The sequence below is a fragment of the Trichosurus vulpecula genome, chromosome 3 (assembly GCF_011100635.1).
Source record: "Trichosurus vulpecula isolate mTriVul1 chromosome 3, mTriVul1.pri, whole genome shotgun sequence".
NCBI classification, from domain to species: Eukaryota; Metazoa; Chordata; class Mammalia; order Diprotodontia; family Phalangeridae; genus Trichosurus; species Trichosurus vulpecula.
The window spans coordinates 295,855,302-295,925,501 of NC_050575.1; the positions used below are offsets into that span (position 1 = coordinate 295,855,302).

Consider the following 70,200-nt stretch of genomic DNA (forward strand, 5'->3'; position numbering starts at 1 on the left):
AGGGCTAATAAAGTTCTAAGCCCACCAAGAACTGAATTGAATAGGCTGATCAGGCCTCAGTATAATCAGGCAGCTCCTCAAGAGTTTGTAGATTGACTGCAGATCATGGAATACAACAGCAGACCCTGCCCCCAGATCTCAATCTGTCAATCAGGGTTCTGTTGAAACCCCTAGTAGGAAGAAACAGAATTTAAAAAAACAAACAAGCTTTCCTTGCTTTCCCACCCCCTCCCTTATGTCCCACAGGTGACATCGGAAAACTAAATACGGTTTACTAAACCAGAACAGAGTGTCTTCTTCGAAGGTGGACACCATGACCCTGGTAAGTTCAAAGCAGGCAAACATCTCTGGAGTTTCAGAGCTGATTGGGACCAACTCTAGACTCTCCAAAGTACTGGCAGAGTTCTGTGGAGGGTTAGCTCTGTCATACCCTAACAACTTGTCTCCTGTGCAGAGCCTGACAGAGAAGTGGAGGACAGGGTTGGCAGAGAGCCTCCAGGAACCTCCAACTCAAGGCTGGGTTTGGACACTCTTCAGAGCCTGAGAAATGGAAGGATGATCTGAGGAAGAAACCCAGTCTCATAAGAGCTGATGCATTCTCACTGCATGGATAGGATAAAGAGCATACCCAGGGAAAACATGCATAATCTAACTCAGTGGCTTCCGAACTTTTTGAGAGCTGTTAGTCAACAGTAACAGAGATGACTTACCAACTGTCTTGTACTTCCTCTCAGTTGTGGAACAGAACTAGCCTGGGAAAATCAGGATATGAATGGACCATCACTCTTTGAATCAGAAACAGAACATCATGTCATAAAATTTAAGAAGCCTCGGACTGTCTGCTGAGTAACCAGTGGTTTTCAGTGTGGGTACCTGCATAGAAGGTACCATCAGAACTCTCTGGCAGAGGAAGAAAAGGAAAAATGGCCTTCCATCCAGTGGGATTCTAGTAATCTGAGTGTGTGCCTCCAAGGGATTTCTGGAACTATGGCCACTTTTTGGTGATTCATGTAAAAAGTTGTCGGTGTCACAAATCATTGCTTGGAGGTGCTAATGTGCCCGGATAATCTCATCGATCATATTTGGAAAGATATTGGAAGAGCATAAGAAAAGACTGCTAAAGGTATTAGATGAAGCTGCTTGTCTAGATCTATCAATTAAAAAGTACAAGTTAAACAGTGTGTAGGTCCTATAGGAAGCACTGACCCTGAAAAGATAAAAATTCTTAACTGACTGCATCCAAAGACTTTCCTAGGATTTGATGGCTACTATTGGAAAAATGTGAAGAACTCTATATGCCATTATCTTGAAGCCTCTTAATGATCTCAGCCATGGGTTGAAGAGAAAGGCAAGACAGGGCAATCTTGCCCTAAGTCCTCTGGGACAGGTTAGAGATTGTTGGGATGAGAAATGTGAGCAGGCTTTTAAGGACTTGGTCATTTTGTATTAGCGCTGCCTTCTGGAGATCTAGGCAAGCCTTGTGGGGCTTGGAAACAGTTTTATACCAGGAAAGCTATGGCTAGCACCTATTACTTTGCCAGTAGAGGACTTGATGATGTTGAGATTTGTTATTCTACCCACAAATTGACATTCATGGCTCTGAAGTCACTGTCACTGATACGTTCCAAGAAGATGTGTCTCAATTCTTAGTATGGATGGTCAATGATCTGCTGGATAATATTTTGACAAGTGCTAAATTGGATGGCACCTGCCAGAGATAGGTACAGGCACTGGACAACTATGAGTTCAGTGTTCATTATCAGCCAGGGAATACTAATATGGATGCAGGTGTCTTATCCAGAAACCTTAGTGATCCCTTGGGAGGCAGCAGAAGTCATCTGTAACCTGAAGAAGGGAAAGCTGTTAAGAGAAGAAAATGCGATGGAGTCCGGGATAATCCCCAAAGAGTGTACCAGCAGAGAGGGTAAACATGGTAGCACTAAGCCAGTCTTCCCTGTGTCACGTATCTGTGGATGATTGGTAGTGAATGTAGATATGGAAGGAATGTCTATATAAAGTGATCCAGGGCAAGAAAAAGGAATATGACCCTTGGAGACTCAAGCTTAGATCCCCAGAAACCACGTGTCCAGTGTGGAAATGCCAAGATAAATCTGTGCAACGGAGTGCTGAACTGAAGAATGACCAATCCTGCATGAAGTACAAGAAGGCAACTGGTACCACCAAAGGTCTACCATCTAAGAAAGCATCCATGATGATGGCCTCTTGCACTCTCTTGTGCCCAGACAAAATTCTGCAGGCAGGCTTTTACTGGCCATGTTCCATCAACCCAGAGTGGCAGGGGATTTCCATAAGTGTGAACCCTGCATTGTGTGTGCCAAGAAAGGTGATAAACTGACTTAACTGCTTGCCAGAAGAGCATGTGCAAAAGCACCAAGCTTTTGAAGCTGGTGTTCATAAAGTTCTTGCCTCTAGAAGAGGACAGGAAGAACATAACCCACATCCTGCTGAAATTGGTGCTAGCCTTGGCATGCATCAAGAAGTCTAAAACTACATCTTCGAGGAGACCCACAGCCAGACTGTTTTAATTACACCATGATAAACAGGCTGGATTCGAAGGCCTAAGGGGTAAGTTCAATGGAGTCAATATATCCAGGGTGTGTGTGTATAATGCCATCAGGAACAATACCATAGGCTTCATTCTTCATCTCTTTATGTTGGAGTGATAGCCTTATAGGCCTATTTTTGATCTGTTGACAAGTCGGTCAATAAGCATTAATTAAAGACTTACTGTGTGCTAGACACTGAGCTAAGCATGAGAACATAATTAGAAGCAGAAAGATAGTCCCTGCCCTCAAGAATACATTCTAGTGGGAGAAGAAAACAGCAGAGAGCTGAAAGAGAGGGGGAGGGCGAGGTACCCAGGCTGAGAGCACAATGGGGAAGTGTGGAGAGTCTGGAGCAGAGATCTGTGTCTGGAAGCCCTAGACAGAAACATGAGCAATCTCCAACTAGTTCTTCACTCAGCTGAAAGATTATTTGAAGGAGGCCTCAGCTCAGAAAAGTTCAGAAAAGAAGAAAAAGCCCCAGTGCTTTTGTTTTCAGTCAGGTACTCCAGCCAGGAGCTGAGTTCTAATGAGAAGCCTTGTTCTCCAGGGAAAAGACATCATAATGTACCAAGTAATTAATACTAATAATAATTGCTCTATTGATATCTTTTATTATCTATTTATATATCATATCATAATAATGTATCTTATTTATTTATATAGCACTTTGAGGTTAACAAAAGCACTTAACCCTTTATCTCAGTTGATCAACATAACAACCCTGTGATTGGGTCCTGGTTACTATGCCCATTTTACAAATGAGGAAGCTGAGGCCAGAGAGGTTAGGTGGCCTGCCTAGGGTCACAAAGGTAGGAAGAGTCTGCTGCAAGAATTTGAACTTGAGTTTTCCTGATTCCAAGTCCATCGTTCTCTGCACTCTAACACCTAGCTGCCTCACTAAGTTAAAAAAGCAGGCAATTAGCCAGGCTATTAAATCATCCCGGAGAGTGATTGGGACCCTGCAAGGCCAATACCTGTTTCCCCTAGGGAATTTAGCAAGACTCCCTAGAACAGGGCTGTCCAACCTTAGGTTTTTATTGAAACAATAGACAACATATTTTGATTTGCCATTTTAGTGAGAGCTCTTCCATAGCTTGGCTTCATTTACTAAAGCATTCGTGTAAATTTCTATGCTTGTAGGCGGGCCGCATAAATCCACTGCGGGCCTCATGCGGCCCTTGGTCCACATTTTGGACAGCCCTGCCCTAGAATATGGAACCAAATGATGGCCTGTATGGGGAGGATATGGATCAGCATATGCATAAAAAAAACCAACTTTATATTGGTACCTTCTTGAAGGCTGAGGAGCCCTGTCAAAGTTGCACTGGCCAAAAGGGATAAGTGGGGATGGCTGAATCCAGAAATTGTCCCCTTCCTGGCTCACATACCAGTTGTAGGAGTTCCCTCCTCCACAGAGCCTGATTCATCAGGGCCTGGAAACAGTGGTTTTCAACTTAGACCATTTATTAGGCCCAGAATGGGGACTGCGGCCCAATAAGCCTGAGGACATTGACTCACCCACAGGGCCTCTAGAGACAAGGGGTGCATATGTGACGAGATGGCAGTGCAGAAGTACAAGGACTATCTGGCCAGGGACCAGGCTGGCATAAGATGTTCCTGGGGTCGTAGACGAAGATACAATACTCATTTTGTTAGAAGGTGCCCATTAACGTGCATTTTTAATGAAAACACAACATATGATGTAATGCCATGTGCTACGTCAAGGCAAGTCAACAAGTATTTATTAAATGTCTGCTATGTGCCAGGTACTGTGCCAAGTGACAGGGATATAAAGAAAGGCACAAATAGTCTCTGCTCCCGAGGAGCCCATAATCTAATGGGGGAGATACATATAAATAACTATGCACAAAGCTATATATGGGATAAATTGGAAAAAAATCTCAGAGGAAAGGCACTAACATGGAGGGTGACTGGGAAAGTTTTATTGCAGAAGGTGGTATTTCGACTGAGACTTGACGGATGCCAAAGAGGTCAGGAGTTGGAGACAAGAAAGGAGAGCATTCCAGGCCTGGGGGACAGCCAGTAAAAATGCTCTGAGTAGGGAGATGGAGCGTCTTGTGCAAGCAACAGCATGGGGGCCAATGTAACTGGATCAGAGTACATGGAGTACATGGAAAGAAGCAAGGTGTAAGAAGACTGGAAATGTAGGGCTACCAGGTCATGAAGGGCTTTAAAAGTCAAACAGGATTTTATTTTTGATCCCGAAGGTAACAGGGAGCCACTGAAGTTTATTGAATAGAGAGGGGTGACATGGTCGGATCTGGAATTTAGGGAGATCACTTTGATAGCTAAGTGCAAGATGCATCAGAATGGGGAAAACCTTGAGAAAGGAAAACCCAGCAGCAGGTGCAGCAGCCCAGATGGGGGGTGATAAGGACCTGTATCAGGTGGTGGCAGTGTCAGAGGAGAGAAGGGGCACGTATGAGAGATGCTATAAAGGTGGAAATGACAGCATTTGGCAACTGATTGGATATGGGGAGTGAGAGTGAGTTGAAGATGACATCTAGGTTGGAAGCTTGAGTTACTGGGAGATAATGGTACTCTTAACAGTAATGGGTAAGTTAGAAAGATGGTTAAGTTAGGAAGAAAGATAATGAATTCAATTTTGAATATGTTGAGTGTACAACAACCAGTTCACGAAATCAAATAAGTATTCACATGTGACATATATTCTGTCTGCTGTATGCAACTCTGCTATAAATAATTTCTCTATGCTTGGAACTTATGTGATTGGTCTACTATATGAGATATTAATTGAATATTATATGCTTTATACATTCCTATGATATATGTCCCATGGATAATAGTGATTTTTTTCCATGCAAATTAATGGATGTTTTATGAAGTCTAACAGTATATATTCACCGAATGTGATTTGTAGGGACTGAAATTATTTTTACCGTGGGTACAACTGGGGTGCATATGTCAAAGGGACTACATTTTTCATAAGACCCTCAATCTCAACGTCAAGCCTGATTGATATTCCTAGGACTTCATTTCCTAGGAAAAGCTATGCCTTTGCTGCAGAGGTGGAGAGGGAAGAAACCTACTTCAGGGGGGTGATAGAGACCTCTGAGCAGAAGGTAAAAGTGCAGCCACACGGGGAGATTGCAATAACACTATCCAGGAGCTCAGGAGTCCTGACATGTTTCTGAGACCCCACAAAGCAAGATGAGCAGACATCTGGGCTGTGAGAAGGTGCCGAGACTGCCTTGGGGCAAAAATTGAGCCATGGAAGTTGATGAGATCATTCAGGGAAATTTTGGAAAAAGACAGAGAGGCAGATACTGAGAGAGAGAAAGAGATAGAGAGGGAGAAAGGGAATGGAGGTTGGGGGGTGGGGAGAGAGAAAGAGAGATACAGAGAAAGAGATACAGAGAGAGAGAAAGAGAGAGAGAGAGAGAGAGAGAGAGAGAGAGAGCACTTTTCACTTTCCTATTTTGGGGCCATGTGTCTTGGAGAATCTGTTTTCCCAGGCTGTTCTGGTAGGAAGTGAGAAGTGGGAATGAATTTTTACTTATTTGAGAATGGGTGTTGAGATAGGTTTTCCTGTGGTCCTGACTAAATGTTCAACTTTTGAAAAGTATGTTCCTTGTCCAGTCTGCTGGTAAAGTATAAACTGAGTTTGGATGATTTTTAGAGATTCCCAGTTGAACTCTGATGGAGTCCCTAGCCCGTTAAGGTACACTTATTCCCAAAATTATCCCACATTGAACCTAGGAGTTTGTGTGAATCCATAAGTTGAGGGGAACACAGAGGAGGAAAAAAAGCCAAAGAAAAAAGAAGGAAAAAAGGACAGAAAAAGAGGAATAGAGGGGGGGGAAACAGGAGGAAGAAGAATGAAAAAAAGAAAGTGAAAGGGGGAAAGAGAAAGAGAAAGAAAAAAGAAGAGAGAAAAAGAAAGAAAAGAAAAAGAAAAGAGGGAAAGAAAGGGAGAAAAAGGAAGAGAAAGAAAGCAAGTTAGGAAGAAAGGAAAGAAGGAAGAAAAAAGGAAGGAGGAGAGAAAGGAAGGAAGGAAGGAAGCAAGCAAGCAAGCACTAAGGAAATGTCTTCGCTCTTGCATTCTGTTATTCCAAACTGGTGTTTATCTTAGGCTCTGTCTCAGAGGCACTCAATGCCCTGCCCAGACATGATCTCATTCATTTTCACCGCATCCCTGGGAGGCAGGGAGGAGATTGGGATCATCATCCCCACTTTACAGACAGGAATACCTGAGGCCCAAACACACACAAGGCAAGTTAGTGTGGAATAGGTTTGGAATTCAGGCGTCCTGACTCACTGCCCCAGGACTCCCTACTCTTGGCTAATGGGTCGACCGTGGGAGCCTTGGAAGAGTCTGAATGGGGAAGAACAGGTGGTGAGCTCTATGGTGGGCAATCCATTAATTAGTGAATCCATCACTGAATACCTACTATGTGCCCAGGCCTATGGATGTGACAAGAGAATAGAAGAGGGTCTCTGTTGTGAGGGTGCTCCAAAATGCAAGTGCAGACAGGGAGAGTCTGGGCAAAGGGCCAAGGGAAGAAAGGCAAGTGTGAACATGGGAATCCTTACAGGTAGAAGCAGCCTTTGGCAGTCACCAGACTGGGTAAGATGGATCAGATGCTTGAGGGTAAGGGGTGGGGAATACAGGGACAGGCATAGACTTTGCCCTGGGCACTGAAGAAACCCCCAAAAGAAATCCCCCCAAATGTGGATGCAGATGAAAAAGACTAGGAACTTCAAGTAGCAGCAGCTCTCAACATTTACCCTAGGGGGCTTCTCCTGGTACCCTCTCCTTCTTCTTCACTTAGCCATCATTCAATTAAACAAGGATTTATAACCTCTCTATCCTTCAAGTCCCAGCTCTGGAAAGCCAGACATTTATTTTATTTTTCGTAACAACAGATTAAATTTTTTTTCAGTCAATGAATGAATGAGTGAACAAATGGTGAGTGAATGGGTAAGTATGGCAAAGAATTGCTGAGTAATGAATGAATGAGTGATTAGAACAAGTAAATGAGGAAATGTACTAAGGAGTAAATAAATGAGTGAGAAAGAGCCATCCTCAATGGGTTTTTATCACCAGGCCCAGAAGAACTACTCCCAGAGTAAAATAACTTGTAATGTGAGTGCTAAGCTACGCTTGATCATGTTTGAGAAATTTTGGAGAATGGGAAAGGTGCCACAGAGAGACATATATAATAGAATTAAGTGGATACAAAGCTGGTTGAATGACTGTACTCCACTTGTACCAATGTCTGAAGTTTAATGGCCACGGACAGGGATGTCCACTTAGTAAGTGTTTAACAAACAGCTCTTTGGGGGCAAAAAAAAGCACCTTGGATACACTTTTGGTTTTAATCCAAATTATTAACATTTTCTCCATAACTTTCTTAAATCTGGACAATCTACGAAATGAGAAATCGAGTCCTGTTTTGTAGCATTTTCCTAGTCAGTGTGAGCTGGCTCCAGGACACCTCTGACTGCAGGAATTTGTCACAACCACAATTCAACTCAGCAAACATTTATTAAGCCCTTACTTTGTGTTAAGTACAAAGACAATAATGAAACAGACTTTGACCTTAAGGAGCTTATATTTTATTGTGGGTAAACTATATACATATATATACACACACAGAGATATACATGTATGTATATTGTGGAAAATATTATACTATTTTATATCATTTCTAATTTCAACCAGACCCAGAGCCTCCATTAATGAGTAACTGGATGAAGATCCAGGACCTGGGCTTCTTTGTTCTCTCTAAAAGTTTGCTCAGGCAATACCCTTACCTCTGTCAACAAGACATTCTTACCTGTTAGCCATTAAGGACATTACCCTAACCCCAAGAGAGATTACCTTGCTTAATATTCTACAGGTATATACTATGTTATGGAATGTAATGAGACACAGAGAAAATGCTGGGTTGTAGTTTCAACTGACTTTTGTCAACATCCTTTACAACTCTATTCCATTAAGGAAAATCCTCTTCTTGTATCATGGTTAAACATACATGGGGGTCATAAAAATGAGGTCATACAGGCTTGCTAGCTCTGCTAAAATAACGTATATAAGTTTTCTCATTGCTTTGTTCAGGCAGCCAGAGTTTATACTCTGACTCCTTGTACGTACAAGTAAGGTAGCTTCGCTAGCTTTAAGGGAAAATAATAAACAACAAGGATTTTTCTATCACCTAGCTCTGTTGTTTCCTTCAACCAAATTTTCAGGTTTAACAATATGTATGTATATATATGCAGATAAATAAATGTGAAAAATATACCATAAGCACAAAGTCAGTCAATAATTATTTAACAATAGTTAGCGTTTATACATAGCACGTTAGGGTTTACAAAGTGCTTTACAATTGTTATCTTACTTGATCCTCACAACAACCCTGGAAGGTAGGTGCTATTTTCATTTCTATTTTCAGATGAGGAAACTCAGGCAGACAGAGGTTAAGTGACTTGCCGGATCACACACCAGGATTTGAACTCAGGTCTTCCTGACTCCAGACCCAGTGCTCTATCTACTGTGCCACCTAGCTGGCCAGAAATGTGCCCAGCACTGTGATAAGTGCTGGAGATTAAAAAAAAAAAAAGAGGCAAGCCCTTCCCTCCAGGAGCATACATTCTAATGGGAGGGAGTAAATGTAAATGACTAGACACATGCCATAGAGAGAGAGGACATGAAGGTAATCTGACAGGAGGAGGGCAATCACAGCTGAGGGCCACGGAGAAGGTCTGGTGGAGAAGGTGGGACGTGAGCTGAAGAGCATTACAGGCATGGGGGCAGCCAGTGCCAAGACACAGAGATGAGAGCCTTGGAAGAGTCTGAATGAGGAAGAACAGGTAGTGAGCTCTATGGTGGGCAATCCATTAATTAATGAATCCATCACCGAACACCTACTATGTGCCCAGGCCTATGGATGTGACAAGAGAATAGAAGAGGGTCTCTGTTGAATAAGACACATGAGTGTCTTATTCAAGGAACTAACTACAGGAAGGCTGGTGTACCTTGATCATAGGGTGCATGACGGGGAGTAGGGTGTAAGTGGGGTGGAAAGGCAGCAAGAGGTCAAGTTGTAAGACGCTTTGACTACTAGAGGATTTTATTTTTGATCCTGGCTGCAGCTTTCTGAGCAAGGGGGATAATTTTGGCAGTGAGCGAAGGACAGATTGGAACTGGAGAGAGACCTGAGGCAGGGAAACCAGTACCAGGAGACAGGTGATGAGGGCTTGGATGGCCGGAGGAGTGGAGAGAAGGGAATGTATCGGACAGATACGGAGAAGTTAGAAATGACGAGATACGGCAACGGATTAGATATATGGGGTGAGTGAAAGTGAGGCAGTTTGAGAGCCTTGGTGACTGGGAGAATGGTGGTGTCTCTCCCGCACCCCCACCCCCATGAAGAAAGGAATGGTGCATTTATGAAGCCCTTACTATGTACCTTTAAAGCACTGTGCTAAGTGCTGGACGTAGAATAGTATTCACAGCAGTAGGGAAGTCTGGAAGAAGAGTTGGGGGAAAGAAAATGAATTCTGTTTTGGACAGGTTGAGTTTGAGATGCTCAGAGGATCACAACAACCCCGGGAGGCAGGTGCGCTTATGATTCCCATATTACAGATGACAGAGAAGGTGGGTATTTGGGGGGGGGGGTAGAGGTTTAGAGGGTGGAAAACAGCATGAAGTCGAACTTGCTTAACTACGGTGTGAACACTGGGAAAGAACGTAAATAAGACCACAGGACTGTAGGCCAAGGAAATGGGAAAGCTGGCAATGTAGACTAAGGTGAGAAAGAGCATGTTTAAGAGGGGCGAAGCTCGGGGACAGGTGGAAAGAGAGGTTTGGGTTAAAACAGGAGAATTTCAGGATTCTGGTATAACAAACATTCACAGATGACGATGGGATTGTTGCTATGCCCAGACTCTGGCCCCGTGCCCTTTTCGGGGTTTTTATCAATGACTTGGATGAAGGTATAACTGGTTTGCTTATCGGATTTGTAAATGACATAAAGATGGGAGGGAGAGCGGTTGGGTGACAAGAACCAGGAGCCTATTTAGGGCATTTGGACCAGAGCTATGATTTCATTGATATAGTAACCTTCATATGAGAAAACTCCCTATGTCAAAGAAAGTCAGCACTTTAGCTGCCAAGAGCACCCAGAGGTTAAATGACTTGTCCTGATTCCCCTAGCCAACATGTGTCAGAAGGCTAATAATAATAATAATTAGCATTTATATTGCAATTTAAGGTTTGCAAGGTACTTACAAATATTATCTCATCTGATCCTCACAATCCTGAGAGGCAAGCGCTACATTAGCTCTGTTTTACAGATGAGGAAACTGAGGAAGGCAGAAGTTAAGTGACTTGCCCAGGGTCACCCTCTGGATATCGGTAGGTCTTGAATAACAGCAAACAGTAATAATAACACTTTGAAGTTTGCAAAGTGCTTTACAAATATTATCTCAGTTGATCCTCACAACAACTCTGGGAGGTAGGTGCTCCTCTTATCCTCCTATTGCAGATGACAGAGAAGTTAGATGACTTGCCCAGGGTCACACAGCTAGTAACTGAGGCGGAACTTTAACTCTGGTCTTCTGACTCCAGGGCCAGTGTTTCAGCCACCACACCAGAGGTGGGCCCACAACACTAAGCATATTTGAACCAGATTAAAATGAAATTTGGAAATATTTAACAAAATAAAAATACAATAAGATGTAGATAATGTTACTATGTGGTTTTCTAAGTCAACACGCAGCTGGCAGGGTTCCTTATGTTTGATTAAGCGACCCCTGTTTTTATTTGAGTTTCACCCCACTGCCCTTCAGAGACACCTAGCTGACCCTGGCCCTACACTACCATTGGTATTCAGTGATAAATAATAAGGCTAGGTGTAAATCCGAACGTAGATTAAAAAAAGGCAGTGGGCTGGAGTGGTCACCAACAGCTCATGTGAAGAACTGATCTGAGGATTCCGGTGGGGTGGGCTGCCTCCGCAAGATCCAGGCGCTCGCGAGGTCCTTCGCGGACAAGCATCAGCACGCGAGCCTGGGGAGATGCTCGCCTGTCCTATACACGGCCCTCTCGGAGCACACTCGGGGCCCTGCGTTCAGGGATTTGGGGAAAGACAACCGCCAGGCTACGGCGGACAGCATCCAAGCTGGAGGCGGGGGAAGGAACCGGGGGTGCTCAGCCTGGATAAGGAATTGGAGGTGTGGGTTGCTTTTCATTTTTTTGCAAGTTGTCTCCAGCATCAGAAGCATCTGTGTGGAAGAGACTGACCCAGTTCTGATGGACGCGAGGCGCTGCGGAGGGACGGCTTTAGGGGTGCCCGAAGAGGCAATGCACGCGTGGCTGCGTGGGCTGGGGTGCAGGGCGGAAGGGCGAAGGAGAAAGCTGGGGTGCGGTGGGCAAAGGTCTGTGGGAGGGGTGTCTTGGTGTCTCTCCAGGACAGAGGCTGTCACCGCTTTTCTGTGACGTCACTCCAAAGCCGTCCTACGCCTCACCCACTCTCTTCTGTGGGTGGGTGACGTCACTGCTATCCCCAGCGGGCGGTAACGTCAGCGCGCCGCCTGCGGGAGAAGCGAAGGGGCCGCGCGAGCAGGGCGGAAGTCTGAGCGGGCACTCCACAGACTCGGCTCCTTTAAGACCAGTCTCCACCTCCGGAAGGCCAATGGCCAATGGCAGGGCCGGAACGGCGTAACGTCATAACAGAGGGGGTGGGGAGGGCGCGCCTGGGTCTCCCGAGAGAGGCGGGGCCAGAGGAGGGAACCGGACCAGGCCTTGATTTCCCCTCCCCCCCGCTAACTCCCCCCTTGTCCGGCCGGGCCTGGGCCTTCAGCATAGAGCTGACTCTGACCTTGACCCTGTCCTTGACCTTGGCCTCTCTGTGCCCTTAGCCCCCAGCTCCAGCCTGTCCCGTGTGTCCCCCGGGATCCGTTTCCTTTTAACCCAAATTTTCCATGTTTGTTCCTGGGGCTCCACCTGTCCCCCTAGTCCAGAGTCCCTGCTCCATCCCAACCACTCCCCCCACGTGATCCAGTCTGGTCCCCACCCTCTGGATCCCAGCCTCTTCCTCTTCTCTCCATCCCTGTATCCTTCTCACCCCCACCCTCCACCCCCAGCCCTTGCCAATGGCATCCTCAGGCCTGGCAAGGGACCTGAGGGCCGTGCTGGGGGGCCAGGGGCTGCCGGTGCTCGACTATGACTCTGTACCCCTAAAGGTCTCACCTGTGCCTGTGCAGCTCAGGAAGAATGTCTCCTATATCGTGCTGGCTGTCTTCTTCAACGACCAGGTGAGAGACAGCCAGGACCCTAACTCTGCCGTCCTTTGGGACCCCAGACACCCCAAGATAGGGGACCCTAGAGCCTGGACCCATTTAATCCATGACCTTGGGAAAGAGAGACGGAGAAAGGCCCCCCTTATTGGCAAGGTGGTGATTGGACAATCAGATGCCAGTTTCATTTCAACTCAAACCAGCATTTTATTAAGTGCCCAGTAGGAGTGACATCCAAAGAAATCTAATATTCACCCAAAACGTGTATTGAATATCTATGAGGTATAACGCACTGTGCGTGCTGCCACAGGGGATGCAAGCATGGAGAATTCCATTCACCATTTATTTATTTATTTATTAAACACTGTGGGCTAAGGAGACAGATGAGAAACAAGATACAAGCCCTACCCACAAGAAGCTCACAAGCCAGCACTTGCAAGTTAGAGTATGATTAACGTATAGGAAAGAGCCAGACAAAATGTTTAGAGAAAGCTTCATGACTGTGGCTCCTGACTGTGGCTCCTGAGCGGGGTCTTGAATAAAGGGGGGAACGTTAGCAACTGTCCAGCTGTTCAGTGAGGATGTATTAAGCACCTACTATGTGCCACCTGCTGGGTTACAGAGACAAAAAGATAAAACAGTCCCTGCCCTCAAGAGGGTTTATATTCTATCGGTGGGAAATAAATACTTATTGAATAAATATGGGGGGAGAAGAGCGAGAACAGGCATTTGTTAAACATCTACTATACTATGTACCATGCTGGGGTTATCCAAAGACAGAAAGACAAAACAGCCTCTGCCTTCAAGGGGCTTATGGTCTATTGGGGTAAATAAATGTTTATTGAACCGAGATGGGGGGAAGAGAACAGGTATTTCTTAAACCCCTACTATGTGTCAAGCACTTTACAAATATCATCTTGTGTGATCCCCACAACAACCCTGGGAGGTAAGTACCATCATTATCCTCATTTTACAGTTGAGGAAACTGAGGTAGATAGAGGTTAAGTGACCTGTCTAGTGTCACATATAGGTCTCACACTTATGTCAGAGGTTGGCTTTGAACTCAGATCTTCCTGACTCCAGACCTAGTGATCTATCACCACTTAGCTGCCTCAAGGAGAGGAGGAATAATTAAAGATTACTGAGGCTTACTACCATGTGTGGCTGGGAGGATGGTGGTATCATTAACAGAAATAGAGAAATCAAGAAGAAGGGCAGGTTTTGGAGGCGAGATGATGAGTTCAGTTTGGGACACACTAACTTTGAAGTCCTGACGGGACATCTTGATATGAGAGGTATCCAGCAGGCAGCTGGAAGCCCTGGGTTGGCATGCATGGGAGGAGTCAAATCTGGAGATAAAGATTTGGGAGTCATTTGCCTTGAGGTGAAAATGAAAGCCATGGAAGTTGATGAAACCATCAAGGGGAAGTTTGTGGAAAGAGAGGCAGATACTGAGAGAGACAGAGAAACAGAGTGGGGGAGGGGGGGAGAAACAGACAGACACAAAGACACAGAGAGGGAAAGAGAGAGGGGCAGATACTGAGAGAGATAGAAACGGGGGTGGGGGAGAGGGGGGGGGGAAGAGAAAGAGAGGCAGATACTGAGACAGAGGGACAGGGCTGGGGAGAGAAAAAGAGAGAGAAGAAAGAAGGAGAGAGAGAGGCAGATACTGAGACAGAGGCTGATACTGAGAAAGAGAGCCTGAGATAGAGAGAAGAGAGAATCAGTTACTGAGAGACGGACAGCTAGCTACTGAGAGAAAAGAGAGAAGTGAGGAGCTCCCTTTCCCCACCCACCCTGTTTTTAAGGAGCTGGAAAAGGAGCACAGAGAGAGATTAGAAAGTGAATGGTCAAAAGGCAAGTTCAGAAGCATGTAACTATTCTTTCTAAAGAGAAAAAAGAATAGTTTGAGGGCGTAGCAGAGTTAGGAGGGTGTTTGCTTGTTTGTTTTTAAGTTAGGGGAAACCTGAATGTTTTTGTAAGTAAAGAGGAAGAGACCAAAGATGGGAGAGTACACATTTGCTGCAGGTCCTGAATAAGGTGGGGGAGGCTACCTCTTCCTCAGAGACCAGAGGCAAAGAGATGGATGTGGGTATCACCACAGACTTTGAGGTGTGGAGGAGGGAAATTGAGGGAAGTTTCAGGCAGATGACTTCACCTCCTACTTGACTGAGAAGATTGAGGCCAGCTACTGACAGTGAGTGGGGTGGAGTGGAATCGGGGGTTTGAGGAGAAAGGAGGTTTGGAAGAGCTGGCGAGGGGAATGTGATTTGGAATCAACAGACATAAATAGAATAATTGCCATGCATCAAGGGAGGGCCCAGTGGAGGGTTATTAGCATACATTTCTAGGACCCCATCAGGGCATTTTCATCACTTTCTTCTACTTTGTTAAGGCAATATAAGAATAGGAGCAGAGAAAGGAGCTCATCCTCATCTAAGATTTTAAATTAGTAAGGCAAGAATGATAAACTCAAAGGACAAGCCATTCAAAAATAAAGGAGAGGGGAGCTTTGAAAGAGTTGACCATGTGGTTAAGACTGGGTAGAGAGACAAGTCAGAAGAGGATGTGGCTGAAAGAGGAAAGGATCAGGGGAGCAGAGGACATGAAGAGGAGACCTGGAGGAGTGGGAGTGATTTTTGTCAGAAACAGGAAATTCATAGTTTATGATCTCAAAGGTGAAATAGTTTTAAGTAATGGCAAGGCCTAAGATTTGACCACCCAAGTAAGAGGCTGTGGTAGAGAGGGGATAGAGGTCACCAGAGCTGAAGCAGGGGAGAATGTGTGAGGCCTGAGGTATTAAAATAATGAGGATGATGACAGCTGGCCATTTGAATAGCATTTTAAGGTTTGCCCTTTAAGGTTTAAAGTCAGTCAACAAGTACCTACGATATGTCAGGTACTGTGGTAAGCATTAGGGATACAAAGAGAGGCAAAAAATCAGTCCCTTGCTCCCAAGGAGCTCCCAGCCTAATGGGAGAGTCAACATACAAACAACTCTGTACAGAGAGGATATGCATAGACAGGATAAATTAGAGATCATCACCAGAGGGAAGGCAGAGTGGACTTGTACATACATATCTCATTTGGTCTTCACTGCTGTGAGGTAGGATCCTCAAAACAAGTCTGAGATGTTTCTTAATAGTTTGAAATCTAGCAGGGAGGGGAGAACAGACACACATTGGGAATGAGGCACAGGCCTGGTGTCTGGTGTACCCAAAGCCCTGGGATAAGGCTCTGATAAATCCTGGCACCTGTAGATCTGCTTTCCACAGGGAACTTGTTGAAATGAAGGGGAGTCAAAATGTTTCAGACACCATGGAAGAGCAGGGGTAACCCAGCAAATAGTGCTTTGGTGTTTCCCTGCTCACTACATTCATCCTAGCTCTAGTATTTGAGGCATCTGTTAAGTTCCTGGATAGGAGGAGGGAAGGTCTTCATGTCTGACAAACCCTCTGAGGTATTGGTAGGGACCTTTTTGATGCAAGATAAGGGTGTGTGCTATTTGTCCTGCCTGAAAATTGGTCCTGGGGGAATGGATGACAGTTGGGATGGGAGATCTTCTCTCTTTCCCTAGGGTGAAGTGTTAATGATCCAGGAAGCCAAAAGAGAGTGCCATGGGTCTTGGTATCTACCTGCTGGGAGAATGGAGCCTGGGGAAACCATTCTAGAGGCACTGAGACGGGAGGTGAAGGAGGAGGCAGGCCTGGAGTGTGAGCCATTGACGCTGCTGGCAGTGGAAGAGCGAGGTCCCCGCTGGATCCGCTTTGCTTTCCTTGCCCGCCCCACAGGTAATCCTCCACATGGTGGGCAGCAGATGGGGAACACCTCACTCCCTTCTTGTTTCCTCAGACCCTCCCCAGACTGACTGTCCTAAGATAATCGACTGGTATAAATCTTTCTGCCAAAAAAGGCATCTTTTTTCTTTTACCTCTGATACTACCTTCTCCCTTGCGCCTTCTTTCAGGTGGGATCCTCAAGACTTCTGAAGAGGCAGATAAGGAGTCCCTGCAAGCTGGCTGGTACCCTCACACCTCCTTGCCCACTCCACTTCGTTCCCATGACATCCTGCCCCTCATAAAACTGGGTTCCTACTATTACCAACAAGCTAGACACCCTCCTACTCTACCCCAAGAACTTCCCTGCAAGCTTATCTGCCAGCGGCTTATAGCTGCCTTTACCAGTGCCAACAATATATGGGTGTTGGCGGGTACAGAAAGCAGTCTCCATTTGCCCATCACAGCCTGTGGACTCACCTCATCAGAGCAGAATAGCAGCATTATGGTGTCTGTGTTTCGACTCCTACAACAGTGCTTGACACTGTCCCAGTTGACAGTGAAGACCCAGGGGGTACTGGGGCTGCAGCACTTGGGCAAGAACCAGGCTGATGGGATCTGCCTGAATGTGCTGGTAACGGTGGCCTATAGAAACCCAGGCGTCCTCAACAAGCCACCTGAGATTCAAGGAATGAACTTCTGCTGGTGGCAGGTGGAAGAGGAAGATGTGCAAAGCCACCTTCTAAAGAGACTTCAAGAATTGTCTGTTGTGCCAATCCATAGTTAACTGAGCTGCTGGGAGATGAGCACACATATGGGCACTGATGCCACACAGCCATGGTTTTGAATTTTCTAGGATGCCTGGGAATTGAGCCCACAGAGATCTTCATAGGGGCCTCTTGGTCCTCAAGTTACCATCCTTCTTCCACCCCTGTAGTCCTGCTTTTTGCTTGCCAAGAGGGACAGTGACTGAACTTGGGCAGAGAGTTCAGAGCCCAAAGACTGGTCACCTAAGGCAAACTGAAAGCCTACTCATCTTAGAGCCTGAGACTATTAGAATAGCTTGCCTGCAGATGAAATCATGCCTACTTATCTCTAGTGGCCACCTTGCCAAGGTAATATCTTTATCTTCTACAGTGCTGAAGTCTGTGTGTGCCAGTAGAAGGGTAAAATGGAGGCCCCTCCATTGCTGCAGTGTGCCCTATTCCTGAGCAGCCGGGTGTCTGACCATGTCCCCTGCTCAGAAATAGCTCTATAGAATATAAACTTCTATACCCGGCATCTAAGGCCTTCTACATTCTGATTTGTACCAGTACTTCTAGCCTTATTTCATACTTGTTCCCTTCATGAAGTCCACATCCCAGCCATACCAGACTACTAGCTGTTATGAACTCGTCTCCCCTCTTTGTGTATCTACATGAGTTTTCCTCTGTGCTTGGAATGCACTTCCTCATCTCCAGTTCTTGGGATCCTTGACTGCTTCATGGATAAGCTCAGGTGCCACCTTTCTCTGTGAAGCAGTCGCTGACTCTCCAGTTAATTCTTTGTCTCAGTTTACTTTGTGTTATGCTTCTATATCTATCCCCACAGTAGAATGTATGCTCCTTAAGGGCAGAGGCTCTTCTTTTCCCTTTATATCCCTAAACACTTAGTACATAAGTGCTTAATAAATGTTCAATCAAACTCCCCTTGACGTCTGCCTGGGTGACTGTGAAACAAAAGCAGGAGTGTTTCAGCTGCACTGTCCAAAGGGAGAAGTTGGTTCCTTCACTGAGCTTAGAAGTCTGGGTGAAAGCTGGCCTTCATAACCTGATCTGCTTGGGTGGTCTAGGGTTCTCAGATCACAGGAAGAGAAGACATGGGGCTATAACCTTGGTGGGGGCCTCCCTTTAGTCTCACCCACTTGAGGAGGAAATGTCTCAAAAGATGAAAGGGGCATATAAAGTGAACAGAAAGGCGAAGAGCCTGGTCTGGTCCAAGGTAAGCTACCCCCAGTGAGGGTGAGATGCCATCTACCCTTGTGGCCACACTCAATGCTATAGCAGGCAGGCAGTTTTCTCTGTGGTTTCTACTTGGAGGGCTGCAATGTATAGAAAAGGATGGAGCTTTGATGTTTGTACAACCACACCATTTTATTGCTGTGCTGCCTCATGGAGGGCACCATGCATAGGCCAAAGTGCATAGAAGTTGAGAGCTCAGTTCCCAGACCTCCCATTGGGTCCCTGAAGCTGGACTAAAGGTAGCCCGTGTTCTCTCCAACAGCTGAGATCGGCCACCATAGGCCCACCCTGAGAAGCAGTAGCCAGTCGATTGTCCTCCCAGCTTGCAGTGGGGAGTGGAGGGATTAGGGAGGTCATTGGGTTTCCTCCCCTTGCATGTTACCCCCTTGGCAACTTGAGTCTGATCTGCAGAGAAAGGCAGCCAGGAAAAGGGGCTTTGGGCTGCTGCTGCTCCCTGCCTGGGAGGGAAGCCTGTGAGGTAATGCCTAGCACCACCTACTACAGGTCGAAACAGATCCAGGGTGAGCGGGGTGGCAACCCCAGCAGCAGAGAACACACGAGGAGCGGGACACAGGCTTTGGCTGCTTTTCCTCCAGCCCCTTCCCGGCCGGGTCTGCAGGTGGGCCGATGAACACTAGCCTTGTTCATTCAGAACTCTGCCGAGGCCTGATGTTCCTGAGATGAGTGCACTTTCAGAGCCAGGGAGTTGGGCGGGCTGCTAAGGGCACGGCCCTTCCTGGATCCTAGTGCCTCAACCCAGGTGTCAGGGACCTGCCGAGACGGGTTCAGAGGGCGCCAGAGAAACCAGCCACAGGCTGGCTCTTTGCTCTTCTCCCCAGGCCCTTTCCCACCCTGGCTGCACTCACATCAAGGTTCTCATTAGCAGCTGCCCCCGCCTGGGTGCGGAACATACCTTGGGTGCTTGCCATGCTGCAGTTGGGAATTTTGCAACCGTCTGAAGGAGGGGCAGAGGAGGAAGAGGGGGCCTCCCCGAGCTCTCCCTTCACTGCTCACATCCCCTTGGGTCAAGCTTGGGTGGGCGGATGGGGTCTAAGTCTCAGCAGCTCTTTGATGCTTAGTGTGAAAATAGGTCCCGCCTCCTAAGACTGAAGAGCCTTAGAGCCAATTGCTCTCTTCTGCCTGTCCCTTAACAGGGATGACCAGAATGGGAGAGGGGAGGTAGTGGGTACAAAAAAATCAAAAGTTTGGTAAGTACTGGGCATGTGCTCTGCTTCTCTGTCTCTTTGAACAACGTTTGTCCAGGGAAGAGCTGTAGCCTCCTCTCCTGCTTCCTTGGCACCCTTCGAGAGCCCCACCTTGGAAGATATGGTCTACAAGCCAGGAGTTGAGTGCTAATGGCCTTGGAAAAGCAGACACCATTGCTGAGGTCTGAGGAGGCAGTCAGGCCTCCCCCCACTCCAGGGAGAACAGTGCTAGGCATGCCAGGGGAAGAGGCTGCCTTGAGGCAAAGGTGTAGACATGGAGTTCCCCCCCCCCATGGTTCTGGCTCAGACATGTCCTTGTGGGGGTGAAGGCAGGTTCAGGTGAGGACTGTTTGGGGGGAATTTAACAAAGGCAATAGCGGCCAGCTCTTTGCAGAACTCTTCGAGCACTACCACCCCCTGCAGGAGGGTTTGATGGTCCATTCTACAGAAAACAAAAAACAAAGGGCCACGGCTGCTCAGCTGCCCAGGGGCTGGTGTTCCCCTAGTGTACCTTCCCTGATACCTACAGAACACAGCAGAGAAACCTGCCAGAGGCAAACAGCAGGGCCCTTTGCCAGGAGTGCCACCCCTCCCCCCCACCTCCTCTCTTCCAGGACATTTCCCAAAGCCTCAGCATCACTTGAACAGGTACTTACTGCTCTCCCAGGACCTGCCCAGTCAACTGCTTCCGAACCAGGAGTAGCTTGCTTGAGAACTGGGGCACCCGCTGGATTCTCTGCATCAAGTCTCCAATTACCTAGAGAAAGGAGAAGAGATGACCAGGAGGTTGGGATGGTGGGGGAGAGGGGGTACAGCAGTGGGATCTAGAACTCCTCTTGTGGCCTTTCCTTAGGAGGTGCCAGTCATGGACCACTGTGGGGGTGGGGAAGGAAAAGGAAGGAGCCCATCCCTCGTTCACCCCACTGTGGCCAGTGCCTCACTACCTCTGATAGCATATTATGGCCAGTGAGCCAGCCTCTGGATCCCCTTTACTTCCCTTTCCATCTCAGCTTGCCTCTTGGTTCTTTGGTATCCTTACCCTCACAAGCACAGAGAAGAGACTCCTGCAGCCAGGCGCCAGGCTAATGTAGGGGTCCAAGAGGTATTCGTGGATATGGGGGTGAGGGAATAGGGCAAGGCGGGACAGTACAGAAGTCACTTGCAGATTCAGACTGTATGGCTGTGGAGAACATGATGGGTAATGTTAATGAGGGGGTCCCTCTGAGCATTCTCTATCTTCCCCCCAAGCAGGGCTCCTGGCCAGTGTGAACGTGTGTGGGAGAGGCAGAGTGCACATGATATGTGTGACATGGATCCCCTGGGGCTGAAGGCCAAGCATGTTGGGGCATGAAGAGCAACGGCATGATGGGGCTTCCCAGCTGGGGAAGGTTAGGGTAGTATGTAGGTTTGGAAAGGGGGAAAGGCAGAAAGAAGGGAGGCAGTATTAGAACCCAAGACCCTGATAAGAAACCTGTTCTCTACAATCAGTCATCCTGCTGGGGCACCACTGTGGCTGGAACAAGCCTGGCTTTATCCTGGGTGCCTTGCCCGTGCTGTTTCCTCAATACCTTACCCAGGCCAAGCTGTGGGCTTGCCTAATTATACTTATCCTGCTACCTGATCCAAGATCCGTGCCATCCGATTGAAGAGCACTTGGAGGAAGCGACCCTCAAAAAATGGAGTCTCGGGCTCATGGGGATCCAGCGGGGTAGGAGCCAAAGGCCAGCCCCAGGAGGCAACCCGGGAACAGCATTCCTGGAACTGAGACAAGACAGGAATCCTGGGTTTGGGCAGGTTCTGAGATATTGGGCCTGATGGAAATCAGGGACAGTTTTCTTACACCCATATACTTTAGATAGGAGGTCAGACTCTTAGTTCTTCTTTAGAAATGAAAGTACGCTGAAAGTATGGGAACTTATGTTGAGAGGGTGAGTGATGACACAGGAAGAAAATGATCCCCACATTAGGAAGGATGAAGATGGCAGACAAAGGAGCCAGCAAAGAAAACTCACCAACCCATAAGCATCATGGACATAGGTGTCATAACCAGTCTCTTCCAGAAAGGCTGCAGTCTTGGCTTCTTCTGGGACCAGGCAGAGGAAACTGAGAGATACAGAAAGGAGGCACCCAGGTGTTAAGGAGTTCAAGCAGGGGCGTTACACCTGAGTCTGTGTCCTAGACCTCTGGGATCTTTTCCCTCCCTACTTGATAGCCAATGGTCCAGAGGCAGATGATGAGGCCCCAAGTGATTCCTGGCTCCCAGCCTGCTCACTTAATTGCCAGTTGAGAGACCAGAGGCTAGGTTTCCTATGTCATGGAACATCAGTTCTCTATGCTCTCCCCTTCTAGAAGCACCCCCTGCCCAGAATGAGGACAACCAAGCTCTAGCCTCAGACTCCTCACCTGTTGACAATCTCTGTCACTGCTGTCTTGCCATCCAGATGAGGAGTGGGAGCTGGAAGTCTGGAGGCAGGCTGAAAGCCAGAGTTTGGGAACCCATCTGTGAAGTAAGGGTCTTCTTCCAGGTCTCTGCAGGGCCAAGGGTGACAAGAGAGGGTATGTTGCAGAGTCTCCTCCCTTCCCTTCTCATTCCCTTTTCTCCCTCCCTCCTTCTTTTCCCTTTTTCCTTTCCTCCCATGGCCGGCCTGCCCCTTAGTCCCATGTCCTCACTCACAGACTGTCCTCATAGCTCTCTGGCTCAGGCAAGCCCCGGGCCATGTACGTGCGGCCCTCCAGGTTCCGAAGGAGCAGCATGTGGAGGATCTGCTCATTTGGTTTCTGCAGCAGCTCCTCAAAGAGCCGCAGGGTGGCTATGCTGATCTGGGAAGTACAGGAGACACAGGAGAGGGGAGGAAGGAGGAGTCAACCAGGTCTACAGGTGTGGAGACTGTTTAGCTACAGTGCTCACAAACATGAGGCTTCTGTGCTTGAATTCTGAGTGAGGGGAGATGGTTACAGGGAGAGTACGGGAGACAAAAATGGACCAGGAGTCAGAATATCTGACAGTCACTTGCTGTGTGATCATAGGCGAGCCGACTGACTGTGTTTTAGTTTCCTCTTGGTAAAATGGTGTCACAATACCTGCCATGCTTACTTCACAGATGTAAAAATGCTTTTCAAATTATAAAGTCCTATACAGACTTAAGTTAGATGCAAAAAATATTTGCATGCTAAGTTGCTAATTGCTTATTAAATTTTGGAGGTCCTGGGACTGAAAAGAGCCAAGGAAAGATAAACATCTTAGGGAGGTTCCTGGTTCTAGAAAGCTTCTAGCTACAGAGAGGGATCAGGACCTGGGAGAGAAGAGGGAACTACCAGAAATGGAGGTCCTCTCCCATCCTCACCTCATCAGAGAGGTGGTCACAGTGTCCAATAAGGTGAGAGCACAGAGAATGGGGGCTGTCCTCAGGAGCTTCAGGCTGCTGGTCTGTGCCCACGAAAAAACCCACAGCTTCCTGCAGCAGGGCTGGGGAGCAAAGCTGGTGCAGCAAGGCTGTCAGTAGGGCTGTGGAGGTCAGGATTCTCTGCTCTGCTCTGTGAAGGGAGATGACCTTAGGAGGGGGAGAGGCATGCAAGAGCAGCAGCTTCCCTGTTGTCTGTCTCCTTCCCCATCCCTAATGAGGTGTGGACAGTCAAAATGAAGGGAAAACCCCGACTCAGGAGGTCCAGGCCAGCACAGTGCATCTGGTGGGTAAATGTCAGTAGCTTTCATTGAAGATGACTGTGGCCTGAGATGCCCATGATCCTGGGAGATGGAAAGCGGAGAGGTGGGGCACTGAGTTTGAGCCTACCCTTTGTGTGTGCCTGGAGGACTATGACTCCAACTTACACATGCAAGAGCTGGGGCAGCAGGGTTGCAACAAATAGCTTCTCAGTCACAGCCTTTGCCAGGGCACTTGCAACAACCTAGGGGCAAAAGACCACATCTTCTACTTCATCTGAATTAAGGAGCAAGTGTTCAGTAACAGGTATTCAGGCATCCAGGAGATAATCAATAAATATGAATTTAATTGAATGAGAAAGAGTGGGGAAGGTGGGACTCAACCTACATGTTGGTTTCTTCAAAGCACTGAAGCAGACAATGAGGGATACCCTGCTGTATGACGGGGGAGACAGGGACATGGGCATCTGCCAACCAGAGAGCTGAGGGCTGTGCTCCCCCATCCTGGGAACCCAGACAAGCTCTTCCATACCTCATGCGCTTCCCTGATGAGATGGTCACAGTAATCAAACCAGCCCAAGAATGCAGCTAAAGCTTCTCTGCCTGGGAAGGAGGCCTCATCTGAGGGGGCACTGGGCAACCTGCAGTGAAAGAAAGGAGGGTCTGGGCAGGGAGGGAAGGTCTCCTGGGTTTCTCCCATCACATGTTGTAAGAGCTCTGTCTCCCAGGGTCTCCTAGCCCATCTAGGTGTTTTCCCTTAGGATGGTTCTACAGAAGCCTTCTGAACCAGGGCAAAAGAACAGAGTTGTTACCTTCCCTGAGGGAGAGATTGCTCTTTATGACATTTTATGAACTTTGGTTGAAGGCAGCAAGAAGAGGTACACAGAAAGAAGATGTCCCATATTTGATGCCTACCTACCCTGCCAGTGGTAGGATGCTTCTAGCCAAAGGCCTACCTCCAGCTGATGCCCTCTAGGGTGGCGATGTCAGCAGGGTCAAGGAAGCTGGGCATGGCCCGATACAGCTGGCAAAGGTGTTCTGCCATTGCAGAGCACAGAGGGCTCCTTTGTACCAAGTAGGTGGCTGCTGCCTGGGGGGCAACACCTACTAGGAGCAGCAGGTTCTCCTGGGCCTTCAGGGCCACTCGACTCTTCTAGGGGATGGGGACAAAGAATATCAGGGAGAGGAGCACTTGCAGAAACCAACAGGTCCTCCTCTTCCATCTGTCCCATCCATTCCCTCCCCAGAATCTCCTCCCCACATTCCCTGGCTCCTGCCGCCCACCCACCACCCAGCCTCCTTTCACCATCTCCTTAGCCAGCACCTTGCTTTTGCACAACCCAATCAAAGAGGTGAGTAGATTGTTCTCCCCAAGCCCATTGTTAGGTTCTTCAGTTCCTCCTGGCAAATGGGTACCAGTGGCCTGGGCCCCCCAGGATTCCCCATCAACTTTGGGGACCCTGCTGGAAGGCTCTTCAAGGGGAGAGCTCTTGTCCTGGTGGCTAGATGTCTCCTTCTTCCCCACAACTTTTTTGCCCTGCAAAGAAGTCTGGATGAGTCTCGGTCATGGTATTCCTGCAGGCTCTCCTTGGAAAGGCAGGATGTGCTGACACTACCTATGTGACTTGGACTTGTCACATAGAGGTTCCTCTACACTTCAGTTTGCTCATTTGTAAAATGGGGGTGGGAGAGAGGTGTTGGACCTGATAGCCTCCAACCTCCCTTTTAGCTTTAATCTATGCCAGGACTCAATTTAGCCCCGGACAGACTAGAAAGTGGCCAGCAGGACCTTCTAGTATCTCATCTCTGGGTACCTTGTCTGTCCCTCTCCGCTCCCAGAAGGAGATGGAACCACTTGTCTAGAACTCGGAAAGCTGACATTCCCTAATGGGATTTAGAACTCTGAGGCTTTGGTCCCAAGCTGGGCCTGCCTTTTGTGGTCTGGAGGCGTAATCCCAGATGGGGCCCTGGTCTTTCCCTCCTTTTCTTAGAGCCAATACCTACCTCTAGAATGTAGGTGAGCAGGGCTGGATCCTGCTGGATCTTGGTGCAAAGAACGGTGGTAAAGTGTACCTCCTCCTTTTCTGTGGGAGATCCAGTAGCAGTCCCACCAAGCTGAAGGAGTTTCTGGGAATAGAGGAGAGCATGGGAAAGAGAGTAGCTATAAGGCAGGGTGTCCTGGTGGGGAGGAAAAGGGGAGGGGGCAGTATACCACATTCCCTTATCCAGCTATATCTTCCACCCCCTTCCCCACCCCAGTCATTGGTCCCATACCTGCACGGGCCGGTGGACATTGAGGTAATGTAGAAGAGGGTGTTGTACTTGGGCTAGAATTCTGCTGAAGAACAGGAACACCTGCTGGCGCATACCTGGGGGATACTGAGAAGCCAGGGAATAGAGAAACTGATCAGCATACTGCCATCCTATCAATGGGGACAATCCCCTTATTGCCTGGCAGGGGGTGGCTGGCTGGGTGTAGGGATTCCAGATCCCCTAGAGAGAAAATGTCAGTGTAAGCTTTGGTCAAGAAATAGGTAAAACCCCATCTCTGAAATGTACTCTTAGGGGGGATATGGGAGAGTCCTTATTGCCACAGTCATAATCCCTGGTCCCAGATCACACCCCTCCCCCTCCCCATCATGTCTGTGCAACTGGCCATCCCAGTTAGGCCTCTTCAGAGGGCTGTGATTTAGGAATTACAGGACAGGAGAGGAGAAGAGAATCTAGGAACTCTAATTCCCAGATCCCTGTCATGCTTTCATGTCCTCCCCCAAGAGCACCTCTTGAGGTGGTCCTTGGAGGCTCTCGCTGGCTGTATGGGCCAGGAGCTCCTTTAGGGGTCTGGGGTATATTATGCCCTACCTCAGCCTTCCCCAGGGTGCACAGGGTTTCCAGGATCTTGTGTTGTAGCAGATATTCAAGGCAGGGCCCTGCCTCTCCAGCTGCTGCCTGTTGCTTTTCTTCATAGACCAGGATATCAAGCATCTGTTTCAGCCTCCAGGGAATGTCTGTTTTCTTGGCTGGAGTGTTCTCATCTAAAGCATGTACAGGAGGAGCTCTTACTTAGAACCCTCTTCCCCAAATGGAGGAAACAAGTGTACTCTGGAACGTAGAGGAAAGTTACAGGGGGACAGGGGATAGCCCATGGAAGACAATGTGGAGTCAGATCCGGAAGCCAAATCTAATGCCAAGAACAAGAGAAAAGAAATGAGGCTTCCCAGATGAGACTCCCTTTCAGTAAGACAGAAACTGGGTTCCTTGGGGCTTGGGATGCCAAGCGCTCTTTAGACAATCGTCCATCAAAATGATGGCAACACCACTATCCTCCTGCCTTCAAGAGGCGGAGTGGCCAGTGCTTCTTTAGGAAGGAGATGTCCAGGGCCAGCATTTAGACAGCAGATAACTTGGGGCACCTTTTAGCTTAGGGTCTGACTCAGAAGTCCTGGACTCTGGGGTATTTATCATGCAGCTCAGAAGACATCTAAGAGGCCTACTGGATGACCATTCCCTGAGTTCTGTTAGTTATTTTCTCAATAATGAGAAGATCATAACTACGTGTTGGCACTGGAGGCAAAAAACCAAACCAACTATCTCCACAGGCTCTGACTCTCCCCTTCTCTATCACTCTGGCCACCTCTGGGGAACAAGAGCTAGTGGGGCTGGGAGGTGGGGACGAGGAATGGAGTTCTCAGCTAGTTAGACTAAGAATCTAACAGTAAATGCACTTTAAGAAAATAAGAAAAGATTTGGTGCTTTGGAGTTGACCTTCATTCAAGGTCAATGAGCTGGCCTCCTGCTGTGTGCTAGCGCTCTCCCTTTTAAGGTTACCTTCCACTTCCTCTTTCTGTATCTTGTATGTACCTATATATCGACATGTTGTCTTCCTCATTAGAATTGAAGATTCTCGAGGGCAGGGATTATTTTTGCCTTTCTTTGTATTCCCAGCACTTAGCATGGTGCCTGACACATAGTTTAATAAATTCTTGATGATCTAAGAGTGCCTGTCACTTTTTCTCCAGGACATGGGATCCAGAGTGCTGGCAGCCCACACCAGGGTGGCCATTTTAGCTTAATATGAAGACTCATGACATGAAGAACCCTGTGTTTATGATCCAAGTGAGCCAGAGCAACAGAGGTTAGAGCACCTAACCTGGAGTCAGGAAGACCTGAGTTCAAATCCTACTTTAGATGCAGGATTCCCAGTGGGTCCAGGGAGATCCCCCAGTAGATCACAGTATCATAGGTTTAGAGCTAGAATGAGTCCAATTGCCTTGTTTTTCAGACAATGCACAGAGAGGTTAGGTCACACAGCTGAGGTGGAATTTGAACCTAGGTCTTCTTGATTCCAAGGCCAATGTCCTCTTCCCTATACCATGCTACCTCTGGAGAGGCAGGGAAGTCTGCTCTGGATATTCCAGAATTCTGCCAATCAAAGGAATTCTCTGGGTGATTCTAGGATCAACACAAGCCACTTAAATCTCTAGGGCAGGCTAGGACTAGTCAATGTTGGACAGGAATTCAGAACCCATACCTAAACAGGAATCCATGCTACAACCAGCCTGACAAGAGATCATTTCACCTTCAGATGAAGACCTCCCCCTGTGTGGAGAGAGACACTTCCACCCCCACCTCCAGGCAGGCTCCTGCACTTCTGGCTATCTCTAATTGTTCTTCTCCCCTTCCTTCCAGCCTAGGGTCTGCCTCACTGCATTCTTCAGTCCTACTTCTGCCGTCTGGAGTCAAGCAGAACAAGTCTAATCCTTCTTTCGCCTGCCAGTTCTTCAAATATGCGAAGGCTGATCATGGTCCCAAGTCTTCCATTCTCAAGCCTCTCCTGAAACAGACTCCTTTGTGAACATGGGCTAGAATGTGGAGACGGGATAGAGCAGATGATAGGATCCAAAATATTAGGTGCCAGTAGTGCCAAAGGGCATCCTGATTTCTGCCTTTCTGTCTCTTCTCCAAAAGAACAGTCCCTAACTTTGCATTTCTTCTGGCTTTATGTCTGGATAAGCTATCTGTACTCTCAGCTTACTCCCACTTTGTTGGTCAGTCATGTCTGATTCTCTGTGACCCCGTTTGGGGTTTTCTTGGCAAAGATACTGGAGTGGTTTGTGATTTCCTTCTCCAGCTTATTTTACAGATGAGGAAACTGAGGTAAACAGGGTGAAGTGACTTGCCCAGGGTCACAAAGCTAGTAAGTGGCTGAAGCCAGACTTTCAGATTCTTCCTGACTTCAGACCTGGCACTCTATTCACTGCGCCCCCTAGCTGCCCCAAGAAATAGTAACAACTAGCAATTTTATATAGCACTTTATGATTTGCAAAGTGCTTTACAAATATTAATTATCTCATTTGATCCTCAATACAACCTGGGGTGTAGGTGCTATGGAAACTAAGACCAAGAGAAGGTGAAGTGACTTACCCAGGCCCCCACAGCTAGTCTAGTAAGCATTTGAGATTGGACTTGAATTCAGGTCTTCCTGACTCCAGCTCTAGTGTTTGCTGCCCAGTAAAAGACTAATGTAACTCTCCCCTTCCCTAATCCAGACTTAATGTAAACTCTGGGAGGTGAGCACACAGGACACAGTCTCAGATTACTTAGTGACCAGCCCATGTCTGACAGTGCAGGTGTTGGACTCTTGACCCTTTGGGGACCAAGGTTTGACCTACTGTCATAAGCTCTCTAAACAAATAAGGAATGAGGAGATGTTTTCCCTCAGAGTCCTCAGCTGGGAAATGTCCCCTCAGGGGGATCTGGGATATTTTTTAGACCTTCATCTCCAGGAGAGACAGAGGCCTGCAGGGGCTAGAAGAAGGTAAAACACCTATCTTCTTGGCCCATTGAAGAGTGAGGACCATGCCCAATGCTATTCCCAGACAGACTGATCTACTCAAAAGAACAAAGTAGAGAAACACTGGGAGCCAAAAGGATGGCACTTTCATCCCAAGTGCCACTCCAATTTCTGACTTCTCCTCTCACTTTGCATTCTGGCAGGGTGGGCTATTTGTTTATGCTCTCCTCAGACCCCCCATCTCTGATCCAGGTAGTGATGTGACCTTCTCCCCTGTGATATCTGAGAGGAAGCCAGGACAATTAGGTCTCACCTGTGGTTTCAATGTAGTAGTGAGTGATCCCTTTCCAGTGCTCCACAAAGGCTTCTAGCAAGTCAATGCTGGGCTCCCGCTGGAAAGACAGAAAGAAAGTGAATGTGAGAGGGACAGCTTAAAGTGGATGCCCCAGCTCTTCAGCAATGCACATATTTTCACCAGCCAGCACTGACGGTGCACACAAGGAGCTCCGTACCGGGCCTTTTGGGATCTATAAGGTCAGAATCAGAACATTCTGCTCCATGACCCCATGGCTGGTGCTGACCACCTCCCTGCATGTCCTTTCTGAAACTTTTGCCTGGCACCATTTCTAGGACACAATGTGATAGTGGAATGGGTACTAGAGATTGAGCTGGAAGGCCCAAATTTTAATCCCACTTCTGCTATTCTGTGTGACCTTAAGCAAGTAACTTCCCCTCTCTGAGGTTCACTTTCCCCGTCTGAAAATACTGTGTGTGTGTGTGTGTGTGTGTGTGTGTGTGTGTGTGTGTGTGTGTTTGTGTGTGCACGCAAGCATGCCCGCCCAGGGAGGGGGGATTAGATCTTTAACATCTGCTATCATCTACCTTCACGAACCTCTCTCCCTTAACTACTATGACTATATACTGTCCTGATTTTCCTTCTACCTGACCAGTTCCTCTGCTGGTTCTTCCTCTTCCCACCCCCCCAACCTTGGGTATCCCTCAGGGCTCTGTCCTCAGCTAAGGTGCCCAGGGATTTTAGGGTGCTATCAAGCCCATTAAGCCCATTACTGAAACTGCTGACATACATGAACCGATGTAAAGTGAAGTAAGCAGAGCCAGGAAAACAATATCCAGAATGACTATAGCTAAATGGAAAGAACACCACAAAACAATCAACAATGAATGTTGCGAAATGACAAAGAACAAGCCTGGCCCCATAGAAGAGCCATGAGAAAGCACCTCTCCCCTTCTGCAGAAGTAGGAGGGGGAGGAGGTCACAGGCACAGAAGATTGCACCTTGGGGCTTCTAAATTCCCAAGTTTTGTGGTAGGATGGACAGAACTCCAGGCTGGGCCTGGAGTCAGGAAGATCTGAATTTAAATTTGACTTCACTTAGCAAGCTATACTTAGTCACTCAGTGATGCTGGACAAGTCACTTTAACCTCTGCCTGCCTCAGTTTTCTCATCCGCAAAATGGGGATGATAGCACCTTATGCCCCCCCTGCCCCAGGTTGTTGTGAGGATCAGATAATATTTGTAAAGCACTTACTTAGCCCAGTGAGAGGCACTAGATAAATACTTATTCCTTTCCCCTTAGTCGATTGTTTCCGACTCTTCGGAATGTTCCTTATCTGTTTCCTGGATGTAGTCTATTTCTTGGTGGGCTTCCTGACAACCTTAGGTCTTCTGTGACCAAGTCCCTACCAACCCAACATTGAACTTCAAGTTCCCACAAGTCTCTTGCTGGTCTTCAGCAAAATGGAACAATTCTGATAACTGGTCAGTTACCCAATAGCCCTTAAAGAACTTAAGAGGGTTTATTATTACTAGGATGATTTTCCTAGTATACTTCCCAATGAAGTTTCCCCAAATTTGCTTTTTAAAAAGATAGCCCTAGGATCATGGAATCTCTAACTAGATAGGATCTTAGAGAGCAAGGCCAATTCTCTCAGTTTATAGGGGATACCTGCTTTACAAAGTAGCAATTAACCCATATTCTGTTTTACAGAAGTTAACTAGTGTAAGAAAGGGAAGCAATGGCCTGAGGTTACAAACCAAGTTAAGAAGTGATAGTAACCTAGGGAAAGAAAAGAAAAGGTACAGGGATCCTGCTACCTTGGGTTGGGGGAGGGGAAGTAGGAAGGCCAGGCCTAAAGGATCACAGATTTAGAGTTGGACAGGAAATGAGGGGCAGGGGGGAGATATTTCCAGCACTCCATATCATTATCCAGGGCCAGCATTCTTGTAGGCAGTTGACACCAAGGTGTGATTTTTGAAGGGGCACACTACCTAAAAATGCCTTTCCTCTCAATCCATGCCTGTAATTCTAACATTAGAAATTTCTGTGGTCAAAGGCAGAGATCTTTCTAAAATATACATACCACTGGGAGGCTAAATCACCATCAGTCACTATCCCTTAATATAAGTTGATTAGGTTAGATTTGAGCTTGTGATTGAATTAAAGTCATATTGACATGGAATACATCGTCATTAAATGAAAATTTGCATCCTTCTCTGCACTTCTTCCATGTAGGACATATAGACCAATGTAATTGGATTTTGGTGACAGGAATATGTTAAGGTTGATCAAATTCAGGAAAACATTGAGCCATCTAATTAAGGCAGACTCAGACAATGTATTTACACTAAGGTCTATTAAAGTTATAGGCCAGAGTTTGAGTTATTCTTAGGGTACCTAGAAGTTAAACTCATAAATGCGAGAGGTAGTGTAGAATGATGAATAAAAAGCTCGTGTGGGAGCCAAGGAGACTTGGATTAAGTCTTGCCTCTAATACATTCTGGCTGTGTGAGCCTGGGAAAGTTCATTTAGCTTCTTAGTGCTCTCAGCCAGAGGCATCAACAAGCAGGTGGGCTGCCCACCCTCCTGAGTGCTGCCAAACCAGATTAAGATGTAATTGAGAACGATTTAACAAAATAAATAAAAATACAACAATAATTATTATAGCTAACATTTATACGGTACCTACTATGTGCCAGGCACTGTGCTAAGCACTTCACAATTATCATCTCATCTGATCCTCACAACAACCCTGGGAGGTGAGTACTATTACTATCCCTATCTTATGGAAGAGGAAACTGAGACAAAGGTTCAGTGACTTGCCCAGGGTCACAGAGCTAGCATCTGAAACCAGATTTGAACTTGGTTCTTCCACAATCCAGACCTACAGGGATCCTTAGGTTCATTTAGTGGTTCTGTTTCTGAGTTCGACACCACTGCTCTCGTCAACTCTCTGATGGTAACTTGCAGAGAAGGTGCTGGCTGATCTTGCCTTCTTGGTAAAGGGAAGGTCTTCATCACTTCCCTACACCAGTGAAATTCCTGGTCTAGTTCCTATCCCTAAGATTTCTAAGGCTGGCTGTGGTAAGTTAAGAATGGAAGTTTTAAGGTAGGGTCAGGATAATTTGGGGGGGATTATCTGAGTGGGATTGTTTCGTGGGTAATAATCAATTAAATTCCCATTTATGAAGTGCCTACTATAAGGGAGGCTTTGTGCTGGATGTGGGAAGGTGGAAAAGTTGGGAGTTTTCAGATGGCTTCATAGTTTGCTGATTTTTTTTAGGAGGGGTACAAGCTGATTGTGTGAAGTTAGGAAATGAGACCTAGAGGAGACAGAGCAACTGTCTGAATAACTGAAGGGCTGCCATATGGAAGATGTTAAGACTTGGCCCAAGGGTGGAGAACTAGGAGCAGCCATAAAAGTGGCAAAGAGGCAAGTTTAGATAATATAAGGTAAAAAAAAAAATCCTAATAATCCAAGCCCCGCAAGGCCTTCCAGGAGGTATTAGTTTCCCTCACTAGAACTTGTCCCCGTAGAGGGGATTCTGGATCAGTTATGAACTGGACTAAATGGCTTCTGAAGCTCCTTCTGACTTTGAGATTCTGTCATCTCCTGTGTTCCCCTAGGAGAAAAATTTTAAAAAATATTCAATTTGAAGAAAGATCTTTTTTTCATTGTTATAAAAGAATTATCACCTGGGGGAAAAATTCTTGACCAGGGAGGAGATAAATTGGGGTGGGGTGGGAAGGTAAGGGGAGAGACTTAAAGAGGAACAAGGGGAGGGGAAAAAGATGGTAAGGGAGGTAGATGAAAAGGGAAGGGCTTATATGTAGGAGCAGAGGAAGGATATGGGGAGAGAAATCTGGCAGAGGAGTTTAGGAGGAGAGAGGCTTAAGTAGGGGACAGATGGGGAAGAAGAGAAAACTGAAGGAGACAGATGGGGAAGAGAGACAAGTGGGAAGAGATGGGGGAGGATCTGGGAATGGGATAGATGGCAGGAGAGGATATATGGAGGGAAAAGGCTAGAGAAGGAGAAATGGAGACTTGGGGAGGTAAAGAGAGGGGGAGGAAAGAAACATGGAGAGGATGATAGATGGAGGGAAGAGGGACCGGGGGAGGGGGAAATTGGGGAAAAGAGACTTGGGGAAAGGGTAGTCAGGGAGGAGTGAGAATTGGGGAAGGGGAGAAGAGAGACTTGGTGAGTTGATGGGGGAGGGAGAGACTGGGAAAGGAGGGAATTGAGAGGAGACACTTAGGGAGTAGATGAAGGGAGAAAGCATGGGGAAGGAGAGAGCTGGGGAGAAGAGAAACTTGGGGGAGAAGTGGGAGAGGAGACTGAGGAAGGGATGGATGGGAGAAGAGAGCCTGGGGAGGGGGAGACCTGGGAGGGGAAGGAGAGGTGGGAAAAAAGATTTGAGAGGAGGGAAAGAAATAAGTTGAAGAGTACCGGGGGCAGGGAGCTGGGGACAGAAGAGAGGGGGGAGGGGTCGAGGCGGAAGTGAGGGGGAGGGGACAGCCCAGCAGGATCGGTGAGCCCCCGAGGGCGGGGCAGCCCCTTCCTCCCCCCTCACCCCCAACGTGAGCGGGGGGCGGGCGCCCCGAGGCCCCCCTAGCCCGGAGGCTCCTCCCCGCCCCGCCCCCGCCTCCTCGGGCCTAGGTCCCTGTCAGGCCTGCCCCGTGGCTCGGCCTCCCCGGCCTCCCCGGCCCGGCTCACCGCGCCCACGGCCTCCTGCAGCAGCGCCCCTAGCCGGCTCAGCATGGCGGCGGCAGCGGCGGCGGCCCCGGCCCCGGGCCGGGGAGGGGGCCTGGCGGGGCGGCGGGATCCCTGTGCGGGTGGCGGAGGCAGCGGCGGCACAGGCCGAGGCCGAGGCCGAGAAAGAAGAGGAGGCCCAGGGGCTATGGGGCGAGCCCCGCCCCCGGGCCAGGCCCCGCCCCGGAGTGACGTGACCCGCCCTGCCCTGACAGGCCCCGCCCCCAGCCGGAGGCTCCTCCTGACCAACCCCTCCCCCATATACAGGCTAAGAGACTGAGGCCCGGACCCTTCCACAACCCTCTTGTGAGGGGGCAAACCCACATCATGTGGATACAGCACACCAAGTGCCTTATTTACTTCACGTGTTTTGGGGGCTCGGAAAATAGAAATATTAATAATAACCACAATAACAATTATAATGATAATATAGGAACATGTGTCTCACTGGGTTGTTTTGTGAGCATCAAATCAGTCAATTAAGAAGGAGTTATCAAGTGCCTACTATGTGCCAGGCACTGTGCTAAGCCCAGGGATACCAAAAGCAGAAGAAGCAGAAGTCAGGCCCTGCCCTCAAGGAGCTTGCAATCTAATGGAGGAGACCACATGCAAGCAAATATGTACAAAATGAGTCATATACGGGGTTCATAAGGGATAATTAGCAGAGGGACCACACTGGAATCAAGAGGGGCTGTGGGGAAGGCTTCCTGTAGAAGGTGGAAGGTCGGGACTTAAAGGAGTCAGGGGGATTAGCAGTTGGTTTGGAGGAGGGAGAGCATTCCAGGCATAGGGGACAGCCGGAGAAAATGAACAGAGAGATGAGATTACATACAGAGTGCTCTGCCAACCTTAAAGCGCATAAATGCTATCTATTCTTTTACAGATGAAGGAAGGAGACTTTAGAATCAGTCAGTCAATGAACATTCACTGTGGACCTACTGTGTGCTGAGTACTGTGCTAAGCCCAGGGAAACAGAGGTAAGTGCTGTTATTCCTATTTTACATATAAGGAAACTGAGGCAAAGTGGGGTCACACAGCTAGTCAGTGTTTGAGATCATATTTGAACTGGGGTCCTCCTGACTCCCGCCCCACTGTCTATTCACTGCGCCATTTTGCTTCATGTTTTGCATTGCGCAGCAGCTATGAGGAGAGGTGGAAAAGGGAGTCAGAGAGAGGTAGATTTTTAATAAGGCAGAGCTTTCTAACATCAGTTCAAAAGTAAAAGGCATTAACTCTTAGAGCTCAGAGGCTTTTCTACTATTTCAACAACAAACATTTATTACTGAACAGGCATTTATTAAGCCCGCACTGTGTGCCTGACACTGTACTAGGCCTAGATTATAAAAAGACAAAAAGGAAACAATCCTGGTTCTCAAGGAGCTTAGATTCAATTGGGGAAAATAACATGGATACATACAATATATTTTTATTAATTCCATTAAATATTTCCCTATTACATTTAAAAATTTTTTAACATTCACTTTAAAAAATCTTGAGTTCCAAATTCTCTCCTTCCCCCCTACCCTTCCCCCACCCCTTGAGAAGGCAAACAATATATTGATTAACATGGATATATATAACTAGGTACAAACTATATATGAGATAAACACAAGGGGAGGAGGTGCTAGCAGTCAGGGCAGAATCAGGAAAAGCCTGATATAGGGGGTAGCATTTGAGTTGTACTCCAAAGGATGGTAGAGATCCTAAGAAACAGAGGTGGGGAAGGGAGTACATTCCAGGCCTGAGGAATAGATAGCCTGTGCAAAATCTTAGAAGTAGGAGATATAAGGCTGTATGTGAGGAACAGCAAATAGGCAGGTCAATTTGACTGGACCGTAGCATTGTGCCTGAAGAGGAATATATAAGGAGTATAAGGAGTCTGGAATAAAAGGCTGAAGCCACGTTGTGAAAATCTTTAATACCTCTTTTGGCATTTTGTTGTTCAGTCGTGTCTGACTCTTCATGACCTCATTTGGGGTCTTCTTGGCAAAGATATTGGGGTGGTTTGCCGTTTCCTTCTCCAGCTCATTTTACAGAAGAGGAAACGGAGGCAAACATTAAGTGACTTGCCCAGGGTCACACAGCTAGTATGTGCCTGAAGCTGGATTTGAATTCAGGTCTTTTTGATTTGAAGCCCTGGCACTCTATACGTTAGGCTACCTAGCTGTTCTGCCTCTTTGGCATACAGTCACTAAAATGAAGGTCTGACCGTGTCCAAATAAATAATAATAAACTCAATAATAAGCTCAAAAGACTCCAATAGCTCCCTGTTATCTCTAAGATTCAATATAAAATCCTCTTTGGGGGACCGAAAGCTCTTCAGAATCCAGCCACATCTTACCTTTCTAGTCATATTAGTTCACTCTGTAAACTGTACAGTTCAGCCACGCTAGCTTTCTTGCCATGTCTCAGAAGTACCACATCACCCACTTTATGCTGGTTGTCCCCATTTGTGCCTGTGTTGGCAATCAAAATGGGCTCTTAGCACTCAGTTCAACCGAGTGCCCTTGAAGAGTTTGGCCTTTGTTTCCTTGATTAGATTGGGAGTCCTTGGTGACCTCCTTGCCTCAGGGGAGGGCCTAGTTTACATGGGTTTGAGTGACATGTTTGGGACATCAGAGACTTTTAGACCACATGGGTTTAAGTTGCATCTTTGTGATGATTTTAGGTCACGTGGGTGAGTCGCATGTGTGACTCACCCTTGACCCTGAAAAAGATATAAAACCAGAGGTTGGCTTTCTCTTTTTCGGAGCTCTGACCCACAGCCATGGTGGCGCTCGTGACTCTGGGCCAGCCCTTGTTATGAGCTCCCGGGCTGAACTTAGATGTTGGTAACAATGAATTGTATTTGGCCTGTCTGTCGATGTTTGCAGTTTGTATTTTGCTCTGAAGTTCAGGGTGCTGGCTTTTTCTCCTGAACTAAGTGAATAGTATTTGTATGCTGAATTAAAGTAAACTTGTTAACCCCTTAACATTGCTTTCCTTAGTAAAGCAGATGAAAAGAACCTGGGCTTTTGCAGCATTCTGTGAGCTGGCTGTTGTTGGTTTTACACCCCCCACAGCAGCTGCTAGCCGGATTGTTGAAACAGTGGAATGCTCTCTCCTCACCTCTGCCTTTTGGAATCCCAGGTTTCTTCAAGGCTCAGCTCAAGTGCCACCTTCTCCATGAGCCCTTTCCTGGTTCCCTCCAGCTGCTCAAACCTTCCCAAGATTACCTTGTATCTGCTGTGTATGTGTTTTATCTAATATACATGTACCTATATCCAAGCGTATGGTCTTCTTTGTTAAAATGGGAACTCCCTGAGGGCAGGGAATGTTTTATTTTTTTAAATTTCCACAGTATCTGAGACATAGTGGGTACTTACTTTATTAAATGTGCGTGATTGTTGATCGATTTGATTGGCCACTATGGGAAGTATGGATTGGATAAGGGAGAGATTTGAGACAGGGAAACTAATTGGGAGGCTATTACAATAGCACAGGTGAAGGAAGATGGCCTGAATTGGGGTAGTGGCCATGTGAGTAGAGAGGTGACATATGCAAGGAATGGAGAGGTTGAATCAACAAAATTTAGCAACTGATTGGCTATGTCTAGTGAGGGAGAGTAAGAAGTCAAGAATAACTCTAAGGTTGCAATCTAGGTGACCAGAAGAATGGTGGTGCTCTCAACCAGAACAAAGAAGTTAGGAAAAGTGGTGGGTTCTGCTTTGGACGTGTTGAGTTTGAGTTGTCTTTGGGACATCCAGTTGGAAAGGTTAGGGCTGGGTATATAGATGTGGAAGTAATGTATATAGCAATGAAAACTGATCCTTGAACCTATGGGAATGGATGAGGCCGCCCAGAAAGGGAATAGAGACAGAAAAGAGAGCTGAAGACAGAGTCTTGGGGTGTACTCACAGTTAGGGGATGGGACATAGATGATGACAGAGCAAGAGTAGTCAGATAGTTACGGGGAGAGAGAGCAGCATCAGGAAAACCCAGAGAGAAGAGAGTAACAGTGGGGAGGGGTTGCTTGGTTATTGTCCTTTATTCTTGACATCACTCTGTAAGAATCAAGTTACAGTACATTTGACTGTGACTGATCAAACCAATATGAGCTTGGACTGCTCTACCATAGGTCAGGCACAAATAGTCAATGTGAACATTGGGGGTGGATTCTCTAAATTTGCACATCTCACATTTCTTTGAACTATTTCAATTCTGCTTTGCTCATAGAGCACAGCACCTTCTCTGATGTGGGCACGCCATGCTGAGTGGTTCTGTGCCAGTGTCCCCTATGTCGTGCAAGCAGTTCCATAGTTCTTTAGAGAGACCTTGAGAGTGTCCTTGTGTCTGTTCTTCTGACCACCATGTGAATGCTTGCCCCGTGTGACTTCTCCATAAAAGTCTTCTAGACAAGCATACATTTGACATTTGAACAGCATGGCCAGCCCATGGGAGTTGCACTCTGCAATTGAGTTTGAATGTTTGTCAATTTAGTTTGAGAAAGGATCTCAGTGTCTTGTACCTTATCCTGCCAGGTGATCTTCAGAATCTTCCTAAGACAATTCAAATGGGAGCAAGATCAGTTTCCTGACATGGTGCTGATATACTGTCCAGGTTTCACAGTCATACAACAGTGAGGTCAGCACAACAGCTCTGTAGACCTCAGATTGGTAGTCAGTCTAATACCTCTTTTCTCCCACACTTTCCTTTAGAGCCTCCCAAAGCCTGAGCTGGTTTTGACAGTGTGTGAGTCAACTTCATTATCAATGTGTACATCCCTGGAAAGTATACTACCAAGGTAAGTGAACTTATCCACAGTATTCAAAACTTCTCCATTTGCTGTAACTGATGGTTCCACGTACGGATGGTGTGATGCTGGCTGGTGGAGCACCTGTATTTTCTTGGTGTTAATTGTCAGGCCAAAATTAACAGAAGCAGCAGAGAATAGATCCATACTTTGTTGCATCTCAGCTTCAGAGGCTGCATCAGGTGCACAATCATCTGCAAACAAAAAGTCATGCACCAATACTCCCTCCACTTTAGTCTTGGCTTATAGCCTTTTCAAGTTAAATAATTTACCATCAGTGTGGTAGCTGACCTTGGTGCTGTGTTCATCTCCCTCCTAGGGTTGTGAGGATCAAACGAGGTAACATTTGTAAAGCACTCAGCACAGTGCTTGGCACATGGTAAGAGCTATATAAGTGTTAACTACTAGTATTACTTCAGCAGTATGAGATGGGGGTGGGGCGGGGAACCCTAGAGAATGGGGAAGAGAATCCTGTTTGTCTGGAAGATGAAACAGGTAAGGAGGAGTAATGAGATAAGGTGGGGGTGGGGCTCGAGAACCAGGATCATGAATTTATGCTTCATTCTGTACACAGTGAGGAGCTGGGAAGGTCTTTGGAGCAGGGGAGCGATGCGATCAGAAAAGCAAATTAGGAAGGCTTCTCAGGCAGCTATGTGAAAGATTAATTGGAAAGGAGACAGGTAAAAGACAGGGAGACCTATGAAGACATTATTACAGTGGTCTAAGTGTTACCTTCTAGATCGTCTGTTTCCAGCTCTTTCTGTCTCCTTCTCCACTTGCCTTTTTCTCCTGATTCTTCTGTCTTCTGACTTCATCTGCCCTACCCCCCACCCCGCCCCCCACAGCTTCCAAGCCTCCAAACAGGGCATCTTAGTGTTTTGTGGCTTGTCTCTATGATAAGAAATATTAAAAATCCATCTTTCGGGTATGACTCTAATAGTACCTAAATAGTTATTTGATTTATACTTTCTCCATTGTATCCTTCAAAACCCTGAGCCCAGTCATAGGTAAATGAACTGATGGTCGGTAATGCCTTGCAACCATCCTCACCTTCGGTCAGGTATTTTGCCTCTGAGAAAGCAATATCCTCTCTGCCATTCTCTCAGAACAGTCTGTGTCTCTCAAGACCTTTGATCTGATGAGCTGTATGTATTTCTTCTCAAGATGGTTTTATTAGTGTTCTACACACAAATGTTTTTCTGCTCCTGTCAGCAACCAAAATTTCCGCATAACTGAGGTTTCTATCTTAATATGTAAGGATCTGAAAGAGTGGCGTTGGTGTCGTTGGAGAGGAAGGAATGGAGTCAAGGAATAATTTGGATAATTGGATAATGTCTTGTCTTGGAATCGACAGGACCCAGCGGCTGTGTGGATGTGGGGGTGGAGGAAGAGGGAAGCAGCATGAGACCTGCGTGGGAAACCTTGGTTCATATCCCACCTCAGATACTCGCTACCTGTGTGACCGTGCAAATCACTCAAGCTCCTGGGCCGGTTTCCTTATCTGTAAAATGAGGGGATTGGACTACATGATCTTCCAGCTCTGGATCTATGAGTTTATGACAGGTTTCAAGCCTGGGCAACTGGCAGAAATTCAGGGGAGGCAAATTCAGTTTTAGAGATACTGCCTTTGCCATGCTAGAGGGGCATCCAAGTAGAGATACCCCGCAGGCTGTTGGGAATATGAGTCTGAAACTCAAAGAAGAGCTCAGAGTTTGAGACTGCAGACTTGGGAGTCATCTGCATAGAGGTTATCATTGAGATGCTGATCAGAAATGCAAATGATTTCTATGACGAAGGAAAGGGAGAATGGTCTAAAAAAGACCAATGTGGATGCATACATTTCTCATCAACTAAATGCTGGGGACAAGGAGAGCCAAGAAAGGAAATGTGCTTCTTGATAAGACAATGACAGAGAGAATTTCAGGCACAATGTGAGTCAACGGTACGATGGGGCAGCCAAAAACACGGGTGTGGTGCTTCGTGAAGAGAACCATGTGTCCAGAATAAGGGCCTGTCTCCTGAGATCACAGTTGAAGTATTGTGTTCCCTTCTGGGGGTCCCGTTTTAGGGAGGGCACTGATGAAGCTGGAGCTTGGCCAGAGGATGGTGAAGAAGCTGGGAGTATTTAGTCTGGAGAAGAGAAGACTGTAGAGCTGGATAGCCCCTTGTTAGGGATGTCGTGAGCCAGATTCCTACTCACTTATGGGTTGAACTAAGTGACTTCTGAAGTCCTTTCTAATTCTGAAATTCTGTGACGCTGAATATTGTTCAGTCATTTCAGTCTTATCTGACTCTCTGTGACCCCATTTGAGGGTTTCCTTAGCAAAAATACTGGAGTGGTTTACCATTTCCTTCTCCAGCTCATTTTACAGATGAGGAAACTGAGGCAACCAGGGTTAAGTGACGTGCCCAGGATCACGCAGCTAGTAAGTGTCTAAAGCCAGATTTGAACTCATGAAGATGAATCTTCCTGACCCCAGGCCCAGTGCTCTATCTACTTTTGCCACCTAGCTGCCCTGACTCCATGAAGAGAATAGAATAGTAAGGGTGAATTTGGAACTAGGAGAATCTGATGGAGAAGAAAGGTCTGTTAGAATGACTGACTTGAATGGAAGTAGGGAGCAGGGGATCCAGGGGCATGGGTGGAAGTTCATAGGATGAATGGTGATTCTGAGGGAGCGAGCGGTCAAGAGGAGCAGGAGGTGGGAGTAGGGGAGGAAAAGGTGACTGAGGAGAGAAATAGTTGCAGAAACTGATTGCCATAGGAGGTAGGTCCCTCTGAGAGGCCTCCTGGTGGGGGTGGGATAAGGGAACGAGCATTTACATATCACCTATGTGCCCAGCCCTGTGCTAAGCTCATTTTACAAATATTACCTCATTTGATCCTCATAATAACCCTTCGAGGTAGGTGTCATTATGATTGTCCCTATTTTACAGTTGAGGAAGGTGAAGCAAATAGAAGTTAAGTGACTTGCCCAGGGTCACCCAGCTAGTGAGTGTCTTGAGGCTGGCTTTGAACTTAGGTCTCATGACGAAATCTATTCAGTTTCCTCTCAAAGTGAAGAGGATTGGGGGTTATTTTTGTATGGCAAAGAAATGACAGTCCCTCTCCTTTAAGAAGTTAGATGTACTTACGTGGGAGAATTGGTAAGGGGAATGCAAGGGATTTTCCTGAAAAAGAACCCCTGAGAATAAAGAATGCTCCCCACCTCCTGACAGAAGGGTGATAGACTAGGAATACAGAATGAGACATATTTTGGACACGGCCAATGTGGGATGTTGTTTTGCTGGAATATGCATATATATTATGAGGGAGGTTTTTTTAGGGGGGGAAGATGGAAAGAAAAATGTTTGATAATTGGAAAAATTTAATTAAAATTAAATTAACTAAAAGAAAGAGCTATTTTTTTTTCAGCATACCACTTTATGCTGTGTTGCCTAGATACATACAGATTGTGAGGGAAAACTGAGAAAATGTATAAGAAGAGCTTTGCAGACCTTAATGTGGTATGTAAATGTTGGTTATAGTTACTATTTATCATTCTGGCAGTTTTAAAAGTAAAATATTCATGCTTTTATAAATTTCAATTAGACTATCTTGATGTACATTCCTAATTTTTTAGGAAAAAAAACCCTTATGAATTAAGCTGGCAGAAAAGGCCTGAAGACTTGAACCTTTTAGTAGTTACTGCCCTCCCTTTCTTCCTCATACCCCAGCATCCTAGGAGCAGGAGAACTTTGCAGATTGAGGGCTGGAACTATGATATGCATATTTTAAAAATACTCTTTTGCAACTCACTGATAGGAAAGAGAGGGAGGGAGATCCAGAACATTAGAGGAACAAGAGGAGGTCCCTGTTGGAAAATACCTCCTCTGCCTTTCTCAAATATGTCCCTTTCTCTCTACTCACATGGCTGATACTCTAGATTAAGCCATCGTCAACTCTTACTTGGACTACTTTACTAGTGACACAGTGAATAAAACACTGGATTTGGAGTTAGGAAGACCTGAATTCAAATCCTGCCTCAGAGACTTAACTAGCTGTGTGGCCCAGGTCAAATCACTTAACCGCTGTCTGCCTCAGTTTCTTGATATAATAATAAGAGCTAATATCTATATAGCACTACTATGTGCCAAGCACTGTGCTAAGTCCTTTACAATTATTATCTCCATTTGATAATTTCATCCGTAAAATGGAGATATTAATAATAAGGCCTACTCCCAGGATTGTGAAGATCAAATGAGATTATATTTATAAAATTCTTTGTAAACCTTAAAGCACTGTTTAAATGATAGCTGTTATTATCATTACTTCTAAAACATTCCCCTCTCCTTTCCATCCTTCATCAAAATAATTTTCTGAAAGAATAAATCTGGAGAGGCAGAGCCAAGATGGCAGAGAAAAAACAGGAACTTGCCTGAGCTCTCCCCAATTCACCTCCAAACAACTTTGAATAACACCTCAAACACCTTAAATAACACTTCAAAACAAATTTAAGAGCAGTAGAACCCACAAAAGGATGGGATGAAACAATTTTACAGCCCAAGACAACTTAGAAGGACTGCAGGAAAAGTCTGCCTCACTTGGGTTAAAAGAGAGTGTGACCTAGGACAGGCAGTGTCCAGGCAAGCCAGCAGGCAGTCCCTATCCCAGTACAGGTCAGGAACTGAGGTCCTGAGGCCCCAACAAAGCAGGCCAGCTGTTAGGTTTCCAACCCCAGGTGCAGCAGGCAAGCTGCCAGGCCCAGAGAACCCCAGAGTAGAAGTGTGGTCAGTGCCCCTAGCCCCCAGTGCAAGAAGCTTGGGATAGTATCCTGTATCCTAGGAGCAGAGCTCAACTTTAAGTCATGAAATAGGCTGGAAAATAAGCAAAAAACAAAAACAAAACCAACAACCAAAAACCTGATCATAGAAAGCTACTGAGCAATAGGGAAGATCAGAACACAAACTCAGAAGAAGACAACAGTGTCAAAATACCTACATGCAAAGCCTGAAAGAGAAATATGAATTGGTCTTAGACCTTAAAAAAACTCCTGGAAGATCTCAAAAAATTATTTTCAAAATCAAGTAAGAGAGGTAGAAGAAAAATTGGGAAAAGAAATGAGAGTTATGCAAAAGAACCATGAAAAAAGAGTCAACAGCTTGGTAAAGGAAGCACAAAAATGGAAAAAGATGTACAAAAATTCACTGAAGAAAACAATGCCTTAAAAATAGAATTGGCCAAATGGAAAAGGAGGTACAAAAGCTAACTGAAGGAAATAATTCCTTAAAAATTGGAGTTTGACTCCATGAAACATCAAGAATCAGTCAACAGTTGACCTGGAAAATAGATCCAAGAGAGACAATTTAAGAATTATCGGACTACCTGAAAGCCATGGTCAAAAAAAAAAAAAAAAAGAAAGAAAAAGAAAAAAGAGCCTGGACAGCATTTTTCAAGAAATTGTCAAGGAAAACTGTCCTGATACCCTAGAAGCAGAGGGTGAAATAGTAATTGAAAGAATCCACCATTCACCTCCTGAAAGAAATCCCAAAATGAAAACTCCCAGGAACATTCTAGCCAAATTCCAGAACTCTCAGGTAAGGGAGAATATACTGCAAACAGTCAGAAAGAAACAATTCAAATATCAAGGAGCCACAGTCAGGATTACACAGGATTTAGCAAGTTTTACATTAAAGGATTAGAGGCCTTGGAATATGGTATTCTGGAAGGCAAAGGAGCTTGGATTACAATCAAGAATCACCTATGTAGCAAAACTGAGCATAATCCTTCAAATGAAAAATGAATATTCAATTAAATAGAGGACTTTCAAACATTCCTGATAAAAAAGACCAAAGCTAAACAGAAAATTAGATTTTCAAATACAAGACTTAAGAGAAGCATAAAAAGGTAAACAGGAAAGAAAAAATATGAGTTATTCAATAAGGTTAACCTCTTTGCAGACCCACATGGAAAGATGATACTTGAAACTCTTAAGAACTGTATCACTATTAGGGCAGTTAGAAGGAGTATACATAGAAAGAGGGTGAGGGTATAAGTGGACTTTGATGAGATGATATAAAAAAATTAAGGAGTATGAAAGTGAATTGCACTGGGAGAAGAGGGGAGAGATAGAATTGGGTAAATTATCTCACATAAAGAGGGACAAAAGGCCTACTACCATAAAGGGAAAGAAGGGAGTGCGGTGAGCATTGCTTGAACTTTACTGTCATTGGATTTGGCTCAAAGAGGGAATAACACACACTCACTTGGGTATCGAAATCTGTCTTACCATATAGGGAAGTAGGAGGAACAGAGAACAAAGAAAGGTAGGAGACTAATAGAAGGGAGGGCAGATTGAGGGAGACAGTGGTCAGAAACAAAACACTGGTGAGGAGAGGCAGGGTGAAAGGAGAGAGAGAAGTATAAATGGCGGAAATAGGATGAAGGGAAATACACAGTAATCATAACTGTGAATATGAGTGGGATGAACTTTCCCATAAAACAGAAGCAGATAGGAGAGTGGATTAAAAACCAGAATCCTATAATATGTTGTTTACAAGAAACACATTTGAAGGAGAGAGACACACACAGAGTAAAGGTAAAAGGGTGGAGCAGAATATATTACGCTTCAGCTGAAGTAAGAAAAGCAGGGGTAGCAATCCTGATCTCAGACAAAGCAAAAGAAAAAAAATAGATCTCATTAAAAGAGATAAAGAAGGAAACTACATCTTGCTAAAAGGTACCATAGACAATGAAGTAATATCAATACTAAACAAATATGCGCCATATGGTATAGCATACAAATTTTTAAAGAAGTAGTTAAATGAGTTATAGGAGGAAATAGATAGTAAAACTATACTAATGGGAGACTTCAACTTTACCCCCCTCAGAATGAGATAAATCTAACTACAAAATAAACAAGAAAGAAGTTAAGGAAGTGAATAGAATTTTAGAAAAGTTAGATATGATAGGCCTCTGGAGAAAATTGAATGGATATAGAAAGGAATATACCTTTTTCTCAGTGGTATATGGCATCTACACAAAAACTGACCATGTGTTAGGGCATAAAAGCCTCACAATCAAATTCAGAAAGGTAGAAATATTAAATGCATCTTTTTCAGGTTATGATGCAATAAAATTACATTTAATAAAGAGCCACGGAAAGATAGATTAAAATTAATTGGATGCTAAATAATCTAATCCTAAAGAATAAATGGGTAATTATTGAAACAATCATTTAATTAAAGAGAGTGACAAAAATGAGACAACATACCAAAACTTATGGGATGCAGCCAAAACAATCCTTTGGGGAAAACTTATGTCTCTAAATGCTTACATCAGTAAAATAGAGAAAGAGCAGATTAATAAATTGGGCATGTAACTTTAAAAAATATAGGAAAAGAACAAATTTATATTCCCCAATTAAATATCAAATTGGAAATCCCAAAAATGAAAGGAGCAATTAGTAAAATTGAAAGTAAGAAAACCATTAAACTAATAAGTAAAACAAGGAGCTGGTTTTATGGGGAAAAAAATCCACCAATAAAATAGATAAAGCATTGATTAATTTGAATTTTTTTTTTGGAGGGAGAGAGGCAAGGCAATTGGGGTTAAGTGATTTGCCCAAGGTCACACAGCTAGTAAGTGTCAAATGTCTGAGGCCAGATTTGAACTCAGGTCCTCCTGACTCCAGGGCTGGTGCTCTATTCACTGTGCCACCTATCTGCCTCTAACTTGATTTAAAAAAAGAAATAAGAAAACCAAATTACCAGTATCAAAAATGAAAGGAGTGAATTCACTACAGATGAAGAGGAAATTAAAGCAATAAGTAGGGGCTATTTTGCCCAATTGCACGCCAATAAATCTGACAATCTAAGTGAAATGGATGACTATTTACAAAAATATAAATTGCCCAGATTAACGGAAGAGGAAATTGAATATTTAAATAACTCCATTTTAGAAAAAGAAATTGAACAAGCCATCAAAAATGAACTCCTTGAGAAAAAATCCCTAGGGCCAGATGGATTCACAAGTGAATTCTACCAAATATTTAAAGAACAATTAATTCCAATACTATATAGACTATTTGGGAAAATAGGCAAGGAAGGAGTCCTACCAAATTCCTTTTATGACATAAATATGGTGCTGATACCTAAATCAGGAAGAGCTAAAACAGAGAAAGAAAACTATAGACCAATTTCCCTAGTGAATATTGATGCAAAAATTTAAATAAAATACTAGCAAAGAGATTACAGCAGTATATCACAAGGATCATACACTATAACCAAGTAGGATTTATGCTAAGAATACAGGGCTAGTTTAATATTAGGAAAACTATCAGCATAGTGGTCATATCAAAAACAAATCTAACATATCATACGATTATCTCAATAGAAGCAGAAAAAGCTTTTGACAAAATACAACACCCATTCCTATTAAGAACACTAGAGAGCATAGAAATAAATGGAGCTTTCCTTAAAATGATAAGTAGTATCCATCTAAAACCATCAGCAGGCATTATCTCTAATGTGGATAAGCTAAAACCTTCTCAGTAAGGTCAGGGGTGAAACAAGGATGCCCATTATCGCCCCTGTTATTCAATATTGTACTACACATGTTAGCTTTAGCAATAAGAGAAGAAAAAGAAATTGAAGGAATTAGACTGGGCAATGAGGAAACAAAACTATCACTCTTTGCAGATGCGATGGTATACTTAGAGAATACTAGAGGATCAACTAAAAAACTACTTGAAACAATTAACAACCTTAGCAAAATTGCAGGATATAAAATAAATCCACATAAATCATCAGCATTTCTATATATTACCAACAAAGCCCAGAAGCAAGAGAGAAAAAGAGAAATTCCATTTAAAATAACTATAGATAATATAAAATATTTGGGAGTCTACCTGCCAAGACAAACCCAGGAACTATATGAACATAATTATAAAACACTTTTCACATAAAGTCAAATTTAAACAATTGGAAAAATATCAATTGCTCATGGATAAGCTGAGCTAGTATAATAAAAATGACAATTCTCCCTAAATTAATTTATTCAGTGCCATGCCAATCAAAGTACCAAAAAATTATTTTATAGAGCTAGAAAAATCATAACAAAATTCATCTGGAAGAACAAAAAGTAAAGATATCAAGGGAATTAGTGGGAAAAAATGCAAAGAAAGTGGCCTAGCTGTACCAGATCTAAAACCATATCATAAAGTGGCAATCATGAAAACTATTTGGTACTGGCTAAGAAATAGAGTGGTGGATCAGTGGAATAGGATAGGTACATAAGACACAATAGTAAATAACTATAGTTATCTACTGTTTGATAAACCCAAAGACTCTAGCTTCTGGGATAAGAACACACTATTTGACAAAAACTTCTGGGAAAACTTTCTAGTTTTCATAGTTTTCTAGTTTTTTTACCATAGTATGGTAGAAACTAGACATAGAACAACATCTCACACTGTATACCAAGATAAGGTCAAAATGGGTACATGATTTAGACATAAAAGGTAAAACAAACTAGGAGAGCAAGGAATAGTTTACCTGTCAGATCTGTGGGAAAGGGAAGAATTTATAACCAAACAAGAGATAGAGAACATTATGAAATGCAAAAGGGAAAATTTTGATTACATTAAGTTAAAAAGTTTTAAATGTTTTAAAACCAATGCAACCAAAATTAAAAGGAAAGCAGAAAGCTGGAAAACAATTTTTACAGCCAGTATTTCTGATAAAGGCCTCATTTCTCAAATTTATAGAGAACCAAGTCAAATTTATAAGAATACAAGTCACACTCCCCAATTGGTAAATGGTCAAAGAATATGAACAGGAAGTTTTCAGGTGAAGAAATTAAAGCTATCTGTAGTCATATTAAAAATTCTCTAAATCATTATTGATTAGAGAAATGCAAATCAAAACAACTCGGGTACCACCTTACACCTATCAGATTGGCTAAAATGACAGAAAAGGAAAATGATAAATATTGGAGAAGATGTGGGAAAATTGGAACACTAATTTGTTGTTAGTGTAATTGTGAACTGATCCAACCATTTTGTGGAGCAATTTGGAACTATTCCCAAAGGGCTATAAAACTGAGCATACCCTTTGATCCAGCAATACCACTACTAGGTCTGCATACTAAAGAGCTCATTAATAAGGGAAAGGGACCCACATATACAAAAATATAGCAGCTCTTTTTGTAGTGGCAAGGAATTGGAAATTGAGGGGATGCCCATCAATTGGGGAATGGTTGAACAAGTTGTAGTATATGATTGTAATGTGATACTACTGTGCTATAAGAAATGATGATCAGGTGGACATCAGAAAAACCTGGAAAGACTTATATAAACTGATGCTGAGTGAAATGAGCAGAACCAGGAGAACTCTGAACACAGTACTGTACTGTGCAATGATCAACTATGAATGACTTAACTAATTTTCAGCAATATAATGATCCAAGACAATTCCAAAGGACTTATGATAAAAAATGCTATACACCTCCAGAGAAAGAACTGATGGAGTCTGAATGTAGATCAAAGCATACTGTTTTTTCATTTTTGTATTTTTTTTTGTTTTTTCTCCCTTTGAGTCTGTGTCTTCTTTCACAACATGACCAATATGGTAATATATTTTGCATGATTGAACATGAATAACCTATATCAATTTGCGTATCATCTCAGGGAGAGAGGAAGGGAAGGAGGGAGAGAGAAAATTTGGAATTCAAAATTTCCAAAAAATTAATGTTAAAAATTGTCTTTACATGTAACTGAGGAAAAAGCAAAACTTATTTAAGGGAAAAAATAAGTCTGATCATTTCAATCCTGCGCTCAAAACCATTTGATGGCTCTCTATTTTATCTAGGATAAAATGCAGACTTCTTAGCCTGTCATTTTTAAGACCCTTAACAATGTGGCTCCTATTTACCTTCCTAGGCTTATTTCAAGGGGCTCTCTTCCCATTGTGAAGTACATTCCCATTGTAGAGTACATTCTGGCCCAGTTGGACTTCTAGATGGTTCATAAACTCCTCTCACTCCATCTCCAATTGTGGTGCCTTAACACTGTTTCCCTGTCCCTTGGTGCACTTCAAGGCTTTCAGGCCAGCAGCCTCTTTGCCTGGAATGTCCTCCCTCTTCATGTCCACCTCTGAGTACTTGTCTTCTTTCAAGCCTCAGTTCTTCATTCAGTTGCCTGCACCTTCTGTGGAATCTTGGCTCATCCCATTAGTTGTGTGTACCTCTAATTTCCTTCTTCTTGTCGTGGTTTAGTTATGTCCAACTATTCTGTCCATGGGGTTTTCTTGGCAAAGATACTGGAGTGCATGCCAGTGCACTAAGACAAACAGAGGTTAAGTGATTTGCCTAGGGCCACTTAACTAGTAAGTGTCTAAGGTAAAATTTGAATTCAGGTCTTCTTGGCTCTGGAATAATATTACATTTCACTGAAGCCTAATTGTGGATTACATTTCTATAGCCTTTTCTAGTTTTAACCCCATCAGTCGTTTTTCAACTGTGTCCAACTCTTCAGGACCCCATTTGGGGTTTTTCATTGCCTGGGCCCAGCACTCTATCCACTGAGCCTCCTAGCTGCCTCCTTCTAATTTCCTTATATTTTTCTTATTTGTGTACATGGTAAATCTTTTTTCTCCCAACTCTAATAGAATGTAAGCTCCTTGAGAGAAGACTGTTTATCTTTGCCTCTAGGCTGGTATTTCCCAACTTTATGGAGACTTTTCATGGTAAAGTGGTTTGCCCAAGGTCTGAGCTCCCCAATGGTAGAGTAGGAATTAGAACTCAAATTTCTTAGTCCTCTTTTTTCAATGCTTTTCCATTATAATAATAGTTAGTATAGTATAATGCTGTTACATATATAATATAATGCTGAGAAAAGTTCTGAGTCTAGCCCAGGGTCACACAGCTACCTGTCTAAAGTAGGAACTTGGCTCTTCCAGGCTCAAACTATTCTCTGTGCTAGCTGGTGCAATTGAATGGGTCACAACAAGGAGGACCCGAGCCTAGCTTTCAGCAAGGGCCAATGGAGTCACCTTTGGATTTGTGTTACAAGTTTTCCATCAGCCGCCTACAAGGAAGAATTCTTTCATGTGAATGAAGATGGAGAAGAGTGTGGAACAGAATTTGTCCCAATTCCTAGAGCCCTGGGTCCTTCTAATTGCTTCTCCTAGCTTTGGGCTTTGGTTCTTCAGTCACTTCTTCAAGCCTTTTGGGCCAACAGAGTGAAAGAGAGAGAAGAATAGATTTTTGTTAGAGCTGAAAGGGACCTTGGAGATCCTTTAGTGGCAGCTTCTTTATTTTCCAGAAGAGAAAACCAAGGCCCAAAGAAATTAAATGACTTAGCCAATCGGACAGCCAATCGGTGGCAGAGTTAGACCTCGGACCCAGGTCTCCTGGGTCATTGTTCTTTGTCACCACTCCATGCTGCACCCAGGTGCTAAAGTCCCTTCCTAGGGAACTGAACTATAGACTTGGGGGTTAAAGGTGCTGTTAGTGGGACATAGGGCTGTTGATGTGAATGTGGTCCAACTATCCTAAGAGTATCTCTGGAACTTGGGCTCCAGGCACCAATAGCTAAATGAGCCTGAGAGCCTCACATGGTCTCCTTAGGGTTTTTATAATCAGATTGTTCAGACTGAAGCTCTGTCTTTAGATGGTCTCCAACAATTTAGATTGGTCATAGAGTAACCATAATACCTGGAGGTCCCAGGCCATTCTTTTAGCCTGACTTCCCTTTCTAGGAGGAATCCTAAAGTCAGCTATGCATTTCTCTCTCCCAACTTCCCACCCCTCTCTTGGGGGATAACTTAGTATGGGGGGAGTGGAAGAAGGCCAGAGTAGGAAGTTAAACAAAAATCTTGTCCTTGCTCTACCACTAATTAGCTTTAGTCAATTCACCTAACCATGCTATTGTCTTTAAATGAGGGTAATAATTCTTGCCTTCCTCTATAGGGTTATTTCAAGAATTTGGATCTGATTTCAAAGCTGTGGACAACCTAAGAAACTATCAACTCTGATGGGGGTGGGGAGGGATAGGGTGCTGGTAAATGTTTAACAATTTGGCTCTCAGAGGGGAAAACTATGCACACTCACTTTTAATTTTAATCTACATAATTAATGCTTTCTTCAGTCTAAGACAATGAACAAAACAATAAATCAAGCCCTGATTTGTAGTGACTGCTGATTTCTGAGGTTAGTGCTCACATTGAGCATTGTGAAAATTTGTGATTATGAAATAGTGAAAATTTTGCAGTCAGCTCTCACAAGCTGATTAGAGCTGCCTCTGGCATGCGCTCGAGTCTAACACACTCATTTTACAGAGGAGGAAACAGAACAGAAAAGTGACTTGCTCAACATCACATGACTAATAAGTGGGCAAGACAGGATATGAACCCAAGTCCTCTGACTCCAAAACCAATACTCCACTAAACCCCAGGAGACATATAAAGAAAAGTACTTTCTAAACAAGATGGCATCTGTGGTAATGTCTATGGTAAACAAGATGGTAAGCAAGCTAGATGGCACAGTGGATGGAGTGCCAGGGTGGGTTCAAATCTGGCCTCAGAGACTCACTAGTTGTATGACCTTGGGCAAGTCACATAACACCGCCTCAGTTTTCTCATCTGTAAAATGAACTGAAGAAGGAAATGGCAAACCACTCCAGCATCTTTGCCAAGAAAACCTCAAATGGGGTCATGAAGTGTTGGGCACAGCTGAAAAATGACTGACGGGGTGAAAACTAGAAAAGGCTATAGAAATGTAATCCCCAATTAGGCTTCAGGGAGCCAAATCATCTATTCTAGTTGGACAAACCTTTACTTAGCTTCGGGGGCAGCTAGATGGCATGGTAGTTAGGGGACTGAGCCTAGGGTCAGGAAGACCTGAGTTCAAACCCAGGCTCAGACACTTACTCGCTGGGTGACCTTGGACAAGTCACTTAATCTCTATTTGCCTTAGTTTCCTCAGCTGTAAAATGGGGATAAAAATAGCACCTATTTCCCAGAGTTGTTGTGAAGATCAAATGAGATGATATTTGTAAAGCATTTGGCACAGTGCCTGACACATAGGAAGTGATTTTATAGAGAACTCACACAAGGCAAGCTCTTACATGGAGGTCAGAAGACACAGTCAAACTCTCTCCGAAGAACTTTGGAATTGATTGCGAGACATGGGAGACCCTGGCACAGGACCGCCCAGCATGGCAAGCCCGCATCAAGGAAGACACTGTGCTCTATGAGCAAAGTAGGATTGCAATAGCTCAAAAGAAACGTGAGATGCGCAGATTTAGAGACATCTCCATCCCAAACGTTTGCACGGACTATTTGTACCCAGCTTGTGGTAGAGCCTTCTGAGCTTGTATTAGTCTAGTCAGCCACAGTCAGCCACATTGTACCTTGACCCCAACATAGTAATGTCATTTTAGTCCCCTTCAAGAATAAAGGATAGCAACCAGCTTTGTAAATGCTAGTTATTATCACTTACCTCTAATAAGCCTCCGTTCCTCATACCTACAATTGACTCAGCAGGGAAGGCCAAACGAAAGTTTGCATTGATGGACTTATTATAGGTGGCGTTGTCCGTTAATTCTAGCAGCTTCTTGGCCTGTCCTTCATAATGTCTTGACTACATCCAGAAGACCTGAATTTCCCTCCTAGCTCTGTGATTCACTACTTGTCTAACTTGGGTCGGACCCCATCGCTTCCCAGCTTTGTTGCAGCTCTGGGTCTACGACCCCAAGAGTCCCACTCCCCACCTTGACACTTCTTTGGAAGATAGTAATAGCTCTAAGCTAATAGAGATTTAAGGTTTGCAAAACAATCTACGTACGTTATCTCACTTGAGCCTTGAGACAAACCCTTGACACAGGTACTGTGGGTGTAATTGCCCTCCTTTAAGGAACTGAGGCTCATAAATCTTAAGTCACAGCCCAAAGTCACACAGCTGGTACAACATAATACAGGTGAGACAGTTGGAAGGTAGAAGACCTGGCTGGGTTTGTATCTAGTTCCAATGGTTACTAGCTATATGACTTTAGGCAGCTAGGTGGCGAATTGGATAGAGAGAGCTGGACCTGGAGTAAGGAAGACCTGAGTTCAGATCATGCCTCGGACACAAAGTAGCTGTGTGACCCTGGACAAGTCACATAACTTCTGTCTATCCCAGTTTCCTCAACCATAAAATGCAAAACTGTACAATAGCACCTATTTCTTAACATTGTTGTCAGGATCAAATGAGATATTTGTAAAGTTCTTTGCACACCTTAAAGCACTATGTAAATGTCATTATAATATTATTATTATTAACCTTGAGCAAGTCACTTCAGTCAATCAATGAACATTTATTAAGTGCCTACTATGTGCCACTGTGCTAAGTGCTGGGAATACAAAAAGAGGCCCCCCTCTCTGTTTCTTCACCTACAAACTGGGATAGTCCGCCGATTACCTGTCTCCCTGGGTTGTTGTTAGGAAAGGATTTTGTTCGTTGTAAAGTGCTTTTCAAACATGAGCTATTATTCATCTAGTTTAACTACCTCCTTGATGGTGGAGGAAGCTGACGCCCAGGAAGATGATTTGTCCAACGTGATGCAGTGAATTAGTGGCAAAGCCAGAACTAAATGGAACTTGAGTCCCCAGTCTTGTGCTCCTTCTACTGCATTGAAATTGTGTAGACACTGATGGTTACAGCAATGAGGTTACCTGGATCCTGGCCCCCTATCAGACTGCACATACTCCCAGCCCTTCTCCTTTCCCCAGACATTGATGTCCCATAAAGAATTAATAGACCTGAGGGCCTGATCCAGTCATTTAATTCCAATCAGAGTTCCCTCTCCCTCTCTCCCTCCACCATCCCCAGCATTATCACGCAGAGTGGTCAAGGGTGCCACAATCTGGGGAGGAAGAGAGCCCAGGCCCGAGCAGAAAAAAATATATATACATATATATAATTTGTAGAGATGAGGAGGCAGGAGTTTTGTGTAGGGTGGTCATGAGGATGGGGACAGGTGGTAGATTAGGTGGGGAGAGCAGCTAGGGGTGCCCCAATAAATTACATTCTTTTAAGAGCTCAGTGTGGGATGAGTGGGTGGCTGTAAGAGGCCTGGGAGCAGGGACATGTGGAAGCTTCCCTGGAGCATGTCCCAAGTGGCTGGGTTGGTGCCAGAAACCAGAATTCTATCAGGCTCTGACCTGAGGCTGTTGATGGAGTGAGAGGTTGTGTTCAGAATATCCCCAGCTAACCTGGGGCATCAGAGGAAGCCAAAGAGCTGTAACAAGAGGCTCCAGAGCTTGGGGTAGTGGGGAAAGGAACAGACTGAGCTAGAAGAAAGCTCCCCAGCTTGGGGTTAGGACTCCAGCAGCCTCTAAGGGAGTCCCAGTGGAAGGGAAACTGTCAGAGTCTGGAGAGTGCTTGTAGACACCACATTAAGAATCCTGGAGGTATCGGAGTTTGCCTTCTACCTTCTCTGTTCTTGCATCCCTCACCCTCCTTCTTTTAGCCCACTTCTTAGTACCTGATTCAAGCAAATATTAAGCCTTTGATACCTGGATGTGGGGAGGGGAGTGGAGGCTGGGCCCTCAACCAGGGCAAACACTAACCCTTTTTGTACCAGGGTGTACCCTATGTCTGCCTTGTGTGGTGGGAAAGTAGGAGTGATGAAAGGAGCTAAGGTCAACCTAGAACCATCACTGGGTGAGAGAAAGTCTCTGGTCCCTAGGCCCATGACCTAGAGAGGTCTTAGCCTTTCCCATCTTCTTCCCTCTGCCCTAGGGTACCGTGTCTACCTCTTCTTCACCCCACCCCTCCACTTCCCTAAGAGGTGGCAGCTCCCACTCAGCAGGGAAAGAAGGTACTTTGGGATCTCACAACTCCTATGTCCAAAGCCCTGAAGCAGGTGTTTGGGGCTGGGTCAAAGAGAGGGTGAGGGCAATCAGAAGAGGGAGGCCTTCTTCTTGAGTTCATTGCGTTTCCATAGAGCCAGCTTGCCAAATTCCTCGGGAGACATGGCAAATACCCTTGAGAAGTCTTCTGCTGATAGGTGTCTCTGTAAGGGGAGACCACACAGGGCTATCTTAAAAAACAGTGTACAAGTAGAGACCTTTCTCTCCTTGCCAACCAGCTGGGTGGTCTTGCACTTTGAGACAGGAGAGCTCAGGCCCAGCAAGTCCCCTGTTCAACCCTCCTCCCCTAATGACAACCAGTCTATCTGGTCTTACGTACCTCAAGCCTCATCCTGTCCACACCCGGAGGCAGCTTGGAACGTCCCTTGTTGGTCACCACCAACATCTCATAGGGATAAATCTGCTGAGGGGTGGGGGTGAGGGAGAGATTCTCTTGGGTTCTTAGGACTCTCTTGGTCTCAAAGTCTCCACATCCCCAGAACCTCTTATCATCTTTCAGGGTATATTTGGGTCTCATGCCATTTCTCCCTCATGTCCACCCATCTCCCCTATTGTGCTTCCAGGTCTAGCCCAGCTCTTACCCAGCCCCTCCCCCCATTTCCTGATTGCCTTGCTCCCCACTGACATTCCCCCGACCCTCCAAGCCCAGAAGCTCCCTGGCTCTTCCCCTCACCTTCTGCTCCAGCACACAAGGCAGGGAGTTTCCCCGATCCATCCTCCCCCTCTGGCCCTCTCCATTCTGCAGGGGACCAAAGCCGCCATGAGCCAGAGTGGGGAGGGGAGACTTCCCCAGCCCTACCCTGGGCTTTTCTCTTCTTCGTCAATCAGCTCCTCAGCCCCTCATTCCCTCCCACCTCCCAGCTGACATTCTGGGAACTCCAAATTCCTGGCAGGGATCATGTTCCCCTCCGGAGATCACTCACCTGCAGGCCTGTGGGAGAAAACAGCCATTGTTCAGAGAGAACCCCAGGACCAGGCAGGCCCTCCAGACCTTTTACTTGACCCAGGTTCCCCCAACTTCTCCCCACCCCCATTTCACCACAACATTCTTCTGAAAGGGAAATTAATGATTGCCTAGGCACCTCAGGGGGCCTAGGTGCCTCCCTCCCCAGGGCCAGGGCCTGGTCCTCTTTTGCTCACCTGGACTTCCTGCTTCACTCTGTGATGGACTGAATTCTGTGGACTGTAGCTGGAAAGGACATAATGGCGTCAGAGGAGGACCTAGACATGTTTCTCATCCATACTCACTAGAATAAGGGAGTTCCCCTGCCTCAAAATGAGTAGAGAAAGATCCCTCACTTATTCCCCTCTCTTCCAACTTTCACGTCTTGGGGCCTTACCCGGCTGAGAGTGGTCCGGCCATAGGCTGGGAGTGAGGAAGACTTGGATGTTCCTGCATGCAAGGCTGGAAGACAGCAAGAGACCATAAAACTGTCACTCAGGAGGTAAGGATTGGAAGGACTAGGGCCCCTTTTGGCTTATATCTCATATCCACCACCTTCCCTCTCCCCCCTCCTCCCACCCACGCTGAAAAGAGGAAAATTCTTGAGGAGTGTCTGGGATGCCTGCTCTATTTGCCTTTTACCTGTTTAAATCTGGGCCACCTCTCTAATCCCATCTTCTCCCTACAGCCTTCCCTATGCATCTGATCATGTCAAACATTCATAGCAAGAGCTTAATAAATGGTCTTGCTTTACTTTGCCCTATAAAGTTGAATGCTAGTTCAATATTTGTTTAATTCAAAGTCCATTGCCTGGCCTTCTAGGCCTTACACAATCTGATGTTATGGTATCTCTCCAACCTTATCTTGTTTTACTCCTCATCACTCCCATTTGAACTGAGAGCACCAGTTCCCTCATTCTGTCCCAACACACATTTGATTCTCTTGCCTTTGCTTAGGCTGCCACCTCTGCCTGGAATGTCTCCCCTTATTCGCCCACTGAATTCTTATATATCTTAAAGCCTATCCTCAATAGGACTTCCTCTAAGAAGGCTTCTTTGATCTTGCATATTAGTAATTAGCACTTTATTTTGCCCCTAGCTAATTCATTTGTGTGTGACATTGTATATTATTGTTATCTGTTCGCAACTTATTCTCCCATTAGATAAGAAACCCATATTCATTCCGGTTAAAAACATTAGGAAGCACAGAAATAAATGTATCTTACCTTAATAATAATAAATAGTTTCTATCTAAAAGCAAGAACCAGTACTACTTGTAATGGAGATAAACTAGAGGCCTTTCTAATAAGGTCAGGGATAAAGCAAGGCTGTCCATTATCATTACTACTATTCAATATAATGCTAGAATTGCTACTATAATAATGAGACAAGAAAAAGAAATTGAGGGTATAAGTATAGGCAAAGAGGAAACAAAATAATGAAGATGATATGATAGTTTACCTAGAGAACCCTGAATAGTTATTTTAAAAAGCTGAAATAATTAACAACTCCAGCAAAGTTGCAGGATATAAAATATACCTACAAAATCACCAAAATGTCTATATTTTATCAACAAAATCCAGCAGGAAGGGATAGAAACAGAAATTCCATATAAAAGAACTACTAAGTACTAAAAATACTTAGTAGCTTACTTCCTAGGGCACACAGGAACTATATGTACACAACTACAAAAATTTTTTTACACAAATATAGATCTTAATAATTTTAATTACTCATGGGTAAGTTGAATCAATATAATAAAAATGACAATGCTTCCTCAATTAATTTTACTTATTTCATGCCATATCAGTCAAACTACCAAAGTCTTATTTGATAGAACTAGAAAAAATAATAACAAAATTCAGCTGCAGGAACAAAAGGTCAAGAATCTCAAGGGAAATAGTAGGGGGAAAAGTGGGAATAATTAGATAAATGAAAATTAAAATAACTTAAAGTTCCATATTACACCCATCGGATCGGCAAAGCTGACAAAAATGACAAATGACAAATGCAGGAGGGACTGTGGGAAAATAGGTTATTAATGCACTGTTGGTAGAGATATGAACTGATTCAGCCATTCTAATAAGTAATTTGGAAATATGTTCTAAAAACTATTAAACTATGCATATCCTTGGACCCAGTGACACCACTCCTAGGTCTACTATACCTTAAGGAAATCAGAGGTAGAGGAAAAGATCTCATGTGTATAAAATTATTTATAGCATCTTTTTTTTGTAGTAGTAAAGAGTTGGAAATTGCCCAGACATCATTTGGAGGATGACTGAATAAGTTATGGTATATGAATGGGATGAAACACTATTGTTGTATAAGAAATGATGAAGGGAATGATTTTAGAGAAACCTGGAAAGACTTGTATGAATTGATACAAAGTAAAGGGAACAGAACCAGGAGAACAATTTATGCAATGACAACAATATTTTAAAGACAAACAACTATGAAAGACTTAGGAACACTGATTGATGCAATGACCAACTACAGTTCTAGAGGACTCATAAAGAAACATGCTACTCATCTCCTGATAGGTGATGGACTCATAGTATAGATTGAAACCTTTGGGTGGGAGGGGACGCGGCTAATACAGGAATTTGTCTTGCTTAACTATACCTGTGTATAGGGGTTTTGTTTTTCTTGCTTTCTCAGTGGGAGGGGGGAGGAAGAAAGAGAGAAGGTGGATTTTCATTTTAAAAAAAGACAATAAGCCCCTTAAAGAAAGGAATCACTGAATTAACCAATTAACAAGCATTTTAAGTAGCTCCCATGTGCCAGGGGCAGCTAGGTGGTACAGTGGATAGAGTGCCAGGCCCAAAGTCAGGAAGACTCATTTTCCTGAATTCAAATTGTCTTCAGACACTTCTAGCCATGTGACCCAGGGCAAGTCACCTAACTCTGTTTGCCACAGTTCCTCTTCCATCAAATGAGCTGGAGAAGGAAATGGCAGTATCTGCCAAGAAAACCCCAAACAGTGTCACAGAGAGTCAGACATGACTGAAAAATGACTGAACAACAACAAGCACCTATGTGCCAGCCTGTTCTAGGAACTAGAGATGCGGAGCTCAAAATGGAATAGCCCCTTCTCTAAAAGAACTTGCATTTTAATGGCAAGACAACATGTGTATAAATAAGCACATCAAGAGTAAATACAGAATCAATAAAATAGCGTGGAGAGAGAGTCACTAACAGCTGTGTATGTGTGTGTGTGTGTGTGTGTGTGTGTGTGTGTGTGTAACATGAAAGGCTTCAGGAGGTGATTCTTGAGCTGAGTCTTGAAGGAAGAGGTGGTTTCCATGAGTCAGAATTGAGGGAATAATGGATTCTAGGCATGGAGAAAGGCCAGTGCAAAGACACTAAGACCCAGGATGTAATGAGGTGTGTGAGGAAGAGGAAGAAGGGCTGTTTGGCTAGACAGATAATAGCTGGGATTGACATAGCGCTTTAAGGTTTGCAAAGCTCTTTACAGATGCTATTTCATTTTATCCCTCACATAGACCCTGCCAGGCAGGTGCTAATATAATCTTTATTCTACAGATGAGAAAGGCAGAGGTTGGACTTGCTGGAGGTCACCCATCTAGTAAATGTCTGAGGCCATTTTTGAACTTGAGTCTTCTTGACTCCGGGTCTGGCTCTGTATTCACTGTGCCACTCGGCTGTCTGAAGCATGGGAATAGAAAAACTGTACAATGAAGTTGAAAAGGGAGGTTGAGGTCAGGTTGTGGAGGGCTTTTAAAAGCTCCACGGAATTTATATTTTAATCTAGAATCAATAGGGAACCGATAGAGTTTATTTGAGTAGGGGAATGGCATGAGCAGATCTATGCTTGTGGAAAATCATGCCAGTGGTGAAGCAGGAAATAGATTGGAGTGGGGAGAGACTTAAGGCAGAGGGAGAGACGGAATGACTTGTGGGTTAGAGTCAGACAGAGGACTGTTAGGAGCCACATCTTCTCTCTCTTTGTATCTTTCCCAGCACCCGAACCATATATGTGCACAGTAAGCACTTTGTTCACAAGAAGATTTGAAAAAATGCACCTTTCTTCCTTCCTAGCATAGGTAAGGCACTGCCAGTTTCAGCTGATCTGTTAGCTTTATTTAAGTATTTAAATATGTGTGTGTGTGTGTGTGTGTGTGTGTATTCTTTATTACCAGGGATGATTCACTGGAGGAGATTGGGTAGGAGGAAAGAGAAGGATATTCAGAAATAAGGGTGATCCAAATGCAAAAGATATCTTAAAAGTTCAAAATTAATTAATTCATTCATTCATGTTTGTTGATTCAGGCAGTAAAGAGCATTGGACTTAACGTCAGGGAGTTATGACTAGCTGTTTCACCCTGGGTAAGTCACTTAACTGATCTTTGCCTTAGTTTCCTCATCTGTAAAACGGGAACGATAGCACCTACCTCCCTTTTAGGTCAAGTACCTTGCAGGCCTTAAAGGCAACACAAATTCTAGCTATTTTGTATTGTCTCTTGATTGGCTCCCTGGTCATTTGAGCTCTCTCATATCCATTGCTTCTGTAATGCTATGGCGCACAATACCTATGGTACACAAGTTAGCCCTTAGTCACATGACGTCTTTTATTGTCCAGTATCGTTTTTTCACGTGCAGTCTTATCTCCCTCCAAGGTGGGGGTGACCTTCTGAAGAGCAGGGACAGACATTTTCCTTCTGGTCTTGTACGTTCTACAGTAGCTAAGTGTGCTGGGTCTACGTCTTAAGTATTCAATTGTACTGAGTCCTATCGCTGAAGTACAAAAGATCAGACCCCTAGTACAAGTACTGTCATAAGTATTTGTTGGTCTATAGATTCTGGTCCCCAGGGCTGAGTGCGAGACTTGGGATCGAGGATTCCCGCGATAAAACTTACAAGTATGGAAGGGTGTTCGGTCAGGCAGGGAGCGGGTTTTCCTACGAATGGGTAAGGATTTCTCCATCTCCTCCTTCAGGATCATCTTTCCCAAGTTGGAGGTGACCTGGAAGAAGAAAACCATGAGTGGATCCCAATGCTTGGGATTCCTCTGTCCCATTTCTAGAAGGAATAGAGATGGAGGTCCAGTAGGTGCCATGCTGGGCATAGACAGGAAATTCTTGTGGGTGCCTCTGAACTCTATATACTTTCTTATTTTTGTCCCATGATCTCCTACACCATAGCTTTGACCTCTGTGAGGAGAGGGTGTAGACTCTGCTCTTATAGAAGGACCTCATACCTTTGCCATCTTTCCAAGGATCAGAGAAGAGAAGCCAAGTTCTTTGTGCCCATCTCCCACCCTATGTGCCTTTGTCTCAGTTGTCCCCCAGGTACTCCCTCCTCTTCACTCCAGCCTTCTAAAATCCCTAGGTGCCTTCAGAACACAGTTTTGTGCCCACTTGCTTACTAGGTCTTTCCTGATGCCTGTCCTGCACTCCACGATTATTACTACTTCTCCCTCTTTAAATTACATTGTATTTATTTGTGTACATACAGTATCTCCTCTCCTTCCTCCCAGTACAGAGAAGAATACAAACTCCTGGAGGGCAGGGGCCATTGTTGTTTTTTTGACTTTGTATGCCAAGCACCTGGTAGGATGCCTTTCTACACAGCAGGTACTTAATAAATCTTTGTCAAATTCAACCGGATTGTGCCCCTGTAGGTGGCACAGTGGAAAGAACATCAGTCTTGGAATCAGGAAGACTCATCTTCATGAGTTCAGATCTGGTCTCAGATACGTATTAGATGTGTGACCCTGGGCAAGTCACTTAACCCTGTTTCCCTCAGTTTCCTCATCTGTTAAATGACCCAGAGAAGGAAATGGCCAACCATTCCAGTATCTTTGCCAAGAAAATCCCATATTGGGTCATAAAAAGTTGGATATGACTGAAACAACTCAACAGCAACCAAGTCCCCGGAGTAACCTCAGATTGGGTTTCTGTGTCTTCTACCCCTTCTAACCCCACCCTGGATACTGATTGTATCCCCTCTCTGCCTAACCCTTCATCCCTTCAAATAGTCAGGCACCTGTTGTCCTGGCCCTGATCGTCACACTCTGTTATGCTTCTGTTCAAGCATCTTTTTTCCCAAGCTCCTTTTCAGTGGAGAAGAAGTGTACCGAGTCCAGGCAGTATTTTTAGGGCATTCCTTGCCCTCAGGAACATTATGTAACATTTGGCAGGAAGGAGCCTTCCTCACACATTCTAACTGGGCTGCTTTTCCAAGATGGACCAGATGGGAGCTGCCTTAGGGTTTAGGGGGAAATATGGACTCGAGGCCCAGGAACAAGTGGGATGCTACCTTACTGAGTTCCTCTCTCTGCCGCTCCCTTAGAGCCTTGATGTCTTCCCCTGAGTCATCATCTTCCTCCTCCTCCTCCTCCTCTTCTGCTCCTCTCCGTGATGCCTTCCGCTTCCTCCATTCTGTCTCTGGAAGATAGAGCAGAATGTTGGCTGGCTTGCTTTAATTGTTCTTTCTTTGTTATAAGGAAGGGTTGGGGCAGGGACGAGAGGAGAAATATACAGGGAAATAACTAGTATAGAAACACATGTCTTCAAGAAAACTTTTAAATGGAATCAATCAATTAATTATTTGAAAAAAGAAAATACTGAAGAGTTGGGTGCATCGGTTAGTCATTCAACCAAGTTTTCTGGAGCACCTACTGTGCGCTACATATTGTGCTGAGCACCTCTGGGAGATGGCAAAAAGATAGAAGACCCAGTCTCTGCCCTCAGAGAGCTCATAGTCTATTTGGGGTAACAAGATACCTAACTTAAGAACACAGCAATACATGGTAAAAGTCAAATGAATGGCACAGTCTATGAGACCTCAGAGAAAGGGAGAGATCACTGGAGGTTGTGGTAGTCAGAGCAGGTCTTAAAAAGAGGTGGGCAGGAGAACACTGTACACAGTAACAGCAAGACTATAAGATGATCAACTGTGAATGACTTAGCTTTTCTCAGAATACGATGATCTAAGACAATCCCAAAGGACTCATGATGAAACATGCTATCCCCCTTCAGAGAAAGAACTGGAGTCCGAATGCAGATCGAAGCAGACTCTTTTCATTTTCTTTATTTTTTGGTGATTTTTTTTCTTTTGGTCTGTTTCTTCTTTCACAACATGACTAATATGGAAATATGTTTTACGTGACTGCCCATATATAACCTATATCAAATTGCTTATTATCTTAGGGAGGGGGGAGGTGAGAGAGGGTGGGAGAAAATTTGGAACTCAAAATTTAAAAAAAAAGAATTTTAAAATTTGTCTTTACATGTAACTGGAAAAATAAAATACTGTTTAAAAAAAGAAGAAGCAGAGGTGAGAAGCATTGGGTTGAGGGGAAGAGGACCACAGAGGCCCAAGATCTTAGAGAATGGATTATCTTCCTTCTTTCCTTATGTCTTTCCTCCTTATAGAGTTAGGGAATGGGGGGGACTACAAGCATGGGATATTGTACACAATGTCAGATGTGGTCCAGGTATCAGTAATGTTTTACAAATGAGGGTTCAATTGAGGGGTGGAGTGGGAAGGGAAAGTATGCCTAGAAGTGATATAAAAACAAAAGGCATGAATAAAACTTAAACATATTTTTTTTTAAAGTGTGAACAAGAAGGAATTTGTGAATGAGGTCCCTGAAGTTTCCCAGCCCCTACCCCTCATACCTACAACAGCCAGAGATGGTGGACATGGCCAGTAGTCAGTTTCGATCTTAGCCGGCTGGTTGGGGTCTGGGGGCTGGGCTGCTGGGAATTTGGATGACTCGATGATGAGGTCCTCAATGGGGTGCTTGCTCTGGGGACTTGTTCCCACAGGTTCTATAAGGCCAAGAGCAATGTAGACAATTAACACATAGCCAAACTCTTTCCCTTTCCTATCTACTACTACATACCCTACCCTCTGCCCAAGCTCCCTTCACCCCATCCTTTGTCCTAACTCTGCTACCATCCCACCACCCCCTAATGCTCATGCCCCTATAAGCCAAATATAAACAGGGGAAGGGGATATGGAGTAAATCCTACCTCTCTGCTTGTAGATGGGGGGTTTCTTGTAAATGTTAAACTCTGCACGTGTGGTCTCTGTGAAAAAGAAGCAAGACAGAATGAAAATAAGGTCACGTGGAAGGAAGAAGGGCTGAGGTGACCAGGTGAGAAACAAGGAAAGCCAGATGGAAAGGGAAAAGTAAGTGTTTGGGCCAGAAATTCCCCTGGTCTTGCTATATTGTCCAAGGCACAAATGGGACAACTTCAAAGGGGAGAGTCAATAATTGGCTTGGGAAGAGGCGATAGCGTTAACCTGCCCTTCTGGCATCTTCTGGGTGGGAGAGGTAAAACATTGGCTTACCAGCCTCTGGAACTACCACCTAGTGTGCTGAGCATTGTGGGAATTTTCCCCATCTGCTCTACAAAGGTTGTCCTACCCAGTTTCCTCATCTTGCTGTTCAAGGAGGGGATTGTGTTTTTGGTACCTAGTGTCAGGAAAAGTCAGGTCTGGAGGAAAGGAAGCATCGATGATGATAGTGAAACCTACCAGGTCGATGGAAATGAGGCAGGCTGCTCCGGGGGGTCCCACTAGTCCTGGGTGCAGGGGTCTGAGATATGGTCCCTGGTGACCTGCTTTCTGGCCATACCACCTGGGCAAGAGAAGAATAGCTTGATGTGGACCTATTTGTGGCCTCTTCCACTTTATCTCTACCCTTTCAAAGCTCCCACGTCCCCAACCCTGGTAGCTCTACTCTACTCTCTAAGCTCAATATAAGGCTATGACAACAGAGAGCTCAAGAGAGACTGACCAGGCTAGCTATTGGTCAGTAGCCATGAATACATTCCTTGGATTATACAGACAGAGAACTGGCTAATGGTACCGTGAACTCTAACTAGTGTCCCCATAAAAGAAAGATTCTTAGTCCCATGATTCTCCCATCCAATGGACTATATAGGTTGGAAATGAGGTGCCAACATGGTGGAGGTATGAGGTCCTCAGCACGGTGGAGTATAGGTAGGATATGGGAAGGCCTGAGCTCATGGTCCTGGTGGGAGGGACAACGGACTTACCTCTGGGGATGGTGGGGGAGAGGTGGATTTGGGTGACAGAGAGCGCTGTGAAAGTATAAGGAGATAGGTTAGAGATGCCTGGCACATGATAGGCACATAATAAAGCAATTATTAATTATTGGTTCAAGAGCTGACATTGATACTCATTCTTCCTAGATTGCCAAAATTCCCATCTCCATTCCTTCAAGTATTGTACCCATTCTTGTCTCTTTAGACCAGGGGTTCTTAGCCTCAGGTCCACGGATGAATTTCATGGGGTCCATGAACTTGGATGTGAAAGAAAATATATCTTTGTTTTTATTAACCATTAACTGAAATACATAATTTCTTTCAATTATTTAATATATATTATTTCTTAATTATTCTTAATTATTTAATATATTATTTCTTTATAATATATTTTAAATATATGCTTTATAAATATATATATACTTGCACACAAATATGTAGATACATATTATTTCTTAATTATATATATATATATATATATATATATATATATATATATATAATTTCTTTTTTTTTTTGGAGGGGGGAAGGCGGAACAGTTGGGGTTAAGTCACTTGTCCAAGGTCCCATAGCTAGTAAGTGTGTCAAGTGTCTGAGGCGGGATTTGAACTCAGGTCCTACTGACTTCAGGGCCGGTGCACTACTCACTGCGCCACCTAGCTGCCCCTATAGTTCCTTTCAATTATTTAAAACATCATTCTGAGGAGTGCGTGAGCTTCTCAGACTGCCAAGAAGTTTAAGAACCTCTGCCTTGGACAAACTTTTGTACCTAGTTCCTCACCCTCGGATCCCCGTGGTCTATCTTTCACGTAATGTCCTCTATGATCATTTCAATAGTAATTATAATAATAGCCAGCATTTATATAGCACTTTAAGATTTAGAAAGCACTTTACAAACATCTGATTTGACCCTAACCGCCACCATAGGAGGTAGGGGCTATTATTATCCCCATTTTACAGATGAAAAAACTAAGGCAGACAAAGGCTAAGTGACTTTTGCTTAGGGCCACATAACTAGTAAGTGTCTGAGGTAAGATTTGAACTCAGGTCTTCCTAACTCCAGGCCCAGCACTTTCCCTGTTGTACCACCTAGCTGCATCTTCATGTCACACATTACTACATCCATCTTCATGCCCATCTATCTGTCAGGCAGGCATTCATCCCTTAACTCGGTGACACAGGGCTTCAAGAGACCTTGGAGGGCACCTAGTCTAACCAACACCAGGACAGTGATCCCTTGTAGAACTTCCCTGGCTAATGGTCATCTGGCTTTCCCTTGAAGACCTCTAGCGAGGGGAGAGGGACCTGTTATCTCCCTTATCAGCACTTTAAATGAACCCTTTCGTATGCCCTACCTCCTACAATCAGACCATGAGCCCTTTGAGTAGAGGGATTGTTTCACTTTTCTACTTGTATCCCTGGATCTTATCAGGGTTAGTATTTCCATAATAAAGGCCTTTTCAATCCCTTTTTAAAAATTAAATTCTCTTTTTTTCAACCAGCAAAAATCTGCTTTTCTCCTTCCTATCCCCCACCCTTAATTGAGAAAGAAAAACAACCACCTTCCCCCACCCATACAAACTTTGTCATTTTCACTCATTCCCAAGGCGACCCACTCCACTTTGAAGTAGCTTTAATGATTACGTTTTCCTCTGCATCAAACCTAAAACCCGCCTCTTTGTCACGGGTTTCTCTTCATTCTGTCCTTTGGGGCTAAGAGAACAGATCTCACCCCTCTTCCACAAGTGGGTCCTTCAGACACTTGAAGACAGCTAGCATATCATGGCCACCTCTATGCTGTCTTTTCTTCAGGTTAAACATGTTCAAGTCCTTCAAACTATCCTCGTGTGAATTAGTCAATTAATTAATTAATGGAGATTAATTCATTTAGTGAGTGCTGCATACAAAGCACTGTACTTATTAGCTGGGAATACAAATAGATAAGTGAGATAGTCACCGCTCTCAAGGAAAACATGCTAATGGGGAGACAACAAATATACATGGTTATATATACAAATATATATGGTTTTAAATTCTCTCACAATTTCGGTCATCTTTCTTTAGACATACTTCAGTTTTTCTTTTTAGGCAGGGGAAGAAGGAGATGGAGTGAGAGCAGGACTTGTGATTTCATTGGCACGGGTGTCTCCTTGTACGAAGATTCCCTCTACCAACTTAGCTGTAATGTTAAAGAGTTGCTTGGAGGAATTAAAAAGTTAATTGACTGGCCTAGGGTCTCATAGCTTTAGTATTCTTCCTGATGGGCCCATCATATATAGGCTAGCTCCAGTCATGCTTTGCTTTACTCTCTGGCCATCTTCTTGCCCATCAGCTTCTGACCTTGCCACCTTGAGTGTGACCTCTTCTGGCCAGTTCTGAAACCATAATCAAATCAATCCTGCCATCTCTGCTGGTAAGGGTATCACAATCTAATCCCTTATGGATCATCCTTGTAACTTGTCAAACAAAAATACCCCTCCCTGGCCACTACTATCTGTATATCTTGTCCATTAGAATGTAAGCCCCTTCCGGGCAGAGACCTTCTCCACCTTAATATTGGCATCGCTGGCGCTCATCACACTGTCTGACACATACCAAGCATTTAATAAATGCTTTTTCATTCATTTGTTAAAATGTATAGAGTCTGAAACTGGTCCAACTGGAAAAGAAGGTAGCAGGATTATTACCCCCTTCATTCTGGACAAACTTCTATCCATGTAGCCTAAGCCTGCATTGGTCCTCCTGTTCTTGGCTTCCATGTTACGCTGTTTATGCAGCAAGTGTTTAAAGGTTTAACGGTGGTTTAAAGCAGTATCCTTTAGGCCTGTTAAAGTGCAGACACAGTCCTTTGCCTTTGAGCTTTATAATTTAATAGGGAAGATAAGACCAACAAAAACAAAAAAAATCCAAATCCCTTTTACTAGCATTCAAAGCTTTTAACAATCTGGCCCCAGTCTATATCTTTTATCTTCATATATATTATAATTACTTATTTTATTAGTATTTATTATCTTGTGTTATATATTATTATATTATATTTATTGTTATATTATTTATTTTACATTTATATATCTTGCTATCTTACCTGTAAGAAGCCTCTGGGCCAATTGACCAGGATTCACTTTTCCCCTGAACAAACTGTACTCCTCCCACATTCACACCTTTCCTTCTAGCCAGATTGCCTTTCCTTTTTCTCTCTGCCTATATTCTACCCATCCTTCCAGGACTCCCTCCTCCAGGAAGTCTTTTCTAGACACCCCAGCCCACTATAACCTCAGCAAGTTATTATGACTGGACTGGAGCCGGTCCTATAGTGGTTCCTTAGAGAAGGCCTCAGGGAGAAGCTTGACATTAAAAAAAACTGGCAACTAATCCCATCACTTCCTAGCAAATAGAGGGAGAAGAAATGGAAGTAGTGTCAGATATTATATTCTTAGGCTCAAAGATTACTGCAGATGGCGACTGCAGCCATGAAATTAAATGATGCTTGCTTCTTGGAAGAAAAGCTATGGCAAATCTGGACAGCATACTAAAAAGCAGAGACCTCACCTTGCCAACAAAAGTTCATATAGTCAAAGTTACGGTTTTTTCAGTACCAATGTATGGCTGTGAGATTTGACTATAAAGAAAGCTGAGCACTGCAGAATCAATGTTTTCAAATTGTGGTGTTGAAGAAAACTTCTGAGAGTCCCTTAGACAGCAGGGAGATCAAATCAGGCAATACTTAAAGAAAGTAATTCACACTACTCATTGGAAGGACAAATACCAAAGCTGAAGCTTAAGTACTTTGGCCACATAATGAGAAGACAGGACTTATTGGAAAAGACCCTGATGTTGGGAAAAACTGAAGGCAAAGGGCAAAGGAGACGGCAGAAGATGAGATGGAGAGATGGCATCAGAGAAGCAACAAACATGAGTCTCAACAGATTTAAGAAGATAGTGAGGGATAGAAGGGCATGGTATGCTATGGTCCATGAGGTCACGAATTGCTGGACACAAATGGACAAATGAACAGTGATATCAGGGAAAGAAATCTGTAATCATAGCTAATCCTCCTCTTCTCCCTAATTTTCCTTATCCTGAATTTTCCCTGAACAGACTTAGAATCCCAGCTGCAGCCCCAGGTCCCAGGAGGAATCTGAGACACTGGGACTATGAATGAAGGGAACAGAGTAGACTGTTTATGAATTGAC

The 70,200-nt window shown here is 44.7% G+C and overlaps 3 protein-coding genes across 12 annotated transcripts in view; 1 reads left to right on the plus strand and 2 right to left on the minus strand.

Moving 5' to 3' along the window:
- Positions 1-12,154: 12,154 nt before the first annotated feature.
- Positions 12,155-18,315, plus strand: NUDT18 (nudix hydrolase 18). The gene is made up of 3 exons (XM_036748478.1): positions 12,155-12,869; positions 16,429-16,642; positions 16,819-18,315. The coding sequence occupies exons 1-3, from the start codon at positions 12,708-12,710 to the stop codon at positions 17,412-17,414; spliced, it is 972 nt and encodes a 323-aa protein (XP_036604373.1). The 5' UTR covers positions 12,155-12,707; the 3' UTR covers positions 17,415-18,315.
- A 423-nt stretch (positions 18,316-18,738) lies between these two features.
- FAM160B2 (family with sequence similarity 160 member B2) lies at positions 18,739-34,535 on the minus strand. Of its 4 annotated transcripts, none has more exons than XM_036749591.1 (17): positions 34,301-34,535; positions 29,601-29,679; positions 26,356-26,528; positions 25,768-25,872; positions 25,498-25,620; positions 24,818-25,030; positions 24,450-24,646; positions 24,026-24,134; positions 23,662-23,738; positions 23,177-23,366; positions 22,507-22,652; positions 22,236-22,361; positions 21,845-21,935; positions 21,450-21,593; positions 20,872-21,012; positions 20,489-20,589; positions 18,739-20,274 (listed from the first exon to the last, which is right to left on the minus strand). In XM_036749591.1, exons 1-17 carry the CDS (start codon positions 34,343-34,345, stop codon positions 20,136-20,138), a joined length of 2,199 nt encoding a protein of 732 aa, XP_036605486.1. In that variant the 5' UTR covers positions 34,346-34,535; the 3' UTR covers positions 18,739-20,135. The 4 variants fall into 4 exon arrangements, with proteins under 4 accessions (XP_036605486.1, XP_036605487.1, XP_036605489.1 ...); XM_036749592.1 differs by having other exon boundaries at positions 24,450-24,643; positions 34,301-34,459; XM_036749594.1 differs by lacking the exons at positions 29,601-29,679; positions 34,301-34,535 and adding an exon at positions 28,918-28,991.
- Positions 34,536-54,914: 20,379 nt separating this feature from the next.
- DMTN (dematin actin binding protein) overlaps positions 54,915-70,200 on the minus strand; it is a 44,882-nt gene continuing 29,596 nt past the window's right edge. For 4 of the 7 annotated variants that reach the window (XM_036751573.1, XM_036751578.1, XM_036751574.1 and 1 more), the window contains 11 exons: positions 65,999-66,043; positions 65,475-65,577; positions 64,967-65,023; positions 64,610-64,762; positions 63,246-63,373; positions 61,845-61,950; positions 57,362-57,426; positions 57,161-57,210; positions 56,695-56,767; positions 56,341-56,424; positions 54,915-56,164 (listed from right to left, as the gene is read on the minus strand). In XM_036751573.1, coding sequence (XP_036607468.1) covers positions 56,051-56,164; positions 56,341-56,424; positions 56,695-56,767; positions 57,161-57,210; positions 57,362-57,426; positions 61,845-61,950; positions 63,246-63,373; positions 64,610-64,762; positions 64,967-65,023; positions 65,475-65,577; positions 65,999-66,043 — 978 coding nt within the window. In that variant the 3' untranslated portion in view covers positions 54,915-56,050. Of the gene's footprint in view, positions 56,165-56,340; positions 56,425-56,694; positions 56,768-56,944; positions 56,953-57,160; positions 57,211-57,361; positions 57,427-61,844; positions 61,951-63,245; positions 63,374-64,609; positions 64,763-64,966; positions 65,024-65,474; positions 65,578-65,998; positions 66,044-70,200 lie in introns of all 7 variants that reach the window. The other 3 variants (XM_036751577.1, XM_036751576.1, XM_036751575.1) reach the window with 3 other exon arrangements.

Bases quoted from the DNA above. Each gene is read 5' to 3' on its own strand.
- NUDT18 (XM_036748478.1), top strand. From the start codon at position 12,708: ATGGCATCCTCAGGCCTGGCAAGGGACCTGAGGGCCGTGCTGGGGGGC. The intron at 12,870-16,428 runs GTGAGAGACAGC...CTCTTTCCCTAG, and splicing joins CTGTCTTCTTCAACGACCAG to GGTGAAGTGTTAATGATCCA. The intron at 16,643-16,818 runs GTAATCCTCCAC...GCCTTCTTTCAG, and splicing joins TTTCCTTGCCCGCCCCACAG to GTGGGATCCTCAAGACTTCT.
- FAM160B2 (XM_036749591.1), bottom strand. From the start codon at position 34,345: ATGCTGAGCCGGCTAGGGGCGCTGCTGCAGGAGGCCGTGGGCGCG. The intron at 24,647-24,817 runs GTGCTGGCTAAG...CCCATCCCCTAG, and splicing joins TTGGGTTGTGCAAAAGCAAG to AAGAGTCGAGTGGCCCTGAA. The intron at 21,013-21,449 runs GTAGCAGGATAA...TGTTCTCCACAG, and splicing joins TGGCACGGATCTTGGATCAG to CCATACAGTCTGAATCTGCA.